Source organism: Sparus aurata, chromosome 17 (genome assembly GCF_900880675.1).
Source record: "Sparus aurata chromosome 17, fSpaAur1.1, whole genome shotgun sequence".
NCBI classification, from domain to species: Eukaryota; Metazoa; Chordata; class Actinopteri; order Spariformes; family Sparidae; genus Sparus; species Sparus aurata.
The window spans coordinates 16,166,927-16,239,015 of NC_044203.1; the positions used below are offsets into that span (position 1 = coordinate 16,166,927).

Genomic DNA, 72,089 nt, shown 5'->3' on the forward strand with positions numbered 1-72,089 from the left:
TGAACACACACACACAAACAAACATGCGCACACACACACACACACACACACAGATGACTATTCATGTTGATTTTCTCGAATGTTCTGTGAATTTGGTCTCTGTTTTGATTGTTATTGTAATTTTCAGTGTCTGTATTTTGTATATTTACTGCAGATATGCGTGTTCACCACTGTCACAAAGTGTTAAATAAAATTTGGTTATGATGATGTTTGAATTATGTTTTTTGTAGTAATGTAAGAGCAGTTAAACCAGACCGGTCAAATTTGACCAGGAACACCAAAGTAAGGGCCCAAGAGTACCAATACAAGGGTTAAGGAGTTTAGTGGGTATAAGCGAAGATATAAACACCAAATGTTCCTCTGCACATTGCATGTAGGATTCATCATTCTGTTCTGCTAGCTGTAATGCTAGCTAAGAAAACGATTTTTGCTAGTCCAACATACCTTTTATGAGGTCCGTTTTGTCCCTTTTTCCTCAGTTATTGTATGAGTTAACTATGGTTGTAAATCTTAAGCTCTTTGGCATGCACTTAAAACTAAATGTGACTAGCCAAATTAATATTGCTTGATATACATAAAACAAAGTTGCACATGCCTAGCTAAGCTAACGCTTTAAGCTACTGCTATGGTAGTAGTTAACATTATCAGGTTAAAATAGACAGTCAAGCTTTAAATCTGACTGCTGTAAAGTGAGCCGTTGTTTGATTTTCATTGCGCCTGAACTACAGTAAATAGGTTAATAAATAAATAGTTCTTTATGAAGATTGAACATTCTCTTCATGTTTAATCAGGTGTAAGTTTTATTTTACTGATCGTTTATCAGATGAATCCAAGTGAAACCATCACCACTCTGAGGTTCTCCTTAATGGTATCAAACCCAATTATTCCCACTGTGCCCGTTTGTTGAAATTTCACAATTAAACACTAGCCCTTTTTACACAGCGTCTCAGCATTATCTCCGGGCAGTGGTTCGCCAGTTCTCCGCCGATGGTGATTCACACAGAGCGAAGCATCTCCGCCTTCACGTGTGTAATTCACACAGAAAGCCGTCGCTGCGGCTCCTAAAGAGGTGTGACGGTACATGTCATGTTGATGATTTAAACTTACATCAAATCAATTCCTTCATAGGTTCACTGGTTCTGGCCTTTTTAGTGTCTGAATTGTCCTCTTCATGAATATTATGCATAACATTGGCACAAATATGTAAATGATAAAAGGTTCATAGGTAATTGGCTTTCTGAAAAAATCTCAATTAAAAAATATTAAAATAAAAAAATTTTAAATGTGGAAATGTGTGTGATATCCAGTCTGTGGCTTGTTTTGTGTTCTACACTGCCCTCTAGTGACATTAAACACCTGCACCACATACCGCTCCACATCCCATATAAGAACCACAGTTGATGCACCTCTCCAGATGTCCAGCCCAGAGAACAACAACAAAACACATCTTTGTCTTTTCTGTGCCAGAGTTTGTAGGGATAGTTCACTCAAGAATTTAAAAAGTCAGTTTCTGACTAGTAGAGTGATTTATCCATCTTCATTGCTTTGCTGTAAATTGCAGAGTTCTGGAGATATCAGCTTCTTCTTATAGGATTTCGGCAGTGTAGACGCTGTTAAGCGTATTACTGCCCTCCACAGGTCAGATTTAGATCTAAATTCTCACACACACTCAAATCCAAGCCTACACACACGTCAAATACACAGGAATGATTCACATCAGCCCTATTTTGACATCGGAACAATACCGATGTGTAAAAAAATGACCATATCGGCCGATATTATATCGGTGGCCGATATATCGTGCTGTAGTGAGAGGAGTTCCACTTCTGGGAGTTTCTGAAGTTTGCTCCAGCTGTAAAGAAAAACAAACAAACGAACAAACACACACACAAACACTTCAGGACAAATTTTTCTGAAGTTATTACATAAACGATTGTTCAGTTCCTGGCATTTTTAATTAATCTGGCTGCAATCTGGTTCAGTCATTTTATCTGGCAGCTATAGTTTGATGATATCATTAACCACTTAATGAACGCCCCATTTTAAGTTTCTTTTTCCAAAACGACCTACCGAATTTAAAAGCATGACAGCTCCCACATAGTTTGAGACTCAGGGATGTGTTTGGTACCATTGGAAAGGTAACACCCTCAAGTGTAGAAGTGTAAGTGTGATTCTATGACATACTGACACAGAGTTACAGAGGTTGGAACACAGGTTTTGGTTTTCGTCCAATTCAAATTTCAATAAACTGACTAAGATATAAGGGTTCAGGTATGTCTATGGACACATCAGACACAATTATGGCCATAGCCACAGGTCTCAGCTTGCTACACTCAAAATTTGAAGTCAAAAGACTGAAAAATTTATTTTTCACATTTTTTTTTCTAAAGGCATGTCTGTGTGTTTAGCTTGGGTCCTTTTTTCCGAGAGCACCTACTGAGATTCAAAGGCTTATAACTTGAGAACCCCTTTACTTAGAAACATAATCTTGGTCTCAAATGAAAGCTAAGACCCTGGGATTTCTTGCGTGTTCGACACTTGTAGCTGTTTTGGGTAAAATGACATGGATATTCCCATTCTATGGACTCTTGGCGAACTATGAAAAAAAAAATTGTGGCATGACGTTGTAGCTGTGGAAAAAGGGAACACTCCGAAGGTATGTAGGCATTCTTGCTTCTTGCGGTAGAGGGCTCTTTCTAATGTTGTGTCAAGGTGAGTTTAGAAGGCTATTACATGGTCTGGAAATAACTTTTTTGGGCTTAAAATAATCACGACAGTCTCAGCTTTCCAACAGTGAGTATATACTATTAAGATCTGATGCTTAAAACTATTAGCAAAAAAAATATTTGTTTTTACGAAGGGTGTTCGTTTAGTGAAGGGTGTTCCTATGTTGGAACGGTGTTCCTTAAGTAGTTAAGGGTGGTTACTAAGTTGGATGACTGCGCACTAAATGACTTAATGAAATAGCTGGGAGAATACCCTTAGAGAAACTGATATTTACCACAGAGACTTCCTGTTTGTCTCTCCAGAATTGTTATACCACTGGCCTCGTGATGGACATCTCTTTGGCTCTCCACACCTGGCACACCACCATGCCATTTTTAGACACCCAACTGGTGGTCGCCAGTGCCTGTAATAAAATCAAGCAGGTCTCCAGGTGCAGGTTATCAAGCAATCAAGTGAGAGAAAGGGAGTGCAGACATCAGTGACAGACAAACCAATTAATTAAACCATGCAATGAAAACAAAGTTGTGCAAATAAAAACACAGCACGCAACAATATAAAATACAAAAAACTGTCACTTCGGCCGTTTGACATATTACTCAGATAATAACAAATAAATTCCTGTTTACCTTTTAAATGAGAGTTCACACCTGCTTTGGCCCTCCCTCCTGTCCTCCTCTACTCCTCCTCCTGTTAAAAGACAAATACCTGACACAAGGAGTTGTAGTTAAAATATCAATATAATACATTATATGTTAATCACTACATGAAATGTGAAATTAAGAAATAGTGATACTTACATTTTCCCTAAAAGGGGTTTAAACTTCATATTGCCCTCCCACCTCCTCTCCTCTCCTCCTCGCAAGACAAAACAACACAAGACAACACACTGCAACGCAAAGCAACGCAACATGACACAACCTAATGTAACACAATTCAAAGGCGAAAACAAGGCAACTCAGATCGATGTAAAGAAAGTGCTTGCCTTGCTCCTCCTTCCCTTGACGCTATCACTTTCAATAAATTAGATTTAAAGGAATCAAATACAAGGCAACTCAAATACATTGCTTACCTTGTATCCTCACACACCGTGACGCTAATGCTAGCACATACACAAAATGAACCCTTGAACTGAGAAACTTGTCAGTGCAGGTTCTTCTTGGCTAAGGGTGGACGACAACACACATGTGAACCCCCTTGATGTGGTCATCCTATTAACGGTCTGCACAGATGAGTTTCACTGGGAGGTCAAAACATGTTGGAGGTTCCAATATCCCCCGAAATCCATTCACTGTGCATATATGTGCAGACAACCTGCCAGAATCATTCTGCAGCGACAAGGTCGCGATTCTTCCCAGAGTGTGGGCCCAACGCACCTCAAATAAAAATCAAATTAATCAAATAAATAACATTACATGCATTCCATTAAAAGAAGGTTAAAAACAAGGCAACTCAAATAAAATGCAAACAAAGTGCTTTCCTTGTTTCTCCTTCCCTTCGCTCCTCAACAAATACATTTAAATTAGTCGGTTCAGCCGATTCGAACAATTTCAATTAAATCAAATAAAATTCCCATTGATTTTAAGTAATTTCAATGAGAAAGAAAACTGAATTGCAATTTAGTTCAACGGACAAAATCGCTTACCTGGAGGCTCCCCAACAGGCTGCTGGTTCTGCACCAACTTCCACTTAGGCCTGCGCCATGGAGGCTGAGGCTGACTCCTTAGGAATAGGAGACATAGATTTGTATGCCTTCTGCCGCCTGCAGGAAGTAATCCTGGCTGGACAACTTAACGCACCACAGAGGCTGGCGGTAAAGAGGTGGAAGTGCATGGCAGGGAAGAAAATAAGCGAGAGAAAGAGAAAGAATAAGAGCCCAAGGTAGGGCTAGAGGAGGAGCTAGTAGAAGAGCCCAAGGTAGGACCTGGAGGAGGAGCTAGCAGAAGAAAAAGAGACCAAGGTAGGGCGAGAGGAGGAGCTAGAAGAAGAGCCCAAGGTAGGGCAAGAGGAGCATACCTGTCAACCCTCCCGTTGTCCCAGGGAAATTCCATTATTTTAATCATCTGTCCCGCCGTCTTCCCCTTTACACACTTTCCCTTAAATCTCCTGTGTTTCCCCTCCGGCCCAGCAGGTGGCAGTACAGTAGTTGTAGCGCCCCAAGTATGCATAAAGATTTGTGAGATCCGGGATTCAAGCAGGATTCGAGTCATTAATTCCTTAAGTTTCGTTTCATTAAAAGCGAAAGTAAACACGGTCGCTACGTGACTGGAGGTCTATTTTTAGAATGGCAGTGGAATGAATCGGAGCTACGTTATCAATTAGTTGTTGAGTTTAGTCAACACGTGAGAACTCGTCTGACACGGAGAGTCTCCTGTTGTGTGCTATCCACCTTATTCCTGACTTCGTGAGTTTACCCATGGTTCATAGCGGTATTCGGTTATGCTCTTCCGGTTGAACTGGCTGACGTCGGTGTTTACGCTAACGTAGCTGTCATGCTCGCTCTAAAAAACGGCTTTTAACACAAAGAAAGCGACAGAATGGATAAAAATCGGTGGTGGATACACAGTACAGATGTTTTAATAAGTCGTGAGGACAGTTCTCACAGTGCAGCACCCGTCAGTTCTCACGGAGTGGGCAGATGACATGAAGCATTAGCATGGCATTAGCCCGACGTTAGCTACATCGACATATGTCGATGTAGCTAACGTCGGGCTTGGAATCAAAACAGCAGACAAGAGCCTGCTAACACACGGCTAATTAGCCCCGACAATGACTCGACAAAACAGGAGTTCAGGGGACTGGATAAAAAGCCCAGGAACAATCATCCCTGCTGGAATACTCTTGGAGCAAAGCCTAAAGATAAATCATTTTTGGGAGAACGAGTAACAGGCAGAGCCCAGCGTCCTGAGATCTGTGATGCAACTGGTTGGCCTGCACTTTCTTCTGAAAAGAGTGCCTCCTCAACGCCCGTACCAAAGCGGAAACAACCGTGGACAACGGTGAAAACAAAAAGTAAGAGCGTACCTACGCAAATAACAAAAATACAACTGGAGAACAGATTTGCTCCACTTTATCAAGACCGTGCGAGCTCTCCGTCAATGAACAAGGAGAGTTATGAGACCAAATTCAAAAGTAAAAGACCACAGAAAGAGCTAATGACTGGACCACAAACACTGATCGTGGGTGATGTTGCTGTGAAGGAGGTAAACAGCTTTTGCAGCAAGAAGAACACCAAAGTACTCTGTTTTACCAACGATATGGTCGCTGACATCTCAGAAAAAATTCTGGACATTGTTGCTGAACATCCAACAGTGAAATCTCTCATCCTACACACAGGGGCCTGTGATGTTGTGAAACAACAATCTGAGGTATTGAAACAAGACTTCACTGATCTGTTGAACAAAGTCAGATCTCTCGATACTGTGGTGTTTGTCAGTGGCCCTCTACCAACTGTCCGTAGAGGTGATGAGAGATTCAGCAGGTTGTTGATGTTGAACAGATGGCTCAAAGCTACATGTGCCGCTCAATCGGTGAACTTTATTGACAATTTTAACATTTTCTGGGAACGCAGACACCTCTTTAAGGCAAATGGATTCTGCCTTAACAAGTCAGGAGTAAGGTTGTTAACCTCCAACATATTCTACTCTGTGCACCACACACCAGTTCCTCCCTTCAAGGACACCAGGCAAAACAAACTAAAACAACTGATAAGACAGCCCTTGGAAGGAGAAATACTTGTGCCTGAGATAAGCTTCGAACAGACAAGTCAACTGTGCCAGGAGGAGGAGTCCTTGCTGCCATCTTCGCCCCGCAAGGAGGAGTCCCCCCCAGTCGCAACAAGAGGGAACATCCACTCTCCACCAACCCCAACCAACTCTCCGCCCTCTCCAGCCAGCCTCAGCCTCTCCCCCTCTTCTCCCCTCCTCGATTTCACGGATGAGATGAAAAAGCTGGTCAATGTTGGACTCAGACTCACACCCCGCCCAAATCTGCCACGCTTGAAACCACCATCGCCAAAACGTCATCGTGCCCCTCCGCCCCCTCTGAATAATCTTTGGCCTCTACAGTCTGAACACAGCGAAGTACATCCTGTCAGTACAATTAACGCTTACTGATATGTGCCGGGTCCGAGCTACGAAGTTGATATCACTACTGTTTTCCCCCGAGAAAAGCCAGGGCCCCTTGGAGTTCAGGCAGCCTCCTCAATTCCTGTGCTTACAGGTAATAGAAAAATTGTGAATTTGTTGAGAAACAGGAAATGCGGGACTAAATGTGCCAATCCATTCAATTTAGCTCCCATTCCTCGTCAGACACTAACTGTCGCAAAAAAACTGCACAGTTGGTTTTGATACTGTAACTGTAGCTCTATTAAACATCAGATCTCTGGCAGGAAAATCTTTTTTAATACATGACTTTATCATCAAACACAATCTTACTTTTATGTTTTTAACTGAAACTTGGTTAGACCAGGATAACAGTGCAGCTGTTCACATTGAATCAAGTCCACCAAATTTCTCTTTCATAAGTGAAACTAGAATGCATAAAAAAGGAGGAGGTGTTAGTATTCTGTTTAATGAGTTACTCAAATGCAAGCAGATGTTTTATGGAAGTTTTACTTCTTTTGAATATGTTGCTCTTCAGGTAAACTCATCTTCTCGAGCTATATTTCTAAACATCTACAGGCCACCTAAATACTGCACGTATTTCTTTGATGACCTTGTTGAGTTACTGTCTCTTATCTGCACTGACTTTGATTGTGTGTTAATTGTTGGTGACTTTAACATCCATGTCGACAAGCCTGAGGACAGATGGACTAAAGAACTGTGCTGTGTCCTTGATAACTTTGGACTCACTCAGCATGTGACACAACCCACACACAACAGGGGCCACATCCTGGACTTAGTTATCTCAAAGGGTCTGAACATTTCTAAGGTTCTGGTATCTGATGTCGCTCTCTCTGACCATTACTGTGTTTTCTTTGAGAGTGATATATCAGTGCACACAAATGTTCAAACTCAGGTTGTCTCAAAACGATACATCACTGAAAACACTGGTGACATATTCATTGATGCTTTCTCTTCCACACCACCCCTCTCTAGGTTCTCTGTCAATGACCTTGTACTTCATTTCAATTCCAAAATTACAAATGCCATGAATGCCATTGCACCCACTAAAGTGAAGGTGGTCTCTGGTAAGAAAAAATCTCCTTGGAGAAACGCCACGCTTGTCAAGATGGAAAAAAGGGAATGTCGAAAAGCTGAGCGCAGGTGGCGAAAAACAAATCTCCAGGTTCATTTTGACATTTATAAAGAGAGACTTTACAATTTTAATTTAGAATTAAAAAAGTCAAGGCAGTCCTTCTTCTCAGACATTATCACCGAGAACAAAAATAATGCTCGTGCCTTGTTTGCTACTGTCGACAGGTTAACAAACCCTCCTGTGCCAGTAGCAGCTGAACATCTGTCTACCAGGGCCTGTAATGAATTTGCATCATTCTTCACTGCCAAAATTCAGAACATTAGACGAGCGGTCAGTGCCACTCTACCAGGTACTGGAGGTGTGTTGTCGTTTTGTCCACCTAAACCCAACTCTAATACCCTGACACAATTTGATCCAATTAATGACAAAAACCTTCAAGACATTATACAGCATTTGAAGTCTTCCTCCTGCAGCCTGGATATTTTACCAGCAGGGTTCTTCAAAAAAGTTTCAGACTGCATGATTCCAGACCTGCTACAGATTGTTAATACGTCTCTTCTCTCAGGTGTCTTCCCCCAAGCCATTAAGACAGCAGTCATTAAACCACTCCTGAAGAAGAGAACTCTAGACACATCAGTAATGAATAACTATAGGCCCATTTCAAACCTCCCAATGTTAAGTAAAATAATTGAAAAAGCTGTCTTTCAACAGCTGAACAATTACTTAATAATAAATGGCTGTTTTGATGTTTTCCAATCAGGATTTCGACCACATCACAGCACTGAGACGGCCCTCGTTAAGGTCTTCAATGACATTCATTCAAACACAGACAGCGGAAAAATCTCAGTCTTAGTATTACTGGATCTCAGTGCTGCGTTTGACACAGTCGACCATAATATACTACTGGACCGACTGGAAAACTGGGTTGGACTCTCTGGTACAACACTAAAGTGGTTTAAATCTTATCTAAATGAGAGAGATTACTTTGTGTCTATTGGTGACTACACATCTGAACGGATGAAAATGACAAGCGGAGTACCCCAGGGCTCCATTCTGGGGCCTCTATTATTCAACATTTACATGCTCCCTCTAGCTCAAATAATGGAAAACAATGAAATTTGCTACCATAGTTATGCAGATGACACACAAATTTACATAACCATATCACCAGGGGACTATAATCCCATACATACCCTGAGTAGATGCATCGGACAAATCAATGATTGGATGTGTCAGAATTTTCTTCAGTTAAACAAAGATAAGACTGAAATAATTGTTTTTGGATCCAAGGAAGAACGACTTAAAGTCTCTGCTCAGCTTCAGTCTGTAATGTTGAAAACTACAGACCAAGTCAGAAACCTTGGTGTGACTATGGACTCAGACATGAATTTCAGCAGCCATATTAAGACAGTTACAAAGTCAGCCTACTATCACCTTAAGAATATATCCAGGATAAGAGGGCTTATGTCTCGGCAAGATTTGGAGAAACTTGTTCACGCATTTATCTTCAGCAGACTCGACTACTGTAATGGTGTCCTTACAGGACTCCCTAAAAACTCCATCAGACAGTTGCAGCTGATTCAGAACGCTGCTGCTCGAGTCCTAACAAGAACCAAAAAAGTAGATCACATCACTCCAGTTCTTAGATCTTTACACTGGCTTCCTGTCTATCAAAGAATAGATTTCAAAGTCCTGTTGTTGGTTTATAAAGCATTGAATGGTTTCGGGCCAAAATACATTTCTGATCTGCTGCCGCGTTATGATCCATCCAGACCTCTGAGATCGCCAGGTACCGGTCTGCTTTCAGTCCCCAGAGTCAGAGGTAAACATGGAAAAGCAGCTTTCAGTTACTATGCGCCACATATTTGGAACAAACTCCCTGAAAATTGCAGGTCTGCTCTAACACTCACCTCTTTTAAATCAAGACTTAAAACATTTCTTTTTGCCACTGCTTTTAACTGAAGCAATTCAAGTCTTTGAACTGCATTATGACTCTGACTCTACAGTCTTGTTTCTTTTAAAGCTTCTCTATTTTAGCCTACTTGTTTTGATGTTTGTCTCTTAATGTTGTTGTGTTCTTAAAATGCTATTTTTATTTATTTTTATTTTCATTATTATCATCTTTATTTTTATTTTTTTTAATGCAATCTTTAATGCCTTTTAAATGAAATGTTTATGTCTTTTAATGTAATTTGTGTGTGCCTGTAAAGCACTTTGAGTTGCCTTGTGTCTGAATTGTGCTATACAAATAAACTTGCCTTGCCTTGCCTTGCCTTGCCTTAATGCTCATCTTATATTTTCTGAAGGTGTTGACGGTGGAGAATTACGCAGTTACAAAAGCACAGAAGCATACAACTACCTGCACAGTAACAACATAGGGAAAGTACTGTTGAAGAAACACAGCGAGTTATTTCTGAAGGCAGCAGTAGCGCCCAGCCAGAGTGTCAATCAAGCTAAACATACAGCGTGGATAATGCTGAAGGAAAGTAAAGTCGTGGAGACAGGCGGCTGCTCGGACGTTGCCGGGTTAGGAAAGTCATTCAGCAGCTATTCTGTGGAAGATATTCATAAACCCAAATATTTATTTTGGTGTCAAAGCCGCGAGCCGCGCTAGTCTCCGTTCCTCCTTCCTCAGCATGGCTTGTAGGGCGCAGGGCTTGGACAAGTTTGTCTAAGTGGTTGATGTACTACACGAGACGTTTCTGAAAAAAAATTCAATTTTCATGAATTGTTGTGGCAACCAACAACGGCACATGTTGTACCTGAGCTCATTTTAAAAACAATTTAGCACTTATGACCTAACGCTAGTTGTTTAGGGCTAGCTTAGCGACAGCGGCCATCATGCAGTTGCAAGGCAACCGGAAACAGAAAACCGCCGGCGGAAGTAGTTATCTGTCATGGCAGCCCCCATAGGCTTCCGAGGAAACAGGTGGATATGTGTGAAATAACAAGTCTGGATTTTGTCTGCAGTGTATCTGTGTAAACGGCTTCAATTAGCGTCTCACCCTCCCCTCTGGCACCGTGAGTTACCATGGTTACTGAAACTTTATAATGTTGATCAACAAGATGTTTTTGGTTAGTTTGACTGTACAAAATCATGAATGTAGCCTGATTGTAGCTCAATGCTGAAATCTTGTATTATAACATAGAACATGTAAAGCCTCAGAGCTTCTTTGATTATTAACAGTATGTTAGTGATGACAGAAAGGTGATAACTCGCCATCAGACTGGCTGCAAAAGTTGCTGTTTGTATGATGTATTTTTCTGTTAAACGATAAGTGGCTCACTTTAACAATATTATTAATAATAATAATAATAATAATGATAATTAATGATAATGATGATGAGAAGAAGTAGAAAAATAGCGTACTGAAAAGTTTGAAAGAGTAAAACTTCAGAGAAGCTTGGCAAAAAAAAGTCAAAATGACTTGTTCAAACTAATTAGAAGTATATCTGAAATAAGTATTTGCATTCAGCTCAGTGTCATTAATGACTTGACTTCTCTCTTATAAAACAATCAGAATTTATTTTTATATTCATACAGTGTTGATTCATAATAAATGAGCCTATGAAGGATCAGTGTGTTGAAGACGGTAATATAATGTTAAACATTCACACCAGTTGCTGTGTGAATACCAGCTTCTGTCTCAAAATAGTGTTGAGAAAAGTTTTGAAAATATAACATGACTTGAATTGTTAAGTGCTGTACTTGAGTAAATGTACTCTGCTCTCCTCCAGAAACCTTTTAGAAAGTGACATTTGAACCAGACTCTATATGAATATGCCAATTTTATATTGACTTGCTGACTGACAAACCTGCAGACCTCCTGCTGCAGCAGGACTTAGTGTTAATGAATAAATGAAAACAGTGATTCTCATCAGCACTACAGGCACATTCACCTTTTCTGGAGGAGAAGTGTCTGTCTGCAGTGGTTTCACAGCTCTGCTGGTGATGTCTGTGAGGACAAAAGGAAATTACATATTTTAAAAAAAGTTTTTTTTTTAAAGAAATGTTTGTGTCAAACTCAGTCACATTAGATTAAATCGACCATCTGACGTTTTTGCCAATATTAGCAATAAAAGTAAGCATACATCAGTGAATTCAGAAGGATTCATGGTGCAACATGTGCACAACAACACAGGATCAAACACAGGCCATTTTGTTTGATCCAAACAAAATGGCGACGTCCCGCCAATGGAGGCCAGAGATCAAGCTCATATTAACCTGCGGAGGAGTTCAGATCAGATGAAAATGTTTCCTGTAAGATGCCCTTAATACGCGACGAGGCATCTCTAGGCCTGTATATGTATCTGTAATATCTGACCATACAAGATATCACAAGTAATATTAATATTAATCCGCAGCTCCTTTCCTGACTACGGAAGCGTATTGCATTCACTGGATAAAGAAAAATAAACACCTTATCTCGTTGTGTGTATTTATTCCTGCACATTTCTAAAGCTGCTACGGCGCCATCAGGTGGGCTCAAGGGAGAACTGCATGTAGAGGAGAAGTTCTGGTTCAGTCCAATTTAGACACAGTGCAACAATTATTGTAGCCTCACATGATTTATTATTCTACTGGATCTACTGTTAGATATTGAAGTTCATTTGGCCCTGGCTGACCTGATTGTTGACACCCACATCCATCCATCCAGCACATACGAGCACAATCAGCTGATTGCTGCTTGTGACACAGATCATGACGGTTAACAAACTGGTGAAGGACGAGGGGAAGAGGTAAGAAGAGGTCCTGGTCATGATCTCTGACAGCACACAGCAGCCGACAACGACTAGAAATTCACAGCCATTAAACTTTAGGCCGTGCCACACTGCTATTAAATATGCTGGATATTCTTTCATGGGTTCATTTAGTGGGGATTATGTTTATTCACACCGGAGCAAATTGGATGAAAAACAACGTATTAATCCAGATGGAGCGACATTATTAATGTGCCTTTTTAATTGCAGCGACAGGAAACGTGCCACTTGACAATAATGTGCAAAAGGACATTGAGTACAGATGTGTCTGTTGTCATGCGACGCACATATAGTACACAAAACAAACATGTTGTTTTGTCCCACTTTCTGGAGGCCACCGGGTTTTCCAATTGGTCTCCTGATGCCCAATTAACTTCCTCACGTGGCTGCTGGAGAGCTTCACAACGTCCACACGCATCGATCTGGTGCCCCTGCTCTCCTCCTGCACGGCTGGTTAAATTTTACCTACACATTGTGTGTTTAAAAGCCTTTGTTTTCTTCTTTCCCCTCAGCAGTTAATGATGAACTACCTGCTGATGAGGGCGGTGTGAGGTCTCTGTTGATCAATGAGAGAACAGCCCGCGTGTTCCCATAGATACATCCCAACAGATGAGCTCCCATGTACCCAGCCGGCATCGTAGGGGAACTACAGAGACTACCTGCTGCGTAGTGGTGCGCACCGAGCGGATGACTCTGCACCCGTTCCCTCTGCAGCGGATTGCGATTCTTCCAAAACTCCTGTGACAACGCCGGGACACATCCACGCTTTCATGCACTTAGTCATATTTTTTACTCGGTAACCTCCTCCTGAACCTGAGAGCTGTTTTTATCCCCCCCTCCTTTTTTGTTTGTTACCACTTTGTGTCCAAACCGCCGACCTCCTCCAAGATCTGCGCGCCGCGTACCTCACCACTCAACCCTTAAAACATGTATCCCTTCATGGAGCAGCACTGATGTCATTATAATGGACTATAAGCTTTTGTCCCGAGTTTGGGATCAACCTGTTGCCAGTTCATCATAACAAAGATCTCTCTCCGCCGCGCGCCAGCCCGACTTTTACGCACGACGATGAGCTCGGAGAAGCCAAACTTTCTGTCGCAGCCCGTGGTGAAGAGCATTTTCATGTTCCGGAACGGCGACCCTTACTACGAGGCTCGCCGGATCGTCATCAACCAGAAGAGGGTGTCCAACTTCGAGACTTTGCTGAGGGAGGTGACCGGCGGGATTCAAGCCCCGTTCGGAGCGGTGAGGAACATCTACACGCCGAGAGAAGGACACAAGGTGGACTGCATGGAGAGCCTGCAGAGCGGGGAGCAGTACGTCGCTGCTGGGAGGGAGAGGTTCAAAAAGATGGAGTAAGGCTTCTCTTACCTTTTGCTTTAATAATAACTACTCACAAATGGGCCCCTCTCTATAACTCAGCCTAAAATATATGTGCGTAAATAGTGAATTATTATATATACAGTTTAACTGTGTGAGCAGGGTTGACACATCCCCTTCCTGTAGGAAGGCACGCTGCTCTGTTGAAGGCTCATTAGCGTTAATACTAAGTCATTCAAATCTCAGGTGGGTCACACTGCTCGCACACTAACGGGGTTCCACAGGCCACAATGTTGTCAGTTAGCTGACTGTAACGCTGGACACTGAGCATCATACCTGCTCACTGACTCATGGTCTTAGAGTGAACAGTTTTGCGGCAGTGCTGCTGAGTCACAGCGTGATGTCAGTGAGATCAGCACGCAGAGAGAGAGAGAAGTGCTCAGTCATGGCTTAAAAATAAGTGGACTTAAACCGCAGATAATGAGATCTGCACAGCAAGTTATTCATAGCATGCAGTGGTGAAGCAGCTGAGTGGTGCCGAGGAGCCACCACCTACCCTGACAAAGCAGAGGCGCACATCCTCCGCTGCAGATATACAACGCACTTCAGTGGTCGATACTACACGACACACTGTACGTTACTCACTATATACCACGTTGTTGCTTCTGCATTCAGAGAAACCTATGTGGAAAATGACCTCCCATTCAAGAGATCATGAAAACACGAAACCACTCACCAACTAAACATTCACACACTGTATGAGAGGTAGATTTCACTGCTGTCACTTTAAAGTAAGGGTACAAATCATATGCTTAAAGGGGCACTATGTCGTTTTGGAGAAGAAATCCAAACTCAGAAGTTTAATATTTACAATGTCAATAAGGAAGTAATACAAACTAATTTATTAGTTATCGTTTCCATAACTGAATAAACAAGCTGTTCTCAGAGGACAGTGAGGTCCCCAGAACATGGTTTGAAGCTAGAAAGGTGGCAGGGTCCGCCAAATATAACCAAAGTAAAACAGTATGAAACTGTGTTGTCCTTTAAGGTCAGTCATGAAGTGATAATCATCTGTTTGGCTTTTTTCCAGGTACATGACAGTTTATGTATATGCAACTGTATGTTTTCATGATACTTCCTCCATTCATTCATATATAAAATCATCACTAGTCATGCATTAGTTAAACATTACTTAAAACCTGATACGATGGATACCTTCTCCTATATATTAATGTGCCATTACATGGACAACCCTAAGTTGATGAAATATAGTCATATTTCTTTGTTGTGAGTTACGGAATATCTGTTAAAAATCGGAGTGCTGTGTGTGATGAACACATAGTCTTACTTTACTCCATCTTCATCTTTTGTCCGTAGTTACCAACATATTGGCTTGAGACGGAGGAAGATGATGCAGACTCTTCCAGCGCAGGTAAGGCAGAAGTGCTGTTAAATTAAGCAAGCCCTTTCTCATTTTGTCAGAAGGTCATTCACGTGTCCAGTATGTCAGGGAAGGTGAGTTTGCTTCAACTGCAGTAAAATGTCCAAAGTAAAGTAGTGTAGTATCTGTGTATTTGCTTCAAGATTTGACCATCTCTCCATGAAGATAATTTCATTTAGAGTTTCACTCATGTATTAAAGTAAAACAGTATGAAACTGTGTTGTCCTTTAAGGTCAGTTTGTTTATTCAGTCATGAAAACAAAGAGGGTTTGTTGATTTTGTTTGTTTAGATATAAAACCTGAGCCAGTTCTTTCTCCTCTGATTAAAATGTAATCCCCAAAATAGATAGTGTTCCTTTAATCTTCATTAAGGAGCAGCCTTTCCTGGTGACATTTTTAAGTGTTATAAGATAAAGGTGAAAAAGCAAGCACCTATTGTAACGTATTATTAAGATGCAAAATGGGACTAGAATTATAATTCACTTAAGTGACTGACTGCCTGTGCAAAGTGTCATTCTGTCTGCCATCTTCAAATCATAAAAGATAATCATTAATGACTGAATTTACACATTTAAAGGGTATTTTTTACCATTAGGGTAAACATCCATATGGTGTTTAAAATAAAAGTTTACTTCTCCAGAATCAGAATCAGAATCAGTATTCCTTTATTGTCCCAAAAACAGGACAGTTTTTCTTCTTCTCAGTAGAAGTATCTGGTGGTCCAAACTGAACAGTGTCAGACCAGCTTTGGCTCACGGGCCCTGCTTTGGGCAGCAATGACCCAGACAGTTTTAGGGTGCGGTGCCCATGTCAGAGAAGATCCTCATGTTCCGCTCCACCTCCAGCTTCTTTAGTTTTGCAGTTGGAAGCATGAGAAGCATCACTTGATTCGGTTCACTTCACTTGCCAGCTGACTTCAACACACAACGCGCTTATTAGTAAGCTGCATGAAAGAAAGAGAGGACAAAAACTTTGTTTATTTTTTTCCTGAATCCTCAGCTGGAGTATCAGCAAAGTTAAGTATGAGAACAAGAAAGCAGATCATGTTCACATTGTTTAAATAGATTATATTTTCTAGTATTATTTTGATGCAGTTTTAGAGATGATTGTGACCTTTCACCGCCTGTGCCTTTTTTCGAGGCAGGGTTTCAGTTACATCATCCTTACTCAATCCAGCTTATCAACATCTGAAACGGCCACTAAATGCAAGATACATGAGGATTTGGGAGCGTCGCCTCTCCCCACCTGCCCACACCCACTGAGTAAAGGTTTTAGAAAGATCATTTAAGCGAGGTGTTATGTTTAGCATTCCTCTCTGTTGTCCTCAGCAAAGAATCACTTTGTTGTCTTCTCAATGGCCATGCATTATTGATTTATGGATCATAATCATCCTTGCCTTTCAATGCATCTTTAATCACCAGCTATGAAGTCACGGCCAAAACAAGGGCAGCTTAAACTCAGGTAGCCCCGCAGGCTCATCTATTTTGAAAGTCAACAGCAGGTCAGCTTTCATAAAAACAGTTATTAGTGCTTAATGATAAAATGTGTTCTAGGTGAGGCATCGATGCGTACACAGATTAAATCCTAATCATATTAACTCCATCCACTTTCAATGTGGCAGAAAACAGGTGCAAAATGTTGACATGCTAGTTTTAGTCAGAGAAAACATCGGGTCATACAAGGTCTAAGTCAGGATCCTCTGTACTCCAAGTGTGCAAGCCCATTTTTTTCCCAGTTTTCAAAGATAAGAGTTTTCCCTGACCAGAACCTGCAAGGCTTTGGCTGTAAGTGCTGCCAATCCCAAAGAGAATCAGGGGCTACTCCCTGTGCTCTTGATTTTGTCTTATCACCCGCTAGCAAGAAGCATGTTAATCACAGATGACCTCGAGGGCTTGTTGTTGCTGCCGTGATTACGAGGCAAGCGTAAAATGAGCCAATTTAGTTTACAAGGACCCCGCTTCCCCCCACCACTGCCTCACTTAACCTGCCTGATTGTGGCGATTAATGATGAGAACTCTTAGCCGGCTGGATGCCTGCCATGTTTGTTTTTTGTCCTCATTGATTCTGGAGCATTATAGGAAAGACTAATTATGGAAAGATTACCAATCAGTATGAGGCGTATTATGATGACGATATTCCCTGCTATAAGAAAACGGTCACTTTTTCACTCATGCTTAATTGATGTTAAATTTCCTTTTACCTGGAAATTTGCTTTATTTTTTTTTTTGCTCTGTGTTTGATTACCTGGGCTTGAGATGACCCACTTCAAACAGCGTGCAAACCTCCTGTATTCAATAAACAGTTAATAAATCAATGGAGTGATTAAGTGAGATGAAATTAATCATCAGCGCTCGGGACCAACTTTTCACACTGGCTGCACCTCATTTTCATGTAGGTGCACCAGCACATGATTTAGATGCACCCAATATTAAATTCCATTACATTTCTTGATGATTGTACACGGGAAAAACTGTACAAATACATGTTTTTCTTTATTTTACGTTAAAAAATATTGTTTGAAAAATAATCTGCTATATTTAAGGCCAATGAAAATGTTTGACAGATTTCTGGGTGCATGTGCGACCAACATAGTTGCACCCTGCAGCCCTGGTCATAGTGCTCTGTCACCAGTTATGCACAAAATCCTTAGAACAATGATTACGGGGACTCAGCCCTGATTCTGCCCATTCATTTAGCTGCATCTCATACCTGCACTCTGCAGATGCAATTGGTTTCTTGGTTTTGGCTGATTGTTAAAAGTACCTGCTTTCCGGGTGACTTCATCATTTTCGCTTATTAAACCTAAACCAAGTTTAGGGACTCAGATAACAAAGTGAAACCGTTAACATGGGCACGGACACTTAAATGAGCTTCCCCTGCCACGTGCCCAATAAAAATCACTGTCAGTTGAAAAAAGAAGAAAATCTAGCACATTTATTAGCTCCCTAGTGATCATGCCTCTCTTGTTCCTGTTTGTTCCTGGCTTGCTTTAATTACTGTCTCTGAGGGAAATAGTAAGTCTCCCACATAGCTTGAGGGGCAATTGCATGTTTTAAACAAGCAGAAGTCTAAAAAACATTTGAATTCTTAATGAACCTTCTGTGATATAAGAACATCACTATTTATACAGTCCCTGTAGGTGTCTCGGCCGTATGCCTTGTTATTGGCGTACTTCTGAATATGTCCCCCTCCTGGTTTAATGAAGCAAGTTTTTGGCCGCCACATCTCTGTTGCCACGGCGCACTCTTAGACCCCAGAGGACTTTTAATATACCTCCTCCCTTATCTCTCTCTCTTTCTCTCCCAGGATCCAGATCTTAGTCTTAGAGTCACAGTGGGTTACCAGGTGTAATGGGACGGGACCTGCAGCGCTCACTCTTTGCAACCTCACAACCTTAAAGGATTACCGAGGGCTCATTCTTTTGCTGTCACAGAGATGAGAGACGGATTCTTTTAGTCTTCACAATAGCTCTTTCTTTTTGCACTCGGGGTAAAATCTTTTGATGCCACAAAGTGTTGTTCTTATATATATCCTTTAAAGGAGTGGCGGCTAATGTGAGCTAGAGACTCGCCCCGCACCAGTGTTGCTGCGTTTTTTTCAGCCCCACCTCCACCCTATAGCATCCACCTGCAGATATCTCCAATATCTATATGTATGGCTTGGATTGGATGGATTTTTTAAATGAATAAACAGTATTATTATCTCCAACAAAAATGTTATACTGCATCAATCTGTTGCCCCTCCGAGTGGCCCTGACTCCCTCTGCTCTGGCTCTAGAGGATGGACAGCATTAGTCGGTTGACTCTCCCGACATGGGCTGCTATATTTAGGAGCCTGGGTTAGCTTATATGTTGTCCTCATCAACTGGACTCCAGTGCTCCCAGCAGGAAAACAGTCCCTGAAGTTCATTCAAGTCTGTTAATCTGAGTCTCCGCAGGGAAGCAAAAGCTGTCCCTAAACCCCAACTGAAGATATATACCTCTGAAGTTAGGTCAAGTTGGGACAACAAAAGACGGGGAGAGGTGGTGCGAACAGCCCGCAGGTAAATTGGTAACGGGTGACAGTATCGTGATTGGTTATGAAAGAGCAATCCTTGAAGGGGCTCAGGTTGAACACTTTGTGAAACACATTTGGATTAAGGATGGCAGCTTCATGGATTTTAGCACGAAGCAGTAATGAAATCATAATGCATCAGTGAAGGTTATTCGAAGCTCGTCAGATGGCCGTCTAACAACTTAGTGACAGAACTTTAGTTGTTGAACATCAGTTTGTTCAAACAATCTTTTTTTTTTTTTTTTACATAACACCATCTTACATAGTCAGAATTTAAGGTATAAAGAGCATGAAAGACTCTCGCCATCGTTGCTAGGGAGCAGTTGTGTTGTTGTTATTAACAGCGTCTCCAGTCGAGCACTTTCATCTACACCAAGGTCGCTCCAGTTTACCCTTTACCGGGCGCATTTGAGAGCTTTTTAATGAGAACTGATCATTGTATTTGGGTGAAAATGAAAGCTAAATCTCCTGCAATAAATTGAGTATTCAACTACTTCAGGGGATCTGTCGCTGACTACTAAAAAGCAGTAGATGCCTTAATCGTGAATCTCTCTCTTCCAGGCCAGACCGCTGCCACCTAATCGATTTGTTGTGTCGGCGCGATTCCTCAAACCCATCAAGGAGCCATGTACAATATTGTAAGTTCAGTTTCCCCTGTTTCACATGAACCACGTCACACTGTTTTGATTGTGCCTTTTCTTTTGAATGTTATCCCTTCATTTGAGTATAATTCATAATATGTATGTGACTCTTAACCCTGATTTTGACTGTGTATCCAAGAAGCAGACAATGTCATAGACTGCTTATTCCTGAACTCACTTGTAAGTGAAACTATGTCTTTACTGAACCCAGGGACAAGGGGAGCTGTGTCAGCGTTCTGTTTGCATGTTCTTTACTTAGTGTGGTAGCAAACGGCGATGTCTTGAACCCCGCCATGAGACTGTTGATCCACCAGAGGATGCTCGGCCGGTTTGACCGGATACTAGAGATGATCACAGAGAAGATGGGCCTGAGAGTCCTCGGGGGCGTTCGAAGGTACAGCTTAGAAACATGCTCACACTTCACTGATAGCAGATGATCTCATTGGTAAGTCTCGCACCTTGCTGCTCACATTTGCGGACAGATGCAAAAATAACAGTTTTCTTCAAGCTGCTTCACACTTTGATGCTTTTGAATATCTTTGCTCTCATGGTATGTGGACGGAAACACACAGCACGTTGCCACATAAAGACAGTATGTGCTTGTTAATGTTTGAACTATCTCGATCAGTGACCACACCTTAAGCCCGGCTGGTACAAACACATGACGGGATCCTGTGGGACTTTTGTCTGTGTGTCTGTTTTCTAGTCTCTACACCTATGAAGGCCACCAGGTGTCTGATGGGAATCAGCTGGAGAGCGGTCAGCTTTACGTGGCTGTGGGAAGAGAGAGGTTTAAGAAGCTGCCCTACAGTGACCTACTCTTCACCAAACCCACAGGGACGAGGAGGGTCAATGGGTACGCACTGACTTGCACTGTAGAGATAAAACATGTTGTCTGATAAGTTTGTAGTAAATGCAGACTTCAAGTTAGTTATTTTTATCAGTCACACATCTGCAATCTGTTCGACAACACGGATAAGTTAAGTTTGAATTTCTGCGCCTGTGTAAATCCTCCATGAAACGTACAGAGGAGCATTTGGTGTTTATATCTTTCCCACTAAATTCCTTAAACAAACACTTGACACTGAGCAGACTATCTTAAGTGATACATTTAACATGAGTAACATCCACCTATAACACACATCATTAGTATCCATCAATCAGTATGTAGATTTCTGTGTCTTTCATGATCAGTGGTGGAAATTTGAAAAAGCAACACTATGACTACCAGGGATGATTCTTGGAGATCGCCCGGTCTGTCTTGTGTTCCAGTGTGCAAACTAATTACTCCTCCAGGGCTGAAATCTGCTTTCAAACCTCCTGAAACCTTCTTCCCTCAAGGGCAAATATTACTTTGGATGGATAATCCGCTGCACGGGATTAAAAGTGGAGCCTTTCCTACTGCAGTGGTTTAAATGCATTATACTCAGCATTTCACATGCACACAGAAGTGTTCAAAAACAGTAAACTTCATTGAAAATAGCAGTTTCTATATTATTTGGTAGATTGGGACTTGACTGATTAATCAAATATCGAACAGTATCAAAACCTTTTTTCATTTTCACATGAACTTTAGTTCTGTTGGAGTTTACAAAATAACATTTGTTCTCAAGAACCTTGCATCATGTCTTCACCTCAATAAAATAGTTCTTTCTGTTTGTTGTTTTTTTCATTTACAGAATGAAAGCCTACTCGTTGCCGCCTATCTACAGATTCTCCAAGCAAAATGGAAATGTAAGTTAATTTTGTGCCTTTCGCGTGAATTATTTGATTAGATTGTTTTCTTTTATTATCCCAAAGTTGGAAATGAATAATTTTCATAGCGTGTGTACTGTGCAGTGCTCATATGAACCAACTCACGTGGAAGGACTCAGCACAGAACTTTTTAAGATACAGGAAAGTATTTGATTTTCTGTATCATTCAGTTAAGTCATCGCGGGATGGGTAGATGGATAAAAGATGTAGAGTGCCAGTTAGTCTTCAGAACTATTTTACATAGTCTTAATGCAGCTGTTTTTGAGTTTCTACTCAACAGACGTCAACTTCTGTTTCCTCCAGGGTAAGTCGGTGGTCCGCAGCAGTGACAGTGGAGACTCGAAGGCATCTCCTCCGAGCCACACCAGCAGCAACAAGGAGCACCTGTCATCCATCGTCAGGGAGATCTCTCAGGCCAGACTCATCTCCCTCAGGAAGAAGAGGAGTGGACAAAGCATGACGCTCGGCGTCTCTGACAATAGTCATGCAGCAGGTACGGGAATGAAATTACATAAAGACAATGAAAATTTAGATAAAAAGTTGATACGCTCGCTTGAGGTGGCTTTTTGCTTTAGAAAAAAAAAGTTAATCCGCATAATGGGTGACGGAAACACCTTATCTCAGTAAGTTCTGACGTAGCAAACATTTGACTCACATGGCTGATCGGCTGTTTCCACTCAAACAGCAAAGAAGAGAAGAAGCTGTCAGGGTTTTCCCAGATGTTTTCCCTAGATTGAATCCCACATGTCCTCCTGATTGTCAATGCAACCTCTTTCGCCTCATACTCTGCCTCTTTGAGGTTTATTGACAGTTCATTTATTATAGCCACGTCTAACGTAGCGTATACTGCCATCATCTGATGAAACTACAATTCGTGTAGCCCAGTCTATTGGTGCCATAACATTTGATATAAATGCGTCTAACTTTTTTTTACCTTTTCTCCAGCATTTCATAAGTTTGCCTCAACTTCGTATTAGATTAACATGGAAAAACATTACATTTGGCTTCTGAGGCAGTACTGTGGATCCTTTAGTGGATTTTTTTGGTATAGTATAAGAGATTTGTTGACAAATGCACAAAGGAAAAAACATAGAAACTCAACTCAAAAAGTGGATTTTCTTTACAATTTAAGCAAAGAAAAAAAATATTGTGTCTACATTTGAATACGCGTGCATACATGTGTGATATTGACATGCCCCATTATTGAATATCAGCATGACTCCTTGGACTCCAGCGTGGAATAACGCTTTAATTGTGTATTTTTTTAGTCGACTGTGCGGGCTGACATCATCCGTCATCTGTAACATATTGTATCGCCTTACACGCTATTCAAAACAGTACAATCTTGATTTTCCGTTAAGACTCGTCTACATGTGATATTAAAAGTTGGAGTTTGTGTGTGTGCTTGCATGAAAATGTTACAAATGAAAGATAATGTGAATATAAAGGTGGATGGCAGGTGGTGCTCGTGCAATTAAGAGGATGGGTGTCTGGCTCAAGAGATAAGATCCTTCTTCAGAACACTTCTCAAGACGGTGTCACACAATCACACTCTTAACTTGCCCTGGCCTTTTTAGTGACTGAATTGTCCTCTTCCATGAGTAATTGCCATAACGTCTGCACAAACAGGATTTATACGCAGCTCAGCTTGTGAGATATGCAGATTTATGATGTAATGCATGGCCTGTGGATTCTTATGTAACCTGCTGCATTCTTAAACGTCCACATAGTGGCACTGTTGCGCTGCAAGACAAATAGAGCAAGAAATATTGAAAGTAGGTCTAGCATGATGACATTAACTACTTCTACAAGAAACACATTACGTCACCCTATGGGCTTATGATCAGTGTGTTATAATGTCCTTAAGATACTCCGGTTCGTCTTTACTTGTGCGCTCACCTGGTACCTGGCGCTCGTCTCATCAACATTAAGATGTTTTGTTCCTCTGGGACGCTAAGAGTCACCTCAAGAATGGTATTTACTGCACAGTGTATATATGTTAGAAAGGGAATTGAGAGCATTTTTTAAATCCTACAGTAAAAGGGATTTTGATTTTCCGCATGTTGCTCCTGACCTTAATGTAACGCCTGCTGCGGTACGAGCCGCATTACGTCATCCGGTGGCTCATGATAGATGTTGCCTGTTTCCTCGTCTGGCAGGAGAGTTGACAGCAGGAGCCCAGGGGAGCGTGGAGAATTGTGTCTGTGGTTCAGGGGAGCTGGCATTTTGCATCAAAAGAGAGGGATGAGGAATGCGTGTGTGCGTCTTTGTCCCCGTCTGTGTGTGCTTTTTGAAACCTGTAATGTCACCCTCAAAATCCCCGCGCACACATCAGCTTGCGTGGCGTGTCGCGTTTACAGACGGAGAAAAAACATGTTGCATTATTGGTCCCCTTGGGTGACATTGACCAGAGATTGAATTAACAGACAGACAGCTCGGAAAACAAGATCAGGCATTAGACGAGATCGTTTGAATGGCTCAGAGAGCGTATCAAGTTCCCCACACTGTTTGACCTATTGTGTCGTCTTCAGATGCTGTCATGTATATTTAAGGACACAATACATGCAATTGTTTTCTTTTTAAACTTAAATTATCAACAGAATGCGAAGAAGAAGCTGTTTCAAAGTCAAGTAAAACACGTCCATGTGTTGTGTAGTGGAGATTAATAGCATGCTGAAGTCAGCGTGCTAACCAGCTAGCCTCCAGCCACTTTGTAGAGTGATGGTCTGATAGTAAACAACTAGAACACCAGCTAATACGAGCGCTACCTACATGGTTCGTCGTGTTGCCTGGCTAATGGCAGCTACAGTTAGCAGCAGTTAGCAGCTACTCTGGTGATATGCTGCCACCTTTGTTTGGAGAATGAATTTCACAGGTGGCCAATTTTTACATACTGCTCCTTTAATGTTTTCCTTATTTGCTTTCCTATTGGCTTAGTAGCCGGGTGTAGTGCAGTCTCTGTCCATGGTGCTGAACAGAGTTGTTAATCAAGATGTCCTGAAGGTATCATGACTCTCTCATTTTTTCTCCCAAAATGCTGCTCATCGGCTGTAGCATGAACAAACGAGCTCTGTAGCCATTAGCAGCTCAGTTTAAATGTCACGGATGTGTTTTAAGTTTCACAATAAGAACACAGTGTTCACGTCTCCTTTGTTGAACAGTACAGAGGTGTTTTTTTGGTGTTATTTTCCCTTTGGGAAACCCTGCCCTGGCTTGGTTGGGAGGTAAACACATCCAGCTCTGCTGCCAGAAGGAATCCGGCCAAAAAAAAGTTGTCTGACTGGCAGAGGCTGTGGAAAGAACGCAGCATGAAACCCACACTTCAGATCTCCGGTGTGCTGGAACGTTGGAGTGAAAACAAAAGATTATTATAAAGGTGTCACGTCATTATAAATGTATTTGTTAGAGAGGGACGGAGGAAAGGAGGAGGAATGAAAGGTAGTGGGAGAGAATGATGAGGAGATAGAGAGAGAGATAGAGAAGAAAAATGAACAATCGAGACGGAGTGACCCCGTAACTGGAGATTCTCCCTCTGTTCTGTGGCTAACTTTATTGTGACAGGGAGGTTTTTTTTTTTTTTGTGTGTGTGTGTGTGTGTGAGTCCGTGTGTGTCGCTGCACCGGTCCCCATTATTCACTGTCTATCAGCTGCTGGGAGCCAGACTGAGGATAACTCCAGCAGTTTCTGTCTGGTAAAGCTTCTGACTTTTCTGCTTCATTAGAATGAACACGACGGTGAGTGACGGCAAAGACAAGGGGGAGGCGGCGCGACAGCTCATGCAGCAAAGGTCACGGAATGAATTTGAACTCGCTATAACAAAGACAATTGGCTTAAAAGACTTAACCAACAAGACACATTCCTTGTTGTACGCTTCGGCCAACATGCTATACGGAAGCTCTTTTAAATTGGCTCAATTATTGGTCCGGCGTTGGCTTTTTGCCTTCAATAACACACCCGTGTTCAGGCTGTTGCTAGCCTCAAAATAGAAATAGGATGTTTATCAGTGTTCTCGTTCATAAAGGGCCTTTGTGACCAGTTCGGTTAATGACTCCCTTGAGAAGAGAGGAAAGAGAGGTAAAAAGAGAGGCCGCGGGAATGGTAAAGGAGAAGAATACTAAGAAAGGATGTGTTTTGACAGGTGAGGGAGAAGAAGGGGAGATAAGAGCGAAGGTTAAAGAAAGGGGAATAAAAGGTTGAGATGATGAAGGGGAGGAGAACATTATGAGGAATGAGGAGAGGAGGAAAGAATGAGTACAGGTGGAATCAAGTAGTGAATATGATGAATGGCCCGAGATGGTGGAGCATGAGCGCTGGGTGGAATAAAAAAAAAGGCCCAGAGATACTGAGGGGTAGAGGGATGGGCGGGGTTTGGATAATTGCCTTTCATTTGGGTAATCTCTCCATTTAGAGTCATCAAAGCAGAATTTTACTTGCCTCTGCCCCTCGCTGGGGCCAAATTGCTGCTCCGGAAAAATCAACAAAAGAGCCTTGTACTTAAGAAGGACGGACAGACAGGAAGGTATGGATAAGAGGAGAGGGAGAGGGAGGGCGAAGAGAGAACAGAAGGGGGAGGAGAAGGAGGTCCGCTGCGTCTGCTGATTATCTGGACTCTAGCATGAGTTGTGTATGCCTCTCTGTGAGGGGGCCACGCTATTGTGGCTGCTTTGATTAGCAGAATACTGCGTGTGTGTGTCCTTGTCAGTGCCATCCGATATTGACCTCTCACTGTTGTTATTAATGTTGCTCCAGGACGGTCATTGCGACTGACCAGCGCAATTCATGTGATGGCGTATCGTGAAGACTCGAGGAAAAACGGACCGCAGAAAAAAATGTGCAAATGGGAGATGTTTCTAACACGTAGTTAAAGGGGGTTTTTTTTGTTAAAAAAAATGGCCAGCTGTTGAAGTCATCCTCCGCACAAATAGGGGCCAGCAGAATAACCATTAACTGTTGCTATCTGTAGCCGCCATTAGCTAGTTAGCTTAGTTAGCTAGGTTAGTTAGCTTTTTCAGGCCCGATGGGACCATAGATGTCTTTTATATCATGTCAGAATTGTTATTTCTTTTCATTCTTTGCATTTACTTAATTTTTGAATGTTTTAAACTAAAATGAACTCAATGAAGCTGTTTTGTTGTGTTACAAATATTATAACTTATAAATAAATACAACCTACAAATATTAAGTCAACTAAAGTCTACTAAACTAAAAAAACATTAGATCAACAACATAACGAGCTCCTGGGTGAAAGTCCTGTGTTCAACCACTACAAATTGCTCCCTATGTGCACTTTGCCATGCTTCCTGCTTTCTCAGCCATATGAAGTGGTAGTCCCGGAGCAACATTGATTTAAATGTTTGTAGGAACAACACCAACACTGCAATATCATATAAACAGTTATGAAGATGCTGATGAAGGTTCCCAGGTTATGAAGATCTATTCTTAACATAATTGGTATCCGTCAAAACAAGAAAATTGCATCATCCCTTTAGATGATGTCTGCAGTGCTGATGTATGGCAACATTGCAGCTTTGACACAGACTGACAGACTGTAATCCATTTGACTGTGTAAACAATGATTCCTGACAAACATGATGCTGTACCTTGCCTATGCTGATTTGATTGTATGTATTTTTTAAGACGTGGTTCCAGAGCCGATGTACTGGCTCCAGAAAGTGGTTTCACTTGAGATTTTTCAGACTTTCCAGCGATAAATTGGACACGCACATCCTGAGCTCCTTCATACACAAACATCTACGAAACAGTTTTTTGTGTGAGGTCGCAATATCTCGGCGAGGTTCATCTTGCCTTTTGTCCACATCTCTGAGTCTAGAGATGGTGAGTTCCAAATAACCCTGTTACTCGCCAGTGTTTGCATTGAAACCCTCAAGGACGTCCACTTTACTTTGTTCCACTTTGTTCAGAGGAGCCAGCTGCTTTCTTTTCATACACTTGGCGCCCTCTTTTTTTTAATTTAGTGGGAGCCAATTCATTTCCCTCCACATAGAAGGCTCCACATTACGTCCGTCCCTATTATTTCCCTAAAAAGGAGTTTGAATCGAAAGTCAAGGGAGTTTTTAAGTTGAGGTATTTTTCAACAAGACTTATTTCAAAGAAATCATCACGGAAACATTCTTGGCATTGTTCACTGGTTGAATGTGGGAGAAATGAAGACCGCTGCCTATGTGAGCGTGTCAGCGTGTTTATGCCTGCCTTTTTTTCACGCGCACATCCAGCCAGATCAACCTTCTGCCTCTGGTGTCATAAAATGTGATGCCGCCTCGGGGGAATTAGCCCTGTTAGCGTATGTATCTGTAATTCCTGTCAGAGCGAACTAGTATTCCAAACAGCGTCGGGAGGCAGGAGACGTGCGCACAAAGAGGCAGCGAGTCTTAAAGTGTGTGCCTATGTCAAAAAAAAAAAAAAGAGGCTCAGAGGCGAAGGATGAGAGAGTGAAACGTTTAGAGGAAGTTTTTCTTTTTTTTCCCCCTTGCCAAGTTCTTAGAAAGTGTGGTTTGTGAGCACCCCGTGTTAAAAATAGTTTATGTGTGTTAAGCGCCTGTTTTTCAGTGTACCCTCGCGCGCACGCTCGCATGTCACATTTTCCGACAACACGACCGTCCTTCCCTTCCCACTCCTTCCTTCATTCTTCCTCTCCTTTCATCCCTCGCTTTTCACGAGAGCAGGAAAAAGGTTCGTCATGACCCTTTGATGCAGGATTACTGGATTTAAGAGCAGGGTAGCTGCACTAATCTGCCACATTAATCTGTTAACAAGTGTTTCAGCTGTGACATACAACAGCGCCGGCTGTGACACGTGAAGTATAGGGTTAGGCTAACGTGTGACACTTTGGATGACACAAATTTTCTTCATTTCTGTCACGTCTAATCTCGGCCGCCTCGCGCTTTTCAATGTTTCTTTTTCTTTCTTTTTTTTTCTAGCTTGAGCTGGTAGACGCACATCTGGAGTAGTTGTGATAGGAGAATCATCATCTGCGGGGTTTGTATCAGCCCCGAGACTCCGAAACAGCTTTGACATTCAACCTAAATGGCAAGAGTAAATATGTGACATTTGTGCAGATCTGAAGTTTACATCATGTGTTAGAGCCGGGCTTAGAGGGGCATCTGGAGTTGCTGGCATGAGGAGAATGCTTTGTGCTCATCACTGTCAGCTATAATGCAGTCCCTCATACATTTTCAAATGTTGGACAATTTCTGTCATTTACCAGTTTGAGTCCGAACTACACCCTAAATTGCTGTTTAGGGTGCAAAGACATGTATGGTGAAACTTTATAATAACATCAGCTAATAAATGGTCAATTTACAGTCAATTAAACATTGTTTTTAGAGTTAACAAACAATAGAATGCTTTAGAAACCATTGAGTAATCAATTGTGTATTGTTAAGTTGCAACTGATGTTTATAATACTTTGTAAATGGTTGATAAATAATATGTAGTTCATGTCATCATTGGCAATAGTTTAATAACTGGTTTATAAAGCACTCAATTGTTTTTTTTAAGAGTCAGCTAACTATTAACTGAAGTTAAGTGTACTATATGTGTACCATTTATTATTGATGGCTATTTTAAAGTGTTTCCAAATGTATATAAATCATCGGTAAGATTTCAGATGATAAATAAGATGACTGTTTCTATAAAGGGCTCTACTCGTATTCAGAACACAAATATAGTTTTCCTTCTCTCTCCATTGTAGTAACCCACAGTATTTGTGCCCTGGGTTTCAAAATCCCATAATCAAACATCCAACCATTGGAAATGTCTCTGAAGTTATTGCTAAGTAAAACTTTCAAATGCTGCCTTTCAAAGTGTACAATTCTGTTTTTATGTCAACCAAGAACAATCTAATTTCAGACATTCTGATTGGATGGAAGATGGTTGGAATAAACCTTTATATCACGATGATCCCAGATCCAATTTAATTATCACCATGCAACCAGAGCTGTACAGTAAAAGGGCGCTTTGTGGCGAGGTTTTCGAGCAACCGGGAGAGAAGTGAGAGAGAACAAAGTCCATAAATTATTAAAATATTTAACTGAAGCCTTGACCTTTATAAATATTACTCCGCCTGTCTGACTGCAACACTGTTAAGCAGAGCTTTCTTCTGACTTAATGTCAAAGCTATCTAAGCACTTGGCTGCACAATGCTCTGGATGAGAGGTATTTTCTACACTGCTGAAAAACTACACTCTACAGATAATGCACTAAATTTTTTCAGAGACATCTTCAAAACAAGACTTTTTTATGGACTTACACTAATATAATCTCTCTCAATCATGGTTTACGGCGACTAGATGTGGGCGCCGTCTCTGCAGAGAGCCTGCCCTTTATTTATTTCTCTGTTTATATATATTTGACAGGGACAGTGTGCATCTTCTTAGCTGTACCAGAACTAGTTTTAAGTTCATTTACATCTGTAGTCCCTGAGCAGGAGACAGGGGTAAGAACATAAACTCCATAGTATAAGGAAACAGTTACAGAATGATACATATTCACTATACAACCATAACAACGGCAAGATTTCTAAACCTTAAACTCTACAATTATCAGATTTCTGTGTTTACATTGATGTGTGATGGATACAGGATTGGGTTGATTTTTAGCCACAATCTCATTTTAAATTCAAAATTAGTAAGACGCAACAATCAACTTTGAATCGTGTGTTTACAAACATCAACAGATACATCATGCATTATATGCCTTTAATGCAATGAATGTTATACACTTGAAATACGTACAATATATATAAAAATATAAAAATACATATGTCATACTAGACATTACTGCTGCATTTGTCCAACAGTTTCCACCGAGTTCTTTGACTGAAAGCTTTTTAAATGCACACTCCAGCGATTGAGCACTGCACTTCCATGAAGTTTCCATGAAGAGGCTCACAAGAGACAGATGTTAAAGATAAAGGTCAGAATCGAAACAGCAAAGGCCGACATACTGTGACTTTTAGTCACCGTATGGGTGACGCTCTAAAAGCACTGGACCTTACAGCTCCATCTTAATAACATCTGTCACCTGAAAAGCTTTTAAAAAATCATTTTACAGCCACTTTTAAAGTTAAGTGCTCCCTCTGACAAGTAAATGGAATTTCACGTGTAAAATCAATGTAGAGTCAAACTAATTATTCTCTTTATACCTTCACTGTTTTGCCTTATAAACTGCAACAAAACATTTTGTAATAAACATATGTATTACATGGAAATGTATTGTGTGAATGCATGATAGAGAGAGAGAAACAGATGAACGAGCACAATGTCAAGTCATCAGATTTTACACAAAGCAGCTGGATTGTTTCTGCGCGTCGCATCACTATAAACTAAAACCAACTGGGCGGCTGTCATGGCGTACGGCCATACACTCATCAAATGTTTTTAACAGGGCCCTGGTCAGTGACTGGAGCACACTTGCTGAGTGGCAACATTTCATAATTACCATTCCGAGTTACTACCCGTGTTGTTTTACACCCCACCATAACTCAGTCATGTGCTGAGTGGGTTAAATCAGCTGGGTGTAAATAAGCAATATACTGCGCTGCGCGGTGATATACAGGGAGCGTTGTGTGCAGTGATTTAGGTACATTAAGTAGTACGTCAAGACTTGAGTGTTTATTTAACACAGCACAGCTAATCCACTGAAAGTGGAATTGGCTTGTGGAGGCCATGTCAATGAATTTTCCACGTGTGGTTTATAAGCATAAATACGCTGCATGTTAAAAACGTTGATTTGTATTTATTTAAAACTACAACCTCTGCCATTAAGGGATTGATTTTTCCGAGGTGGGAGAACAAAGATTCTGCTCTTACGTAGGCAAAAAAAAAAGAAGAAAAACAGTAGCACTGCTGCCTGTGGCATTCAGAGCATATCCCAGAACATCCAGTAGACATGTTGGCCTTTAGAGGGTCTCCTCAAGCCTATCAGCAACATAAAGGGTGCTATAAAAATGTGTATTACATTGAAGCAACATTATGTAACCATTTTTTTACCTTAAAAATAACGGCTTTGAGATCATGTTGATGGTCCAGTGTCTCGTAGTGAGGTGAGTGGTGTGTCTGTCTCAGCCACTCCACCCTTCCATCACTTGTTTCTGCACTATGTAACTTAATTTTGAGGGTAGGATCACAGCTACATACATGTTTACTTCAGCATACACTTTTTCAACACACAACATCATTATGCTGTGATGAGTTTATCAGTTGTCAATTGTTACAGACCTGGGATTTGTATATGCGACAGTGGTGTTCCACTCAGGAGCTGTTGGGGGCGCCAAATAGCACAAAATGACAATTTCTCCATAATGTTGCTTTAAAAGTGAAACAAACAACATTCTCTATCACTAGTATTGCACTAAAGCACCAGGAACTGTCAACTGCTGATCAAATATGGATCAAGATTTGCCTCCAGTGTTTTTAGAAAAACACATTTTAGTGGACTGTTGGTCCGCAATACGAGACTCATTGTAACCATGTGACCGCCATTTTGTATCTGCTTCACAGCGCAGGCTAACATAACTTGGGTCCAGCTTTCAAACTTGGCAGTGCTAATCAACTGGGATCAAGATTCTGGTACTGATTCTGTTCACATTACAACACACAGAGAGGCAGTGTGACGTCATTCTTTGTTCGAGATGCCATTATTCCACTATGTTTTTACAGAGCTAATACATAGTAATACGTTGGCTGCTATAGCCTATCAATGTTAAAAAATCTATCATTCGTAACTTTAACATCCGGTGGAAGGTGCAATATGATTCACTCAAAACAAATAGGGGGCAGCATGTTACCAGAACAACTGCTAAGTGCTGCTAACCATAGCTGTTGTTAGCTCAGTTAGCAGTGCAGATTGAAGCGCAGACTGCTAGCACAGGAGCTTTGTACCTAGATGTGCTAGGGCTAGTTGGTTAGTGTGCTAACTTCAGCAGATGTCTTCTTTTTAATTCTTTTGGTAAGTTTAGTTAATGTTTGAATGTTTTTAACTAAAATTGTGACATATTGCTCCATCAAGTTTTGGTGTTGGAGGCTTGATTTTGTTTAGCATTCCTCCATTTTCTAGGGCTAAACAACCAGCTATGATTGACCTGATGTGGATGTTTGGTGTCCGTCACAAGTTTGCTCATTAAATGCTAGTTGTTTTTCAGATAACTTTCTCATTAAGCAGTGCAGCATAAATACCAAAAGACCAATTATTTTTCCATTATTCACTGAGTTGAAGTAATATGATTGTCATGCAGTGTCTCAGAAGCTTTATTCAGTTCATTGGGTTTTTTTTCAAGAGGTGTCACAGCACTGGGAACATTTCACATCTTATCCTTGAAAGAATTGCATAAAAGCTTCCGGAGAAGCTTGAGTGAATGTTTCGCACAACATTAAAAAACACAGCAGGTCTCTCCGGCATAGAGACTTCGCGGCTGTTAAAAGCAACATACATCCTCTATCAACCTATTCATGGTTCCATTTGCGATGAAAAAAAAAAAAAAAAAGGAAATGTATTCATGCCCTGGTCTGCTTCAGATTTCCTGTGGAGTGGAGAACTTGATTGCACTACACTGTATGGGATTTATTCAAAAATGCTTTCTGGAGGAGTGGAAAAGCTTTTAAACATGATATTAGACCCCGCAAGTCGCTGCTGCTGCTGGATGTGGCTGCCCACTCAAACGCTGCAGCGGAGGACTGAAGAAAACACTGACGTAATGCACATCAACATAGAGTGAGAGCTTTATCATGAAAGCACACACTGATATAACATTTAGCGTGTTTTTTTCTGTCCGACAAAGGAAAAGCTTTATTCACACGCTTGCTTCATCCCTGCTGAGTTTAAACTCGTGGCTTCAACTTCGATTGCATTCACTGTAGAAGGAATGAGAACATGTTTGGGTTTGTTTACACTGCTCAGGTTCTGCTGTGATACGTTGTTGTTTTATTAATTAAGTTGATCAATACAAGCCATACATATTTCATGGAATAGTATTTAGATCATGTTGAACACACACTGGATTTCCCCCCCAGTGTGTACCAGAATTGGACGTGCGCATCAAATGGAAACACAGATCAGAGAGATGCTGCACACTGTTGCTGTATGTGCCCCTTAAACTGAAATCATGCAGCGGGGAAGGCAGAATGCAGTGTTTTTATATCGAGAGAGAGATGGAGTTTGTCGAGGAGTGGGAGATTATTGTGGTTTATCCCCGCGATCACTTCATCTTCAGTTGTGTTTTATTACTTTTCCTCCAGAACAACAGTCATTTATAACTTTACCTTTCATAAGAATGGCAGCGAGAGCCATTTATGTGAGTAATTATACTCACTTACACTTGCATCCTTGTTTTACCTCGTGCTGATGGATGACACGTAGCATTACTCCTGAGATGTGGGTGTGCTCTGTCTGTGCCTGTGTGCCAGTAGGTAGAAGAGAAAGGGAATTATGTGTGTGTGTGTGTGTGTGTGTGTGTGTCTGTGTGTTTGTGTGTGTGTGTGTGTGTTTATGCCCGATTCTGAAAGAGAAAAAAAGGCAGACAGACACTTTACACACACACATACACAAAACTGTCTAGCCACTTGCGATGCCGGGTACACAAATCTACTGGATTTAATGAAGAAGGGGAGATTCTAAATATTGTGTTTAATTTGATTTAGCATTTTCATGAGCCTGTGCCTCATCCTTAAATCACGTTAAGATGTTTGGAGTCGCGGCGGCTCATCCGGCGCTCGCTGCTTACGCTCGATCGTTCGGCCCCTCGCTGTTAATGAATGCAGGGCGATTTCCATAAAATATTCTTAAAGAGGTCCGTTATTATTACCATAGCGTTTCATCTCCCACCATAGCTAAACTTCAATCAGTCTTGCATTTGAAATGCATTAAATGTCTCCATAAACTCTTCTAATCTCCACCCGAGTCATTTTTCTTCTTTAACCAGTATGCGTAGAAAGGGAAACTAATATTAAAGACATTAATTACACCGTTCTGTTTTTCTTCTTTTTTTTCCTTCTACCCACCACTCTTTTTTTTGCCACTTATTTCTGATTGGAAATGTTCAGTCTCATCCAGTGTTTCAAAACAAGTGTGTAATTATGTTGTTTATCAGAGCGTATAGTTGTATTCCTCTTATGATGTTTTGGGTTAATTACTCCGAGGCCTTTGATGCACATGTTCACATGGAAACTTAAAAAAAAAAGAAAAAAAAGAAAAGAAAAAAGAATTATATTAATTTTGCACTCCAACAAACCTGCCTCGCTGAGCTGATTGCTTCGGCAGAAACGAGTGGTGTGATGTCTTCATGTGATGACCGAGAGTATCACAGTTGTTTAGGCTGTAAATGATGACGGGTGTTTCCTCTGGCCAACTGTGCAGGACACATTCTGGCAGCCTTGTATAGTATTCATATTGCTATTATTGTTATTTTGTCTGTATTACACACTCTGTCTTGGGTGGAAAGAGTGCTCAGGACTTTTGCCTGAGTAAAAGTAGCAGTAGCATAGTGTTAAGAGACTTCACTACAAGTAAAAATCCTGTATTGAAGAAATGACTTAATGTAACTACAAGGAACTTTCATCGTGAATTGATTCTGGTGGCTCATGTGGACAAAAGTGTTACGAGCACACGAGAGAAAAGATTGTTAACTTCTATATGTGGCTGCTGCGTGTATTTGTTGTGGAAGCCAGTCGAAGAAAGAAGCAACATATCCTGTTTGCAGGATTCACAGTGATGAGGTTATGTAAGATTAATAACTGCAACATTGTTTTAGTCCACCATGACTTTTCCTATATGATTAGGCAGGAATCAAACCTATATAGTTATTCAAGGTATAGAGGTATCAGTATTAAATTGAGATTTGAAAGTTCCTTGTAGAACAAACGTACTAGAAAATATACACCAAATAATAGTAATAATTATGTAGAATTGCCCAATTCAGAGTCATGTATGGTGTATATTTGTATTGTATGTATTAGTGTATTCTTATTTATCACTTTAATGTTGAAGCAGGCAAAGATTGGGCGAATTTTAATTAAATGTAATCAGTTTATTGCTGTCTTAAAGTGACTACGAGGAACTTTAAGACAGTGTTTTTGAATCAGTCTACAATGACTGTAAATTACCTGTTACAGCAAACATGGCCATCAGCAGCAAGACTGCTATTTTTATATAGTTATTATTAATATCTGTGCTCAGGTCTGATCACATGTATCACACATAAATACATTACCTTAACGCGATCCATCCTGTGGTCTCTCGGCCACTCAGTTCCTTTACGCTAGCAAAGATCTTTACCACAGCAGGTGGTGGTGTCGCACCGCTTTTGTTCCTCATTGTCGCTTAAAATGAACTTATAATAATTTAACATTATCTTTTTGTTTATTTTGTTTGACCTATTTTTTTTAATCAATCAAAAGTAGCATCACATCATTAAAATAGCTTTGGTGGAGTAAAATGTACTGTATTTGCTTCTGAAATATTGTGAAACAGAAGAACTGTATAAAGAGTGGCAGAAATGAAAATATTAAAATAAAGTACAAGTTCCACATAGTTGTACTTAAGTACAGCACTAAAGTAAATGTACTTTGTTACATTCCAACAGTTCTTGGGTAGAATAGTCTTGACTGCAGCTTGCGGTTTAGTCAGAAGTCAGGAAATGTGAAAAATGCTCCAGCGGATAACAAAATCTCTTCAAATCAAGCAGAAAATTCAGGGTCTCTTCTTCCTTCAAGTCAATAAACCAGTGTCAGGGAACGAGAATGAGCACTAAGAGTGGAGACCTGAGGGAATCTCTCTGATGGAACTGGGTTATGTTTTTGTATGTTTGTGTGTGTCACACAAAAACAACGGTTAAGGTGAGAACAACATCCACCTTCATACACCTGCGGGGTTATTACAGTGATTACTGCTGTGGTGATAGTAATGATGAAGATGATGGTGGTCTAATGTGGCATTTGCATTCTGAATCCTCTCCCGACCTTGAATTTTCTTGCTTGTGAAACGCTCCCTGGTCTCTCCGCAGCACACGACCTTTGTCTGGGGAAGTTGTTTACTCGCCTGATACAGTCCTGGGGTTGTTTTTTCCCCTTTCGGTCACCAGGTGTCACTCTTGTGCCGTGTTTGACGACGCCTGAAAACACCAGCTGTGGTATAAAAGAGGTATAATTTCAACAAGTCACTCAATGGAGGATAAATAAAAAAGCTCCCTTATTTATAGGAGAGGCTTTATGGATTTCTGAAATGATGTAATGGGCTCTGACTGAGGGATTCAGGGTACGAAAAGCAGTCAGCACATAAAGGCAAAAAAAAAAAAAAAGAACCTGTAAAATTAAATTAGAGAATGAAGAACTAAATGATGGCATGAGGATTTTACACCGCAAGTGTGGCTTTTAAAATGAACATGAATTTACCAGCAAGTAGCTGAGATTGTCTTGTGTAGTAAAATGTAGCGTTTCTTTGCATAGTTGTCCTCCATGTAATTCCTATCATCTTGTCACCTCTCTGGCTCTGTTCTGTCTAATTTGGTCTCGAGAAGTCTGTGCGAGATGGAATAAATGCAACATCTACGCCAAGATGACACCCGCCACTCACCTTCGTGTTACGCTGCTCCGAACAAGCCCATTCAGCACACAATATCACACGTCAGGATGAAACACATGAGTGTATGTCATAACATCAGACGCGCTTTAAATCGGTTTCTTGACTTTAAAGGGGCCGGCTGCCTTTCACTGTAAAAACTCGGCCCACGCTTCTCTGACATTCACATATTTGCGGCGCTCATTTCAAAGTGCCTCTGTTTTTTTTTCTCTGCTTCCAGATGACCTGGAATCAAAGGCTGACGATGGAACCACCGAGGACAAAGCCCCCAAAGACCAGCCGGCCGAAGAGGTAAGCCTGCAGTGTATAATATTGATAACATTTTTATGTAGACAAAAAAATCTACACATCTTGTAGAAAGGCGCAGAATTCCTTTACAACATAAGAATGATTGTGAATTAATCATTTTAAAAATGTTTGTCGGGTCCAAAGTGATCGTTTTGTGTATCTCTGTGTACGAATTCTGACAGTTGGTTCCAGCTTCTAACAAGGTTTGCGAGCCAGTAGCATAGCACCCTTGGGATCACGTGGCATCTGTGTTTCGCCAGCATCAAGAGCCTTGATCGTTGCCAGTCTGTGGGAAAACAATGTTCAAACGGTTGATTTTGTACATTATGTGACCAACTGACTGTAATTAGCGCTTAGCTCGCTGCCGTTAGCGAATGTTACCAACATTCGACCACTGATTTTGACATTGTACTTGTCTTTATAAAAATCTCATCCTTTTGACCTTTAAGACACAGAATACGAATAATTTGGACCATGTGTGATGAGAAGACTGACTTTGAATTATATTTTCGAACTATATAATTATTTAATACCTATAATTTAATTACCAAGTAATTACATATTAAACAAGACATGTCACTTGACGCTCACACGCATGTTGTTTCTCTGCTACTTGTTGCACATTGATTGACATCCTATACAAAGGGTCGTGAAAGAAAAATGCTTTGGCTCCTTTTGATTTGTAGGTGCCCCCTGAATCAATTGTCACTCTCTTTCAGGAAAAGTGTAAGTAAACAATCCAATTACACTGCACGCCTGCTGACATATTTAGATCTGTCAATTTGTTTCCATTGTCACAGAAACCTGCAGACGACGACGCAAAAGCCGCAGAGGAGAACGGCGGAAAGGCAGGAGAGGAGGAGGCCGCCGCTGCAAACGCTGTGGAAGAAGACGCTTCTGGTGGCAAGGAGGCAGAGGAGGAAAAGATAAATGGGGAGAAAGAGGGAGGGGAAGAGAAAAAGGAAAATGAGCTTACAGACGGTGAGAAACAGGGTGAGGCAACGGCAGGATCTGAGGAGAAGGAGGAGGTGGTGGCGGAAGAAAAAGTGATGGAAGAGGTCACGGATGGGAGCAAGGAGGAGGTTAAGGGTGAGGAGCAGGGGTCCAGCAGTGGCAACAGTGATAAGACCCAGGACGGTAAAGAGAAGGAGGATGGAAGCCGTACGTCTTCCGAGGATGAGAAGGGTGAGCGAGGCAAAGAAGACATAAAAGAAGGAGAGAAGCGCGATAAAGACAGTGGAAAGGAGGAGAAAAGCAGCGCGGAGCAAGTTAATGATGTAGACACGGGGGAGGAACAGAAAGAGAGCGAGAGCAGCGATGACCCGGGGAGGACTCAGTCAGATAATGAGACAAAGGAGAGGGATAGAGGCAGAAGTGGTAGTGGTGGCGACCGTAACCAGGAAGAAGAAGAAGGAAAAGAAGAAGAAGTGAACGAAACAAAAGAGGGGGCTACCAAAGAGTCAGGAGAAGAGGTGAATGGAGAGGTCAGCGGAGGAGATGATGGAGTGGAGAGCGAGGCAGAGCTCGACCCGGCGGAGAAAAACTCCGCCAGTCGCAAAGACGCCACGGAGAACGGGGAGAGAGGGGAGGAAGCTGATGCAGACGGCAGGGATAAAAGCAGGAAAGAGAAGGATTAGGAGAGAAATAGGGGAAATGTCAAAGTTATTCTCAAAAGTGGTAAGCAATTTGAAAATAACGAAGGTGGAAGAGCAAATTCACAAGAAAAGGGAAGCGAGACAATGTTTTTACTAGATGGCCTTGTAGAGTCTGCGGCGGTAAGAGAACAGAATTCCGATGCTGAAGCTTTTGGATGACTGACTGCTGAACGATGTCAGGCACAGCAACACCGTCAAACATTCAGGTATGCGTCTGCAAGCTATTTATCAAACATCTACTCATAACTATCACGTTTTAAAAAAAAAGTATAAAGCTAACGACATAGTCCCATATTATTACCTTCATTTAAACACACTGTTACCTCCAGAGCTGCTTTATTGTTCCAGTATGTGAGCACTGTGGTGAGCGACGCAGGGGCACTGAAGAATAGCCAGAACCTTGAATTAAATGTTTAAGATAAAATATAGATGGTTATTTTTTAACAGGTATGATTGTACTAGCTGCTTGTTTTTAAAAGATGGCTTTTTGTATGTATCGTATTTTTGTTTATTTTCCAAAGCAAGTGAGACCAATGAACTTTTTTAAAAAGTATAAGCTATGTGTGATACTGTGAGCGTACTGTACGCGTCTGAATGTTCAGCTAAGTGAACGGTGACGAGTTTAGTTTGAAAGTTTCTTTTTTTCTTCAGCTGTTCTCGATCATAATCCCTTGTTATGTTGTCACTACTGTATGTTTTTGTCATTATTTGTTTATTCATATCTATCTTCTACCACAATAATAAAAAAAAAGGATGACATCACAGTCAAGCACCTTTAAAAGAGGCTTTAATAAAACACACTTTGCTTATTCTCTCTTTATCCGTGACACTTCATTATATGATGACTCTGATCCAATCTGTCCAAAAATAAAACTGTGGTAAAAACTTTTTATGTCAGTATGGACCTTAATAAAGACAGCAATTGTCCGATTTGACAGTCTAGGTGGAATGACTGGATATATATGTTCACCTCAGTTACTGCTGCTACAAGAATCTTCTAAATGACTCTCTGGTAGTGGCTTTCTTTTTCTTTCACTACAGCTTGATGACTCTGATTGTGTACTTTTGCCTTTATTTCGATCAAGTGTAAGACAGTTGTCGTGAAACAATAAAATAATTTAGCGCTGACGGTAAATTTTGTCTTTGGATCATTTCAGTATAGGTAACGATATCATAAAGTAAAAGATACTCCGTTGCAAGCCATGCATTCATCATTTTACCTAAACACAAGCTGGATCTAAATGACCTGTTACCCCTACCAAGGAGGTTCTGAATAGATTTCCACAAAACCCTGCTGTGGATGGGTCTCAGCCCAGAATGGACCCTGGATCTGGATAAATAGACGGATCCAATCAATTTTTCTATCTTTCTTTAAAATTGCGAAGAAACACTGCATTTTTCTGTATTTCTCAAGAAATAATGTTTGGATCTAAATGAAAACAATGATGTGTACTAAGGTGGCTGATATTTTTGAGTTAGTACGAGGGGACTGCTGGGCCTTGGCAGAGGTATTCTGTCTACTTAGTGCATTTCTAGTTATGTTATGTTATGTTGTGTTATGTTATGTTATGTTATAAGCAACATTTTGAGGTTCTTACTCATCAGGCATCCAAATCAGAAAGACTTTATTTATCCCTGTAAGGGAAATTGTGAGGTTTGACTTATGAGGTAGCATCGGTTAGTACCTCAGATCTGTAGGTTTGTACTTATATAAATGGAAACTCACTTTTGGATTGTATAAATAGATACTGTAGTTTCTAATATTGACTGAAGAGGAGTCAGCACTTTGCAACAGGTTGACGTAGTTAGCTCCATATCAGGCACAAACAAACAGTGATGGTGGCCATGTTGCTAGGCTGAAGGATCCTTAGAGGATAGAAGATTACTTGCATGACCACACTGTAAGCAGCACTGCATTCCCATCTGTCTTATCATCAGCCAGTCTTTTTATGCATCTGCCTTCTTCTACACCAACATTTAATACCTGTGGAAGTTTTCATCAGGTAGTTTCACAATAAAAGGTTAGCAAGCAACTAAGTCCGGACTCGAGTCCGAAACCGCTTGGTTCCTGGTGGGCCGGCAGATGAGATTTAGAATGTGATGGAGCAAACACTTCCTCTCCTCTATTTTTAATCTAATCAGTCATCGCAGCCTCTCTGTCTTCCAGTGAAACGAGGTTGCATAAATCCACTACAAACCGCCTCCGACAGGCAGGAAACTGTAGTGTGAACTGTGATCTAATTCAGCATCTGTGATGGCCCTGCCGCCCCTCTCATCCCTGCAGCTGTTCAGAAATTGGGATTCATGCAGTCAATGTGTTTGAGAGTCACCATCTCGCAGCAGAGGGAGAACACGGGTGAGAGAGAGGGTGAGGCAGGGGGAGAGAGCAGAGAGCAATAGACACAGAGGAGGAAAGGCGGGGGAGGCGAGGGCCGGGGGTGTGGGTGAGTCATGCGGCCTGGCTGGTCGAGGTGATGATCCTCAAGGTGCTATTTCTGGAGTTACCATCAATTCTGTGTGTGTGTGTGTGAGAGAGAGAGAGAGAGTTAATAAGGCTCTGAATAGCACAGACACCCTTCTGCGCTTCCCCAACCTAAATGACTCCCCTGATTGATTACAGTAAGAGCTTCTACACAGTGTAATAAAGGCTCAGTGTGTTGGAACCATCGACGGTCTGGAGTCGTTTATAACAAATCCTTTAATTACCCCCCCTTTTTTAAAATGTTTTTCTCTATGAAGTAAAAGGGATTTCACTTCCTCTTTAAGAACAAGAAAGAGCTTTGCTGAAACATGTGCAGTCTATTGAACTAAAGTTGTCTCTCAGGTACTCAGGTAAATTTTAAGGAAGATAAAAGTAGGGATGCACAATATACAACACCAGCCAGAAAATTTTATCAGCCCCATAATTTGTAAGAAATGAAGATACAAAGGAAAATGGCTTTCACTGACTGAACAGTTGCAGCATCTTCGGACTCAGATACAGCAGGCAGGAACATTTATTGTTGGTTTGCGATCGGCTGATAAAAACAGAGAACAGGAAGAAGAATGAGAAGAAGAAGAAGGAGAAGAAGAAAAGAGTGGAAGGCTGAATCCAGATGTCTACCCTCTGGAGGCAGACTGAGCCCGCTCTGTCTTCAGTCGAACGTACTGTGACATGTTTTTTTTGTTTTATACATTCATATTAAGTTTGTTTTGTTATGTCTGGCATCAGTTGAAAGTGAAGTACGGTGAATGTTTGCACCCCAAGCGGAGTCTCTGGAAGTCAGCAGAGAGTCTGCTTGAGGGCCTCATGTGACAGCCCTCAGCGCTCCGTCTCCCCACGAACCCACCACAAAGTCCACAAGTCTGCAAAAGTCTGGACATTTGGATGCAGCTGAACGATCGCAGCACGCTCCATCCGTGCTCACTACATCTTAGCCTTTCTTACCCTGAGCAGCGCAAAAAACTGCAGGTCAGGAGCTTCTTCTTAAAATGCAAAAATGTTAAATTATCGGGTATCTTATCGGTAAGAACGAGGTAGCTATCAGTTATAAGTATCTGCTAAAAGAATTTCATCCTGTGCATCTTTAATAAAATGTGCCAGATGTTTGGTACCATGAAATGCTTTAAGAATAAAACTAGCCAACATAAATCTGAGAAACATTAACCAAATACTATTCTCTGTGTTGTTAGGTTTAAAGAAGTATCAGTCATGGAGGTATGCTAACAATTTAAGATGAATGTAAGTGGTGATGAGACCATTCTGCAGTTCATTTGTAAAGAACAATGTCGGTGATGTGTCGTCGTGTTTAAAAGGATAAATACAACCATCAGACATTTTCAGCTGCAGATATTTCAGTTTTATTGTGTTCTTTGAAAAATAGACATACTGTTTATAGACATTGATATATATATATATATATATATATTTGTTCTTTATCCAATCCGACCTCCAATAGGTACTTTTACTGGGGGGAATCCACTGTTACATCAGGAGACATTTAGAACTGGGAGGCCATCTTTTGCGATGGTCAGATTGAAAGCAGAAAAAAAGAAAAATATCAATTGTGGATTTGAAATTGTAATGCAGAACTCAGCTTTGGTCAGTATAAGGATAGAAATAAACTCACAAGTCACAGCGTGGAACTACAAGTCAGCACATTTATTGATCACTTGGTAACGCTCTGACTGCACTAGAGGGCTTGGTTTAACAGCTTCTTCTCAATACTGTAGGTTTGCAGCTTAAAAGAGGTGGAGTAAGTGTTCCAAACGTTAGTATATTGTTCTTCGTAGTTAACGCTACCTGTTCGTGTTGTGTCTGCGACCCCGTGTGTCGAAATGACATCACAGAATTGTTCAACGCAAAAGTAGAAAGACAGAAAAGTGGAGGTTAATATTAAAAGGTCAACTTACATGAACACTCAGCAGGCAGACAGCAAATGTGTTATTTCATGGAGAAAGCAGCTGGGATATGTTTTTATTTTGGAAGGACTTGCAGCGTGGATGCACTGTAGGAGGCATGTAGCCTGATGGCACTTAGACTGTGACTACCAGTTTAACATTGTTCTAACCAAGTACAGTAAAAATAAAAGCTGTATTTATATGTTTTATGTTGTATGTGAGTGCAATAAATTCAGAAGATAAACAAACAACAACAAACAACTATTTAAGGTGGCTTGATCGAGATATTTTCAAAATATATTCATAACACATACAGACGAACATTTTCAAAAAGCAGCAAAACATGACCATCGACCATATTCACGTGGCGGCCATCTTCCCTCTGACATCAGGCTCAGGGTGGTGAATGTCACGTGCGGTAAGGCTGTCTTCCAGCTTGCAAGTCAAACAAACGGGGGTAGTCCGGCGAATTGTTATCGTTCACCACTTTGTCATTGATCAGCACTGGAAAAGACACTGGGCATCGGGCCACATTTCAGGGAAAAACAACATATTTGATGACCGGTAAGCTTCCGTTAGACAACAGCTAACGTTAGCATCCAACTACTTCCCAGCTGACGTAACCTTTGAGATATTTCAATGCAATACGAGCGGAAAGCCAGGAAATCCATTCTCAAATACCAGTGCACATCTTGAACGCGCTTCTTTAAACCTGGAAGAAACAAGATTTGAACGGTAAGGTTAGCTAGGGAGTGGTCGAATGCTAACATTACCTACTGGGTCATGAAATATTTAAACTAGAACAGAGCAACATAACATTAAGCCAGAATTCATGCTTCTCAACCTGGGAGTGAAATCATAGAGGAAAATGGCCCCCGTGTGAATATTGTCTCTTAACAGCTTGTTGTGCTTGTACGTCAGTTACGGTGTGTGAGTGCAAAGCTTCTACAGAATAAGTAAAACAAAATAAAAACCTTCTCGATGTAACTTCACGTACGGTACTATGCGATTGAATATGCAGCCAGTTAAAGTTGCATACAGCTTACTTCAAACTAGTCTAGTTTCAAGTTTCACGTGGAAGGCAGTTATTGTATCTAACACATCTGCGGATCCAGACTGACTGAAAGCGACGGTGCACACGCAAAAAGCAGAGTGTGCCCGCTCATCCCCCTGTTATGTAACACTCCTGTCACGTTGTTTGTCTCTCCCGAGGCGCCACCTCGTTTTAACACGCAGCACCTGCACCTATTTTTACCAGCTAATGACTCTGAACCGACAACATTTTGATTCAGAAAGTTGCAAAAATGTTCACGCTTGGATGGTGAGGCACTCGTCACCGACAGAGAGCGAGGGGCAGTCGAAGGGGTAATGGAGTGTGAAAAGAACAGAAAAGAAAACAAACAAAGTGATGAGACAGAAATCTGTTTGGTTATGTTTTTTTTTTTAAACTGACAGACTATAGACATGTAGACATTCGTCAGTTTGTCTGGTCTGTCTGAAGATTCACTGAAGGAGACAAGGTCGGAGGCCTAACGAGGCAGGAGAAAATGTCAGTGTGAAAGCTCCCCTTAAGGTCTGTTGTCTAATCTGCTTTTCCCTCTAATCTGTTCTGATGATTTTTCAACTCCAAGCCGAGTCTCAGTCGAGACTGCTCTTGGCCTGTTGCTGCGTGTAAACAGTACATAAAAGAAGTGTTGATAAAGTAAAACTTGTGTAGGGCACATTGTGCGGTTTTTGATTGACAGCTCTCACATGCATGTACACACTGTACACACAAAGTACTGCGCACGTAGACACACTAATCCCGCGATGCCGTTTGACACACACAGCAGAGATAATGGTTGTTGTGTTCTGTACTTCTTTTGATCATTTCTGCGTGTGGGGGTCAATCATCGCAGACTTCAAACACTGCGTCTGCTGCTCCAAACCCTCCAGCATGAGCACCGTTCTCCCTTTTACAAATTGCGAACCCTCTCAACAGAGAAACTCTGATGTTGTTGTTCGGCGGGTGTTTCTTATTGATTTGTTTTCTGGTTCAGTTTCTGGGTAGGGCTTCCAGACCTGGTGCTCAAACGGCAGACTTAAACTTTGCGCTTATACTCTACTCTGCGCTTATATAACCCTAAGATCCGGCTCTAATGTCAAACAGCAAACAAAGATTAAGAAACCAATACTATCAGTCATGTAAGCTGACCTTTCAGGAGAGAAAATGCACACATGGAATCGACACTCACGCACAGTCTGCACACCAATCGATCATCACACATGCGTCTTCACTGTATGCCTTCATGTGGACTTCTGTCAGGTCTCTGACTTTGTGGACGTCGGCTGGATGTTCTGGACTTTGGAAAGTGTGACTGGAACTTTTCCCTCTCCAGGGGTCGGCGCTCTCATTATGGGGGTACCTGTGCCAAAAAAACACAAATTACGAAATCTTTTAAGATAGTTTTAACCTCACATTTTGAGCCTCCAGAGTCAGTACGTGGAACATTTGAGACAGTCTCTGTAATGCTACGTTCATTTTCGTGGGTCCACCATATACTGTATATGATGTCTCTCTCCTTCCCTTTTCCTATTGTACTCCGGGAGAGGAGCTGAAGTTTGTGATCATAACTGACTAAATTATGTTGTTATTCACCTGTTGTGTCACAGTAAACAGAGAACCCCATTAAAGGTACCTCCTTACTGTCAGGCCTTATTCATGTTCATTCCATAATGTGTTATGAAAGGTAGAAATGATTAATACCAATTATCCTTCCTGCTACCGATTCGGATACCAGAAATTTGTGTTGGTACTGTAGTACTGAGCTGATGCCAGTGTTTCAATAAAATATTGTGCATTAAGTTATTATGATTACTTAACAGCCCTATATTACAAGCACTGTAAGCACTAACAGAGGTACTGAAAATCTCTTACAGAGAATATTGATGGCCAGGGACATAACAACATTGACTGAACTACAAATAACCACGTTATGTCACGTCAAAACTGTCTTGCATTACGGAGCTGAAACCTGGTGCACAACAAAGACTATGTTAAGGAAGTATTAAGAATCCTGAGAATCTGGTTGCCAGAAAGCTTCGAAAATTCAGACCTTTGGGAGGGAATAAACCAGGAGCCAGTACAGGTGCTTGTCAGTTGAAGGAAATGCTCATGGATCGGCCACACTCTAAGAAAGCTGAAGGGCAATATCACCAGACAGGTACCAACATGGAATCCATTAGGAAAATGCCGTGGTGGAATACCGAGGCATATGTGGAGGAGGTAGGTGGAAGCAGACACGAGGGCAGAAGGATACACCTGGAGTGGACTCGAGAAGGTAACCCGAAATCGTGTACTGTAGGACGGATATGAGCGTGATATGAGTGCTTGTGCTCCATTTTGGAGTGAAACGGAAATGAATGATGCTACTAACCCTGTGTGGATGCCATGGATGTCAATTGCTCGTTATGGATATCAGCTACTTTGGCAGTAAAGCATAAGTTAAGTTGCACGCAGGTGTACAGTAGGGTTGGGCGGTATGAGCAAAATCTTATATCACGGTATGAGTCATTTCATATCACGGTAACGGTTTATATCGCGGTATGTTTTTTCTCCCCTGTAAATTCAATTAATGGCTTAAAATAATCATACTGTTGCATTTGATCATTTTCCTCTTTTATTTTTATTTGCTCACAGCAGCATAACATTATTTTAAAGAAAATGTGCGAACGCTCGTTCACGTCAGTCGGGGGGTTGGACGGACGGACGGTCATCAACTCCGTCACCCGGGGGACGGACGGATGCTCGTTGCCGTTAGCCGGGAGCTAACCGGGGGACGGACGGACGGTCATCAACTCCGTCACCCGGGGGACGGACGGACGCTCGTAGCCGTTAGCCGGGAGCTAACCGGGGGACGGACGGACGGACGCTCGTCACCGTCACGCGCGGGGAGAATCCTGCTTAGGCGGGAGGCAAAAATGCTTGGGCGCCGCACCTAAGCCGTATAATTGCAGGGAAAACCCTGGATTGTCATCACCCCGGCTGTTTCTTCTTCGTCGTGCTCATACAACCGCGCCGAGCAGTCTGCTGCAGTGCCTGCAGTGCCCCGTGTGTTGAGGCAGTGTAACTACAGTGACTTAGAGAGATGCCGCAGACATCTGCTCTTTCTCCGGTATAAACGGTATTGCTAAATCTCTACCGGTGGACACTTTTATACCGTCACACGGTATAATACCGTCATACCGCCCAACCCTAGTGTACAGGATGCTAGTGGGTAGCAACAGGGCCCCATTCCTCATAAATAAATAGTGTGTAATCGAATCAGTGCACTCGCCTATACCAATTACAGCCTTTTAGGCCGTATTGGAGGCCTATTTTTTTATGCTGGCATTGGCATCGACACAACCCTAATAATAACAAAGTTAAACCTCACCAACTGTTGCGTGCAGATCTGCCAACCTCTCCTTAAACTTCTGCTGCAGATACAATTCTTCTTTGGAGTAGCTTTTGGCAAAGGCAGACAGCAGGAGACCCACAGCCATGGAGGTGCCTCCCACACAGAACAGCACGGCTCCGGTCAGCTTACACACATCCAGCGCGCGGTTGAAACTGACGGCGTGGCTGTTTGAGAAGGAAGAACATTTGTTAGCGGCATCCATCAGAATTGTATCACCAATTCTCCGAACTTTGTTTTGACTTTTATTCAGATGCTCCAAGGTGTAAACTTTTAAAACTTTGAAGCTGTAGGATACAATGTCTGATGCAATAGTTTTGTTCTAACTTAGGCTTAAAGACCAGCTGTCCAGTTTCTGTGCATGTGTGATCGAAGGCTGCATCACCTGCACAGGCATTCCATTGAAACAACATGCCTTTTATTTTGTTAAGCTAAATAGACAGAATTGCTGTACAACAATATAAAAAAACTCCATCCGAGTATGGTTCCTCTACCTGTCAACGAAAAGGAGATCATCCTCGCCAAACGCTTCGATCCTGGCTGGAGTGGCGTAACCCACCAAAACAACAATGAGGCCTGCGAACATGATCAGGGTGCCGAACGAGAGACAGACCTGGCAGGAACAAAATGAGTTGTGGGGGAAAAAAAGAGCCCGTTACACCAAAACTCAAGTCTGTTTTTATGTAATTGAAGATTGTCGCTTACAAGAACAACATGACTATCCAAATGACAGCAGGGGAGGCGTGGTTCTTGTTCGACCTCACCTTCCAGAGTAAAGAGCTCCACCTGCTAGGCGATCTCTGAATCTGAAAATCTTCATCACGTTCCCAGATAGAAGCCGTGCACTCCTCGTAAAACTGGATGGGAGATCAGAGAGACATTCCAAACATTGAAAACCCACAAGAGATCGAGATCTAAAGCCCAAAGTTTTAAACATGCAGGTGATAAGAGACTGTCGAGATGAGGGGTTTGTAAATGCATATTTGTTGAAGGGAGGCTCCATACTCATCTCCCTCTCTTGTGCGTGTATACGTGTGTGTGTGTGTGTGTGTGTATCTGTACTGAACCTGGTGTAGGTAGGAGCGGACTCCATACTGCTGGCAGTTCCCGCTGGCTTGAGTTTGCTCAGCATACTCCGACCCACAGATCTCTGAGCAAGACGTCATCCTTCACATCTGTCTACCTGTTTCAGAGCACACACACACACAAACACAGAGACACAGACAGACACACATGCACAACACACACAAACACACACACACACACGCATGCATGCATGATTGCTCGGCTGCACACTCGCTTGAAGAAACCACCCACAGCCCATGCGTTAACATGTGCACACACTTGTGCAGTACGTTTATATATTCGTACACACGAGCACGTGCCCTCACGCACAGCACCAGAAAGTTACGTAACGCCGCACTGGAGGCATGGCTGCCTCGGAACATTGAGATTAATGATGCGTCTCTCCTTGTCTGCCTTGATGAAATAAGCCATGAAATATTACATCGGCCCCTCCACGTTAGATTTAATATTGTGTCGGCCGAATGGAGACTGCGCCGACATGCACAGAGTTAACCTTCTCTTCTTTTCATACAGTGCATCGTTCAAAAATCATAACATCGAAACCCGTTTTTTTATTCTGTGCGTCAGAGCTGTTGCAGTTTACAAGGTGTCATACAAGATGTAAGGTAAGGACAGATTGTACACAGTCTACCCTGCCTTTTGTCTTACAGTACAAGTAATGGATCATGTTGGCCATTCTACAGTGGCCCTGAAGGTCAAACCACAGCAAAATTTCATGAAACACAGCAACATTTCACAAAACAGCATTACAGAAAACATCACCTTACAATGTTATTTTGTGAAATGCTGCTGTGTTTTGTGAAATCTTGTTGTGCTTCTGCACCTTCAGGGCCTCAAAGTGCACCAACAAATATAACAACTATCATACAAATATACACCCAGTGCATACATAAAACTCCTTCAAGAAATGCACAGTAACTCACTATTTTGTTTCATCTGTTTACACATTATACTGGATACCTCTTTTCTTTGTTTCGTTGCTACAAGAGTACCTCTTCCATCCTGATAAAAAAAAAAAAACATAAAAATCCAATAAAACATCAACTTTCGCAAATGTTATTATACTCACACTCGCAATTCCCTCAGTATCCATTTGAGCTCCAGAGGCATTTCACAGCTCAGTGCCTCTACACAAACACATATAACTATGTTTCAAGTTTTTTTGCCAGCTAGCACTAAATCTCAGCTGCTGTTTTCTGTTGCAGCACGACGGTAATAGACTAGGGAACAGCATCGGGAATAAAAAACATTGATCCCAGCATTGGCAGTGTTTGATGTATATGCCAAAAGAAGTAAAAAAGTGGAGAAATGCATTCAAGTGACATAGTCTTCTTCTTGATATGTTATGATCCCAGAGCAGCACCCTGTGCTCTTGTGACAAATGGACGTAGAGACTGCTCTCAGCTGTAACCAAGCACCAAATCAAATCTTGGAACAAAACCAGGCTTTTTCGGTTCAACAAGATTGGTGTGTAAATCAACTAGATGAGTGGGTGATGTAATGTAAAATAAAGAAGCAGTGATTACATACGTCTGAGGAAGAAGAAAATGAAATGATAACCCAAAAATGTTGTTGTCTTATTGATACTGTAGGGAATACATTTGTGCTCAGGGGAACTATCTCTGCAAATGTATTTATTTGCGTATTAGTTAGAATAAACATAAAAGTGCAATTACTGATGTATGATGTGCATTAAAGTGTTTGGTGTCGTCTTGGAAAAAAAATCAGAGGAGCTAAAACACGGAAGAGCATCATTGACCTTGGGCCATTAATGTCATTGCACGTGACTTGTGTGTTAAAACTGTGGACATAGTGTCAGTTTTGAAGTCTTAATATGAATGAATCCAGTATTTAAGGCACAAGTGTCTTTCTTATTTCCTGCTTGTCACTGACAGCTGACACACACATTTACATGTATTATATGATTCCATTGTCAAGCAGAGTCCTCAAAAGTCTTTACAGTGTGCTCAACACTTGATTTAGGCTCAACTTATTCTCAACCAGCACAAAGGTAAGAGTTGATGCCCAACATTTTATGGGGGTAATTTTGACGGGACGCATTCTGTTCTAACAGTCTTTGTTAGCTGCAGATGATAGATGCTCAGAAAGGTACAGAGGAGATTCGAGACTGTCTCACATCACCAAACATGAATTCTCGCAGTGCACGAGACACGCCGGGCTTTCAGGCGGATATGATAATATGAGTGCGATGAGTGAATTGCCGCATTAACATGAGGCACACTGTTCCTTGGTACCTCGTGTTCATCATATTACTGCTTAATTTGTACCTGCTGATGACTCTCATGAACATCTGGCTCTGCCCAGATACTGTGAAGTCTTTCTGTACTCATATCTGCATGTGATTTAAGACATGTGTGTGCAATATGAAAGACTGATAAATATTATGATTACTTTACAAGATATGGACTCAATTGAGGCCTCATTTATTTCCATTCGAACCCTGAACTTCAGTGTGAAACATTCAAGATTCAAACAATGTGGCTGTTCTGTTTTTCTTAGACTTTACTGCTGCATTTGATACAATTGATCATATTTTAGTTTCACAGTTTCACTCGTACTTGACAGAAAGGGAATTTTCTATTAGTATTTGTGAAACTGTGTCCAAACTTGTGTGAAGTGGAATACGGTGTCCCTCAGGGAAGCCTCCTCGGACCTGTTCTCTTTTATTTGAACATGCTCCCCCTAAGCAACATTATCACATCACAATGTCAAACATAACTGTTATGCCCTTGACCCTCTGTGGTTCAAGAACAATATATAAGCATACAGAATCAGATGTACGAGCAACGCACAGTAAATGGGCAAACCTGACTTAAAGGTGAGGTCATTTAATTGACTGATGAAGATGGCTGCAATGTCGCACACCAACTGTGGCTAATTTGAAGCAACACTTCCAAAACAAACCAATATACCAACAAATATAAGGACTGGTGTTCAAAATGCATATGATGTCATATCAGGTTCTTGGATTATAAAAGGAAACATTCAGATGAGCTGACAGCTAAGGTCATTTTCCTTCTCATCTAGGTGTATCCTCCAGTAATATGTCATTTTTTTTTTCCAAACACACAAGGAAATCCAACTAAAAACGATCATCACCCACATCAATTCAAATAAAATCACAATCCTGTCGATACAGCCATCCAAATGCAACCCTGCCTGAGCCACAACACGCTCTGTGAACCGCTGAACCGGGAGCTGGCCGTGGTGCTGAGCGCCATTATTACCATCCAGCTCTCAGCCCAGCAGGAAAACACACAGACGTAATGTGTGACGCCTGTCTGAAAACAGACCTCATCCATTCGTCCTCCTCCCAACCCCCCATGAGACGCAAATAGACACACAGCACGCTTTTTTTTCTCCAGTTCTAACTCAAGAAAAAAGGTTTGACTTTGCATCCGAACTACATCGTCTCCTTTGACGTCTTTACCACCTGCAAAATGTCATCCTCAAAAAAGGATGACATCTTCGGGTACAAGAAGTTTAATCCCGTTTAATCATGACACCGACGCCAGAAACGCTTAAAATGAAAAATAAAAAATGAACAAGCGACCCGGGAGAAGGTGTCAACACAAAGTTTTACAAACAACATTTGTTTCCCACATTTTCCTCCGAATGAACGCTTTCCTTCCAGATGTGCAAAGAGGGTTGCCGTGCGCAAGGATGTGACACCGCTGGAGCCGTCCGCGCATGGAAATATTATTTCCCGATATGATTATCTATGGACTCAACAATCCGGCCGAGCCTCTGCAACTCCAGACATATGATTTAAGATAATTTAAATCGCCATTTACCTGTCATTAGCAGCTCGGAGAGTGATCACTCGCTGCTGTTCCCTTAGCCGGGTCCCATCACTCTACAGTCACCTCTCTCTCTCTCTCTCTCTCCCCCTCCCTCTCTCTCCGTTGATGATTCAGATTTTCACGTTGTCTACTGCGCATGCGTCACATCCATGACAAAATATGATTCAATGGCGAATATAAATAAACAGGCAGGAGGATACTGTATAGCTGAACAGAGAGACATCCATTCAAGATGCAGTCGTGTCTAGATGAATGAATTAATGCACACAGCCAGACAGATAGATAGATGATAGATAGATAGATAGATAGATAGATAGATAGATAGATAGATAGATAGATAGATAGAAGGTGAGGTAAATAAAAGGCTTTCAAGTCGTGCACCCAAATCCACAGGTACACAGTAGTGCAACACACACACACACACACACTCACACTCACACACACACACACAAACACACACTGTACACAGGATAGGATTCCAGTCACATTCCTGGGCAGTCTATTTTTAGCCCCGTCAATGACGTACACTGTTGAAGGAAGTGTTAGTCATCATCTCAGCGGCCCTCTTGACAAAAAGGTCCGAGGACCTCAAGTGACGCGTCACGACACACACTACGATAAACCAGCTTCCATGATTTAATCACTCGAAGTCAGAAAACAAGTGAGTGAGCGAGTGGAACTTTTTTACAGGTCAGGCCGATTTACGGGTATCATCATCCGTGTGGGCTGACTGTAATAGAATTAGACAATAAGCGTTTCCTCCAAAGCCCGGCACCACGTATTCTCATGTCCATTTCTTTTGAACGCTGAAGCCAACCGTTAGTAGATTAATAGAGATTAATAGAGCTGTGGTGGCAGAATTGATTACCTCTGTGAGTTTGTACATTCTGTACAGTGAGTTAGGTAGTTTGAGACAAATGGTGAATGGTGAGCCTCGGTATCATCCCAGATTATAATCAGGCAATAGACAACGTTTTACCTCTATTGATGGTTCTGAAGCAAAAAACAATTGCACAGAGTGATGGCTTTAGAAAGATGAGACCATCTGCTGTATGTATAGATTGGTTCCCTATAAACCTTGATTTCACTACACTATCTGCCTGCCAATCGAGTTCGATTCTTCCTGCAAAACTGAAGGTCGCATAACGTCACGAAGGAAGCAAATCTGCCAAGGAAGGAAGGGCCGCCAAGTCACTGAATCTTACTTTGGTGCCAGACTGTGGTGTCAGTCATTTGAATTATATGGGAGATGCGTGGAGAATCAAACTAAACCCCAACATGTCCATTTCCTTTGATTTCTAATGAAGAAATACCCCCCCACACACATGATTGACAGGGCTAATAACATTGTGATCAAACAGTCTGACAAACTGACAAGACTGCAATTACACTTCAAGCCTTTCCAAAACCAAATCAAGCAATGGCCGTGTCAATAAAAATATTCAGTCGTTAACTCTCATAAATTTCTCCGTCCATCTTCCATAGACTTCAATAAAGCTGTCTGGCACCGAAGCAACATTTGGCAACGTAATGACTCTTTTCAGATTCCTTGAACAGAAACAGGAAGAGGCATTGTTTTTCCAGGTCTCCGTCCCCAGGTAACGGTGGGCTAACTGGAATATCTGTTTAAACTGTAATAGATAAATAAAGAACAGCGAAGGCAGAGATGGAGAGTGATACAGTAAAGAGGTAAAACAATAGTGAAGGACGCACTCACTTGATGAGGAGTGCTCCGGTGTTGTGTTTGTGTTTCCTCTGGCCAGCGGTACTTGAGATGGATCAAAACCAGCATCCTCTCCACTAGATCACTAAACAAACCTGGTTACTTATTAATGCAACCACATGTTTTACTCTGCCTTTTCATAGCACCAAGATCAGGATGGCTGTGGGAAATGGATGTTTTCTGTTTTGGACAGTAACCAGGCCATTAGCCGTTAGCCATAATGCTAGTCAGGTTGGCCCAAATGCGGAATGCCGCACTGGAATCCACTAGAAGGAGATGAGTGTTGGAAAGTGTTTGATATCCTTTGATATCCTTGATTATCCTCAGGAAAATGTTGGCTTCCTTTGTGTCTGGCTTTGGAACTTCATTTGAGTCACATAAATATAGCCGGGGATTAATTACTGCTCTGATTCTTCCCTCTCTGAGGTTCTGACTGTGTGACAGCTAGAATGACTCCTACTTGTACTTATGCAACATCAATCAACATTAATTAATTTTCAATTGGCTGCTCAGAGAGCTGAAATATTTATAACTCTGCAGTTCTGATTCACAAAACATAGACTCAGGAGGTAGAGTGTGTTTGATGAAGTCAGCGGTGAAAGGGCAGTCACCTCGGGCAAACAGTACCGAGAGAGCTAACACGGTACAGAACAAAAGCAGGATCACTGAGGCAACAAATTGACAAAAACTGAGAAGGACTGGCAGCTACACTGAGACTGATTACGAATGGCCGGAAAGGTGACTGGGCCGGATGATGAGCTGAGGCAAATAGGTGAGGATTGACAGCTGACTGGCAGAAGGTGAATGACATGTCTCTGTTAGCAGGCGGATCAGGAGAGCTTAGTATGCACAAAACATCAGCTGAACAGGAGGCAGTGAAGGGAAATGAGAAGGTCGGGAGCAGCTGTCGCCATGACAATGATCTTGGGGATATTCGTGAGTTGAAGAGAAGCTGTAATGTCTCGAAGGAGAGGCCATTTTGTTCCGTGCGTCAGAGGAGCATTTCAGTGGGCTTGTAGGAGGAGAGGCTTTTTTTTTAGCAATCCTTGTTTACTTCACATTTCTGATTAAATGGAAAATGATGTATCTAGTAATAAGTATTAAACGTTTTGCTAACGCTTTATATTATAGGCCCCTATAATAAACAGAATTTATAAATAAAAAGGCCCTCATATCCTTATGAGAAGCTTATTAACATGAATCAAATCATTATAAATAATACCATAATAGACATGGTTATTGTTGGATGATAAGACATCTATTATTATCATGCCATCAATCTATGATAATCTTATTAAAGCAACAAAAAAAGCTGAGCTATAAAGCTAGCATAGAAACTCAGGTTGTGTCAAAACACCCTATTTACTGTTAACAAGTTTCTTATAAGTGCTTATAAATGCCTTAGTATTTGAAAATAAATGTGTGTAATACTATTAATAACTCTATTACAGTCTTATTAATGTTAATAAGTATCTTGTAAGGATTTACAAAGGCCTTATTGTCTATTAACTAATGCTTATTATGAGGACCGTAACATGAAGTGTTTCAGATGTTTTATGTATGCTAAATTTTAAGTCATGGTTGCTCAATAGAACATCAAATGAAATGTAAGTGTATATTCTACTGTATAATGTATAAGATATCATTTGCCTTTTCATGATTAACAATAAGTGGCTGATAGCACATAAGATCACGGGCAAAAAAAAAAGCGTATCTACAAGGTTTTGCAGCTTACCTATTACAACCGTTTTTTGTTTTATGAAAAAAAACCCTCCAAAGTATTTTGAGGAATATATGGTCGTATGTGTGTGTTGTGTCTTCCCTCAGTCCAGAGGACCAACACACCTTTACAGTCCAATTTTAAAGCAAAATAAGACGCAATAAGGAAATGCTTTTTAATAATAGGTATGTTAGTAACTATCTATCATTGATTAACAACACAATCTGCGCTGCCACATCATCTTGTGCGTGTGCTAACTCGTACAAATGCACCTTTGTTTGGAATAAAATGTTCCGTCATCCCTCTCTCTCTCTCTCTCTCTCTCTCTCTGTCGCTCTCTCTCTCTCTCCCTCTCCCTCTCTCTCGCTCTGTGTACAAGCTGAGCATCTCAGAGCGGAGAGAGGGTCGGTTTCTATGGCGACGTGAAAAGGTCACCTTCAGGAAGTTCTCTGTGAGCGTGTGCAGAATGCCAGTTGGATAATCAGGCTTCCCGTAATGACTGATAACAGACCACAGCTCATTAGGGGGAGAGAGCGAGATGGGGTGGCGGGCTGGGGGCGGATCGGGAGAGATTATTAGTCATGGAGCAAAAGAAACAATGAAGCATTTATACTAATGGTATATGCTTCACTTACACAGTGCGTATGTCTCTGCTATGGGAGCGTTTGTGGGGCTCACAGAGATGCTACCCTCGCATGCAACACAATTAATGCCTTGCAGTACACTGACCTTAATCATGCAGAAAGGGTTACGAATCTATACCAGAAACAATAAAGCAGCAAAGCTACTACATGTCCACTGTCCCCTCTAATCAGATCGATGACGATTATGTAAGAAAGCAACAAACTTTAAGCTTGTGGCATTGACAAAGAAAGGCAAATTTACCTCTTAAAGTGTCTTAAAGTAATGTGGGTCATATTTGTCCGTTTGTTAGATCATCTAGACTGAAACAAGAGGGCCTGCAGTAATTGGCATGTAGGGCAGTGCTACCTGGTTGCCTGGCAGGACGTCGTGACCTACATTACAGCTACATCGCGACATCAGTCATGCCTTTTGTATATGTACTTATTTCAGTGACTCAAAGTGTCATTTTCGTCCACCTTGATTAAAAAGTACAGCTTTATGTCATTGAAATAATCGCTCACGGGAACTCTTGCTCAGCAACCTTGGTTTCCGCATGAATCGGTTACAGAACACATCGTCTCGTCACTGAAAGATATCACCAAGCTTTTAGTCATAAATCTGCTTTTATTGTCTTCTGTTGGCAGCAGGGGGTAGAGGGCATGTTTCCTTTAGGTGTGAGATTATTTTTTTTCCCTCTCAAGCTCATCTTGACCCACGACTTCACCCCATTACATCGGATTACCTTTAAACCAAAACAGACAGACAGTCATATCTCTGATTCGCTCTCAACAGCGAGAGAGGAAGAAGGAAGAAATCCTCGTGATGGGTTTGTCGGATGTAGTCGCAAACCTTAAATCTGGATGGGTGTTGATTTCTTGATGCTTTCGTACAAATCTAAATCCAAATCTTCCATACGATCTCAAACAAATCTTATATTATAAATCAGAATATTGTGCAAGTTAATGTGGAGATTGTGCAAGCTCTTTACTTTTCAGTTCAGTTCAGTTCAGTTCAGACCTATATGGTACCCTGGGAGGAAATAAGATTGGCAGAGGTGAGTAAAAAACACAAACACAACATACAAGAGGACATAACATGGAAGATAATTCCTCCAAGAGTGGATGGTCAGATATTGAAATACAATTAAGTCAGTCAAGTGTTATTTAAGTTCATCAAATCTGTGTCCAAAATACATGGACAGCCATTCGTCAGTCGGATTCACTGGGTAGTTTTGTAGTTTCACGAACACTACAGAGCACTCCAGAGATCTATACAAACTGTCTTTCATATTTGGCCTCTATTCTCTGTACAGCATCTTATCATGATTAAATGTTTTCTGGTAATGGATCCAACAGACATGGTATTATGATAGTAGTGTTGTTAATTAGACTCCCTGATTGATCATTAAAGCAGCTCAGCACAGAACTTTTTTATTCACACTGTAAACACCAGTGCTAGATTCAATAATGACTTCCTGCTAACAAGGCTGACATCTACTGGGCGTCACGAGTCCTGCATCAACCCCGGATGAACGCTCAGCAGATACAGTATGTGGGTGTATGTTGACTTCATGCTTCAGCTCCAACATTTTGTGCGAGGAGCGTTTGACACGAAATCAGCTCAGACAATAACTAAGAATAACTTTTGATATAGTTACATCATTTCTCACCTTTTGCATTAGAATGAAATTGAAAGACATGTGGGCAGTGGTAGTTTATTGTTAAAAAATCCTCAGACTGATTATCTGAAACTAAATCTCAGTTCACACATCAGTCAACACATCTTCCACTCAAAGCATTTGTTTTGTAACTAAATGAATAAATAAACAAAAGAATAAACATATATTTTTCATACTCCTATTCAAGAACACATGCTTTTACTTGTCTTGTATTTGCCCCCACCCACCTCACTATATTTCATGATAGATGATAGGGAGGGACACCTGATCTATCCATCTCAGGAACCTTAGCCTTGGTGTTATTGTCCATTCTTCATCTTATTGATTTCTCTGTCACTCTGCCATACCAGAGCTGGAAGCTCGGACTTTCCACTTGGGCCATGCTGTATTTCATAGACCAATGACTGGAAGGGGCAAAAAAGTGCTGCTCTGATGGAAGCGATCTTTCTCGATGGGACAAAGCTGTCAGAGTTAGAGCTATACAGACATTAAACTGGAGCAGCATTTATGCATTGTCAAAGAATGGGGACACACACAAGGGAAAATCTGATTATAACCTCTGTGTGATGGGGAAAACTGACATAACAGGCAGCCTTAGGTGGGGTGAATTGTTTTAAATTCTATACACTGTTAACAAACAAAGTAAGCAACTGTAATCATGCTTTTGCAATGCATGATGGAAAATAATTTGGAACACTGCAGTCAGCTAGTGTGAATTTGAATTTAAGTTTTTAAATTTAAAAAATGGTGCATTTCAGAAACACTGTAGTTAAAGTAAAGCTCCACACAGCAATTGAGCAATAAAATAAAGTAGTTTTATCACAAGGTACACATGCTTACAGGCTAAAATGCTAACATCAGGCTAACATGCCTACAAGTTGTCCAACAACGTACACTCACTGACGGGATAACACGCTAATAACAAGCTAACAGTCTTACCAGTGGTCCAACAAGGTATGCAGGCTACAGGCTGGTTGGGTTGTCATAAAACACAGTGCATTGCAATAATATTCCTGTAAATGTGCATATTTACAATGGCTACAAACGCTTGTTACAGTATCGCAATGTCATTTTACATCAAAATACTGTATATCCATGGTTAAATTGTGTCTAGGTTACAGTAGAAATAATAACAGCATAACACTATGAATTTACTGTAGCCTGTAATTTATTATGCAGCTACAGTAATGGTCTTATTTTCATGGTCATGTGCCTTGTATTAGAACATTGGAAGCGTCACACCAGAGAGCGTGGCCCAATTATTAAACTCTTAACAGTGATACTTAGAAAATCTGCGACCAGCGCTCTAATCTGCCAGTGATTCAGAGTCCTTTAAAGCAAACGAGGGCTCAGTTTTCTTCTAAGTTACAAAAGACAAACACAACTGTTATGCTAATTTTATTGTAATCCCAGCACACGCTCCCCACCATTACCACTGATATCCATAAACATTAAAACCTTGGCCAAAGGCTATCTGGTTTACTCGGCCTTCGACAAATCTAGTTATGAGCACACATCGCTTATGTTTCCTGTAATCATTTATGAGGAATCTGAGAAGCTTCGGGGGGGATACGGAGAATCAGGTTAGGATGGTAAGGCCACAGTAGGGGATTTCTAAGTGGATCAATCATGGAATATTCTACAGTAGGGGTAGAGCTATATGGGCAAACTGCAATCTTTAGATATATTTTTCTTTGTAATGAAAGAATAACCACATTAGCCACTTTGCCTTCCGATGCAAATTAAACTTGCATCGGTTTTGTTACGCAATAGCCCAGGAACCAATTTTATATTAATGTGATTTATTTTATTTTTTTAAAGAAAATAAGAGTCAAAATGGAAGACATGATTAAGTAATTAGGTTAGGCAAACCTATAAGGGAAGAAATCATACATTAATGCTGTTATAGAGTAGAGGGAGAAAGTGTTTATATAAATTAAAGAATTCTACCTCATTGTTGGTCTCCTCAGTTCTAGAAAAAAAAGTCCAGGAGACAGATAACGTTGCTGTTCGAAATATGTGTCAGTGCGCTGATATTAATTCTAATCATACGCCATTCATAAATAATGGTGAGTGATTTGTCTGAGCTTTGTATCAACTCTTTACCTGCAGGCCCCACCGCACGGATACAGACACGGCTTCTGGGGCAATAGCCTGGTGTTTCCTCCAGCGATCCTCAGCTCCCCCCCCATATTTTAATTGTACCATTTCAAACATTTACACTGAGTGGTCATCAGTCACTGGTCTGTGGGGGCTGATGTATGAGTCTGAGCTGTAATCGTCTCTGCTTTGCTCTCCAGGCACAACATCACTTATGAGAGACACACTTAACAGCAATTAATCATGCTGGATCACACCCCACAGACACACTCTCTCTCCCCTATTCTCTCTCTCTCTCTCTCTCTCTCTCTGTCTCTCTCTCTCTCTCTCTGTCTCTCTCTCACACACACACACACATACACACACACCCACACGCACACACACACACACACAAGCACTTTTTGTGTGTTTTTTCTTTTTAAAGCTGTTTTTGGTGAGTACTGCCAGAAAAGTGAGGCAAGGAGAGTTTATTTGTAAGGCACCATTTAGACCGGTGGCGATTACAGTGCTTCGCTGAGACAAATAAATTCATTAAAAAGGCATTACGGAAATGTTAGAATTGCATTTAACAGACAATAACAACAGAAAGCAAAAATAACCAAATGACTAGTTAACAGTTTAAGCAGACCTCAGGTGTTTGGGAAGCTCGCTCCACAGGTGGCGAGCATTAAAACCAAAAGCTTGGTTTTGATCCTGTGAATACTGAGTCCCAGGTGACTTGAGGCGGTGCGGATGCTTCGTAACTTAGACCAGTTGGTGCTTTATAGAAAAGCAGTACAAGGCAGACTACAACAGAATAAGGCTGTTTTCTGCAGCTGAGGCTGGTATGAAGCTCTTCTGAAGAATAGTTGTCTTTGGATTAAGATTAGAGATGGTTTGGTTTCAGAGGGGGTTTAATTTATTAGCTGCACGAGAAATATGGGGTTCCATCCATCTCTTCATACATAAAAAGCAGAATTATAAGACAGCCACATTTTCAGAGGACATACAGTTTCTAGTTCATGACTTACATGATTGGGGAATAATTTTACTTTACTGCAGTCAGTTCTTCAATATTTTGTGAATGTCGTTAAAAGAAAAAGTGATTAAACAGAGGTAAATGTGTCCTTGAGTATTCTCTAGACGTCAAATGATTCAAGGTGTATTTGTTATCACCAAGGGGTAATTTGTTGAACAGCCAACAGTAATTACATGACAATCAGGGAATTGCAACCAGAAAAAAAGAAAAACATGAAGACTATAAAGAAAATACGATAATAAATACAAATAGATATTCAGGTTAAGTAATTTTTCAGGCCAATGGCAGCAGGGTCAAATGAGTTCTTGTGTGCATTGTCCTGTCCTGTATCTTGGCAAAATGTACCTGCTGCAAGATGGAAGCAAAAAAAACCCTCAGAATGAGTGTATGATTTACAAAAAACTATTGAGTGTATCAGCTTAAACATGAAAAAAAAAACCTGTCTGTGTACTGTTTTCAGTCTAAAACGGGTCAAAAAGTATTTGCCCATCATCGCATTTTGTTTTCATTTCCAGTTTACACAGCGTCCCAGAATTGTGGAGTCAGGGCTGTGTAGTAAGCGTGGCGCACCCGCGCTTGTTTTCACTCTCATCATGTAAACTGAATGCCAGGAGAAAAAAAAAAAAAAAAAGAAATAAAGCCACTTCTTCAGTGGTATTTCCTAACAGAGACACTGTATATAGTTTCTGTAGACGAGCTCGAGTGATCCTGCTACTGTACACGCCACCTTGCACCTGCCTCACAGCCTGCGGGGGCGAGGCTGGGTCCAGCTGGATTTGAGCATGACACACACTTCAGCACCTCTCCCATCCACTGCTCTTTTTGTATTCTGCTCTCCCATCTGCCGTTCGGTTTGCTCTCCTCCTCAACCCCCTTCTGCTTTGGTTCCCCTTTTCCCTCTCTTTCTCCCTGTGTGTCTGTAATTGGTCATTTAAATGAAAAAGCCTCAAATTGGGGGATTAGAGGTGCATGTCTCTCGCTCTCTCTCTCCCTGTGTGTGTGAGTATGAGAGAGAGAGAGAGAGAGAGAGAGAGAGAGAGACGGTCCCATGGTGATATGGCAGACAGTCTCCAAGGGATGTCCTTAAGAACAAAAGCATCTGGAAGAGGCCTCCTTTGCTCTCTCAGTTACCGTGGTTACAGGCTAGCAGCTTGTGTGTGTTTGGATAGTATGCGCTTCGGCAATTAAATGTAAGTATTTACCATCTCATCCTGACTGAAAAAATCCCTCGTTTTCTTCAGATTTACAAGGAAAAGACTGTTTTCAATTTTTAGAGGCGAGGGTGAGAATCACATTTTTGGTTAATGTAGAAGTGGCAATTGGTAAGGGGGAGAATTAGGAAGGCCTTCCATTGACTAACATTTGTTAGTCAAAAGTTCAGATGTCTGCCTGAGTGTGTGTTTTTTTGTGTGTGCCTGCGCGCACCAATGTGTGTGTGTGCGCGTGCAGACAGGCCGGCTGGCAAGCAACTGTCACCACGTGGCAACAGCCAACCACGCTTCACTTCTGGCCGCGCCAAGCTCTCCAATTACAGAATCCAGCTCTGCCAAAAGCCCCCTCTTTTCCTCTCAATAGATGGGATGACTGGGCTGCATCCTCTGACACACACACACACACGCACGCACACACACACACACACACACACACACACACACACACACGTCTCCCTCCCCTTCCTCTCTTCTCGTAGTGCACCTGCCTCCCTGCTCTCCAGGCCAGCTCAACTCCTATCAAAGGAGCTGAGCTCTTTTCTTCCAGAAAGCTAATCCAACACCTGTCTCCAGGCTTTATACTGGGAATAGAGGACTGTGCGCTGTGTGAGTGTGAGTGCAATGAGTACAGTGTGTGTACGGCAGGGAGCGGTAGGGAGTGAGTGTGTTTTTTTTTTTGTGAGAGAGGGAGACAGTGTTTCTGTGAGATCAAGAGCAGAAAAGAAATATTGTGTGCGTGGCTCTTTTGTGCGAGGATTTGAGAACGGACATATGGAGACTACAAGGCAGACTGTATTCTTTTCAGCGGTAATGGACTATCAAAGGGCATTTTGGGAATGGATGGGGTCTTATTTTGCAGGGGGTCAGATTAGCAGCAACGTGGTTGACCGAGAGAGCTTTCACTCTACTGTGAACGATACCCACTGCAACTGTTGAATGTCTCATCTGAAGATATACGGCGTGCGTCCCAGACACATTGTGCAACAAATAATGTGACACAAAAGGCATTTAACAAGCATATAAAGTTGCATATACAGAAGGCAGACTCTAAATCTTACAGTCCAGCCCAACATCTCTATTTGAGGCATTTACTTGTCACATGAGAGCCGTTCTGTTTCAGGGTTTTTTCATGGCTTTTTAGCTCTGGGCAAATTTGTGTCTCACCCTGGGTTTAGCCTATTCGAATCATGTTACCTCTCGTGTCATAACGGTAATGGGGCCCTGAGTTGAGACCCTGGCGTCCATGATGATAAGTGATGCACACTGCTCCGTGTAACAGAACACGGCTGGTCTTCTGGTCTTGTTGCTCTATAAACACGGGGAATATTTTGCCATTTTTTACAGACTTTAATTTAACCGGACGACCCACATCAGGCCCACTGAAGATTCGCCTCCAGCAGCGGGGGTCTCTCAAATTGGAAAATGGAGGTAGAATAAATCTAAGATTGCTTCCCTCCCCGTAGAGTCCCAAAAAATGGCTGCAGGGGAGATATTAGAGAGAGAGAGAGAGAGAGAGAGAGAGAGAGAGAGAGAGAGGGCTGAGAAGCAGAGTTAGATGGATAGAGGGCGGTGGCAGGGAAGAAAAGAGGGAGAGAGAAAGAAGTAAAGAGTGAAGAGAGGAAATAAACAGAGAAGGGGAGAGAAAAAAAATGGAGAGAGAGATAGAGTTAATGGAGCCTTATTCACTTTAGCCATTGGGGCCTGAAATAGTCATTTTACCAGCAAAGGGGTTCTGAAACCTCTGGTGTGTGATAGCGTGCACACGTCAGTGAACATGCATGGCTCTCGGTGCATATCCGCGCTGGCAGCTGCATCCATGGATTTCACAGCATGTATGCGGGAGTACACTGTTTTATATTCTTGCAGTCGTTAGGAGCAGTGCGACGATTGGACACACCCGAAGCGTGGCAAGCCCGCAATACGTCACTGAAAACAAAAACGACGGTTCGTTCGAATTAGACGTGCAAATTTGCCGGCGGAAGATCGGTCACGCTGCGCACATGCTAACAGGCGGCGATCGCATGGCCTTACATGAACAAAATACTTGTTAGATGATAATCTAAATGTGTTACTAGGTCAAGTCTCAGAGATAGCATACTGCGTGTCCGATTGATTGGACACAAGAATGGGAAGATGATATGAAGTCACAGTTTCTGTCCCTGTCAGGCAATTTTAGCAAAGATTGTGCTTAATATTTGACATTAAACATCCAATCTTATAAAACATATTTTCTAACAATCAAAACACTTTTGGGAGGGCTGCGTAAAACATCACATTCTGCAATACAGTTACACAACAACATTTGTGACCATTCTGAAAGGTTTGAAATGGTAACAAGACTTCTCTCAGTCGGGGACAGAAATGTGTTAAATATGCTAAATATATAAGCTGAATGGTTCAGTGACATGTTAGACATCCTGACAATGGCCCTAAAATGGGCAAACACGGGCAGACATTACAATAGGGATGTTGCTTAAATACATTTATCTGACTTCCCAGTTGTCTTAAAAGATGTCCGAAAGAGAAGAGGAAAAGAAAGAGACAGAGACGAGGCTAAACTGGGCTAGTTAATGAAAGCCAACATGCCAGATAATTATGGATTAATGGTTATGATTACGTAATTATTGTATGTAGTTTAATGTTGTGTAGCTCTGTGGCTCTGTGGGTTGCTGCCAAATCCCAGGGGAAGCAGGATGATGACACCATCACCAGTGGTAGACACCGGGACGCCCCTCCTCTCCCCCGAGGACCATATTCAATCCCAGCGGAGATTAGGATGCAGATTCCTGCGCCAACCCTTGAGAGAGATGTTGGGACATCTGCTTCCCTCAGATGAGACATGGCGTCAGAGACCTGTGGAAGATGAGCTGTGAGGATTTCTGCCCTTGTTTTTTTTTTTTTTTTTTTAGAAATACTCCTCTAAAAGGCGGTTTGTCTTGTAATTTACTAAGCATAATCATGTTCCCCAGAAGATGAATCATATATATGTCAAACAGTCAAAACAGACTACACACAACCTTTACGTCATTTGTTCTCCAAATAGGATAAACCCTTCCACAAGCTTTGGTCTAATGTCTAAGAAACTCTCAAGAATTTAAACTGGCAATAGACAGCTTTTCTGCTCCGATGTATCGATATGAAGTAAATATTGATTGCACAATGATATTCAGTGTTAACTGGTGATCCAGTATTATTACAGGCTACGCAAGTGATTATATTAACTCGTGCTTTTGCTGGGTTGTTGTTGTTTGTGACTCTGAGAAAAAACTGAAACGATCCAGATGTCTTTGCAACAGCGGCACCAACAACAACACCACTTGGAAACTGGATTGGTCTGTTGCCATGTTGTGGTGGAGATGGGCAACATTATGCTTTGCTTTTCATAAATGTGTAATTTCAACAAACAATCTTTATTCATCATTTTGGAACATGGATTGCAAAGGGCCAAAAACAATGTATTCACATTTTTATCTAGCTTGGTAAAGAATGTGTTATGAGAAAATAACGTTTAAGATACTGAGCGTGTTGCATAAAAATAAAAGATTCTTATTAAGATTCTTAAAAATACTTTAAAATGTCTCTTGTCTTGTGTCATGCACGAAGGTAAATGTGTCTCGATGGAACAAGCTAATCCAAATGTGTTAGTGTTGTTTAAGCAACACCTTTGCCTTGATGACATAGAAATATTCTTAAACGTAAATGACCTCGCCCGCTAGCTCTAAATACATATTTTTGCCAATCGTCACTTTACATCTGATTACCCGTTAGCACTGATACGCTCATCCCTCCCCATATTTGCATGTGTGCATGCACACGTTCATCCTTGCACTTCTACTCTTCTTTAACTTTCACACACACACACCATACTATCCATCCCAGCGTATGCACTACACTAATGTTTAGTCATTGCCTTAACACACACACACACACACACACACACACTTACAGTCACATGAGTGCCTTAGAGGTAATTTATACTCACTTCCATTGCAATGAGATTATAACTGTGTCATCCGGTACCGGCTAAGCAGTGCTGGTGTAACTGGAAGCATGATGAAAAAGGACAACTGGGTCTTTTCTCACTCTCGAGCTCACACACACACACACACACACACACACACACATGCAAACCAGCCAGGCTGTTAAACTCATATCAGCAGAGGCTCACTGGATTAGCATATCTGGGTGAGATAAAGAAGCAGACGATGGTTACTTAACTTTGACTTAATGTCCCCCATCTGCCTCTTTCTATCTCCCACTCCTGCTGTCTGACTGTCTTTGTCGTCCCGTCTTTCTGTACCACTGAATGGCTTTTTATTCTCGTCCGTGCTCATTCCGTCTCATTTTATGACTAATTGTCTTAGTGTCTGTCGTTCTCTCTGTTTCTCAGTGCCGTTCTACTTCCCTCCCAATTTCGCCCCCCACGCGCTCCTCCTCCTCCACCTCCTCCTCCTCCTCCCTGCGTTTGGCAGACGATGATATCAATGAAAGCACATTCGCATGACAATACATTTCTTATCATATTGCATCCACCATGAGGCCGGGGATTATCTATTTGTGCAGTAAACTGGCCTGTCTCTCAGTGCACACCACTGACACTGCAAATCAAGGACACCTACCGTAAAGTGAATTTACAAAGTCCACCTGCATACAGCGCACTCGCTAAAAATATAGGCCCGTATGTGCAGTCGACAAACACGATTACACACGCCGAAAGACACACATGCATATGCCTAAACGCATGCACAACACACACAGATACGGGGATAAACAAAGTTTATACCCCGTGCTCAAGAAATGTCACGGGTATGTACATGAGATAGGGGACCGTGACATTTTATTCCCATATTTGGAATTTTGGATTATCCAGATAAGGATGAGATGGAAAAAACGTTGCATGGTGTCTACACAGCGTATCAGCACAGTTTAAATGGGATATTCCTTAGTCCCCCTAGCTTCATGTGTAAAATACCGATTGCTTTTCTCAGGTGGATGGAGCGAGCGGTGCAATATGGTTTATTTTGTGTACACGTTGTATTTCGATGAATCGAGAAATGAATACTGCTTTTAGGAATGTGAGGGTTTGCAATGAAATAAGCACATTAATACACATTTTACAATGGTAATAATACTGTAATCCAAATAATGCATTTAACCCAATGCATCCTCATACACAAATGACTGAATAGGGCGATTATCAGCTCCTCCAAAAAATAACCTGACCATTGCAGTGTGTCAGCAGAGCACGTATTGGACCTTCATTGTTCAGTGTGTTTAGGTGTAGGCCAGAATACTATTTGGTAAGGTTTAGGAAAACATTGTTGCTACATGACTGACATTGTTAATGTGATGCAGGTTCAGTCTGTTAAGTTAAAAAGCTCACTATTGAAGAAGACCCCCAACCCTGACTCCTGAGTTAGGGTTAGGGTTGACCCTTTATCCCTCTAATATCTATTAACCCCTCTAATATAATGTGGCACTGTACCACATCGCATGCCTTTTTAAAATAATACATTTTGATAAAACTCTCTATCATTTGTTTGCTGTATTTAATCAGTAATCACTGACAATCCATCAGAAATCGGCGTTTCTGTTCTACAGCACGGGGCAGCCCCTCACATTTATTCGGATACATAGGGCACCGACATCCACTTCGTCTGAGGAACAGAGCACCCACTTTTGCAATATTCGGCCTGCGAGTCAGTCAGACTTAAGCTCAATTAGATCACGTCCATCATAGCTTAATAAAAATATTGGTATTTGACAGCCCAAGTCAGCGCAGAGTTAACCTTCCCTGATTGCCTGATTTTAGCAGCCTTTTTTTCCGTATTAGAGCTGGACATTACCAATCACCGATGATAATGAAATCCACCCACATTGCATTCCACAATTTCACCTCTTGTACAAACTGAATAACTGTGATCCATGGACATGAATGTTCCATTTGAATCAATGGCAGTTCAAAATGTCACAGCCATACATAATCATAAGATTGACCCAGGAGTGATGGTTAAGAAACCAACTGCACTGAGACCTATGAATCTCCATTTTGGAGTAAGTTAGTATTTTCATTTGTCAGAGCCTAATGGTGCTATTAGGCAGCTCATTGGCATTTGCTGGCCCCACAGAATGAATTTATGCATATGGTTGTTCATCCCAAAAGGGGACACACGTGTACATGCACCCACACAAACATATACATAGACACACATACCAGTCAGTAATAGATTTGGCTGTACTCTGAGGGCATAATGATAATTTATTCGGTTTGCTGTCACCTGTCAGTGTAATTGAGATTTGCTTGCTACTGACCACCCATATTGTCTGTCTGACTGAGTCCCGAGGGTAAAACAGTGATTGTGGATGCTGCAGATACAGTAATTCAAACAGATAGCTACTTATTAAAAAAGGGGTATACAGGCATGTTCTGCGCGTGCATACATGAATGTGTTTCCGGGCACTCATTAATGACTGCAGATCTCGCAAAGACACCGTAATGTCACTGGATGGCTGCAGAGAAAAAAAAACATGCAGGCATACAAACATGATTACGTCAACAAAAACATACATATTTACACACACACACACACACATGCACACACGCAGACGCAACAATAATGACTGGTAATTTAATAATTCAGTTGGATGGCTGCGCTGTGACACAAATATACACTGACAGACTTTATGCAAATGCATAAGGAACACTTCCACCTGCTGTCGCATGCGCACGTATAAACATGGCAACTTCCATGGCAACGACGGTAAGTCATCGTTGCTAATTTGAAATGATCTACAGTTATTTCATCAATGACGTAATACCAAGTGGAGTATAGTTGATGAAAAATAGAACGCATTGCATTAAGGACACATTGTGGCGAAACTCATGCTTTAACTTGATTTGCAATTATCTTTAGTAAGAGACAAATGTGCTAAAGTGTAGCCTTACCTGTCTTACCTGCTGTTACTATGCGATTGACCAGTCTTGTCCTCACTTGTCTTTACAGCACATACTTCCTTTTTTGGCGCCTCTCCCCTTCCTTCTCTCCAATTTCCTGATGCCTATCTTTCCTCTCCCCTTCTCCTCCATTTCTTCCTCTCCCTATCACCCCTTCTCTAATTTACCTCAATGACGGATCCCCCACCTGCCTCAGATAATAAGATACTCCCACTGGCGTGCGAGACTCATTCCCCCAGCATCCATCTCTCCCAGAGTCACATTACTGCCCTTTACAAGCACCAGGATGTTTTTCTCCTTAATTGTAGCCGTATACATACCTCACCCCCCAGTAATAATAAATGGTCTTGTCCTCCATTACGGCCATTAGGGAACTCACACTGAGAGTAGCATACCGCCAACAGTGAGGAGTGCTTGTTTGGTGTCGGGTGTTGTAGCCAAGGAATGGAATAATGTCCCTGCTTCTGGAAACACATGTAAGGGCATTGAGCGTCGTTAATATCTCACTCTCAGCTCCTCTATTTGTCTCTTTTTTTTTTTTGCTGTTCAAGCAAACAAACAAACAAAACACATGTTAATAGAAATACAACACAGGTCGGACTACAGAAGAGCAGAAGAAAGGCTCCAAGGAGTGAGCAACGTTATAAGTCTGCAACCACGTCTCAGACAGCAAGACAATTTCCATCCAAGTCCTGTCATAGTGACAGTTCCCACGCCGGCCAGGAGATGGCAGTATGTTCCCATCATATTGAAAAACACCATGCCTTTCACTGTAATTGCAGAAAAGCATAATGTTTCACAAAAAAAGAAAAAAGGAAAAAAAACATTCAAGATTAGATGCGCAGAGGGGCTTGAATGAAAAGGTAGAGGTTGAATGACTGACTGTCTAAAAGCTTTTTACCATTCTGGCATTTATGTGGTGTTGGCACTCTGATCATGCAAACATTTTGAAATGCCCAAACAATTTATAAACGGCTGCCGCAGTTGAGACGGTGACGTTGCATTTGACAAAGAAAGCAAAATGTTTACCTTTATTTTTCTTTTTTGTGCAGTTTTTCACTTAACTTCGTGAGCACTGAGTCAACGACTGGAAATGTTGCTCGGAAAGCTAAAAGCACACACGGCGGGGTGCATCTGTAATTTCATGTTTTGCTCACTTAAGTGCACAAGCATGAGCGGGATGTGGACCTGACACAATTGACATAATTTTTCAGATTTGGTTTGTTGCTGTTTTTCTTCTGTTTGCACGTGCGGCTGGCGGAAATTTTTATGAATGAGGCCACGTCGAGCAGAGCAGTAGCAGGAGATGTCTGCAGTGCCTTCGTTCTCCCGCTGAAACGAACTCTGTTGTTGTGATGTGTGAAACTGGTGATGTCATCCTTTTTCCCCGCGAGGAGCAAACAGGTGTGGATGTGGAGTCTCGGCACGTTCTGCTGCACTTACAGTTCAGTGATGATACTGAAATCTGTCACATTCGAAAGGTGTCTTTATCTGCGGAGGTGGTAATTAATTGTAATCTTCCTTAAAAACACATGTCAGTAATTTAGGTTCTTAATACTTTTTAGTTTTTGCTAAGATGATGACTGGTTTGGATTGGATTCATCATATCAGTGCTAGTGACTCTCCCTGTGGTCCCTTTCTCCATTTTATTCACTTTTTCTCCATTTTCCATTTTTCTAAAAATGTCTTTCCGCATCATCTCAGAACATGTGGATGGATAATCTGTTGGTGCTGTTTGAGACTGATATGATCCTGCGCTATGAAAACATTTAGACATTTACAGACAATCTAAGTCCAATATAGGTATAAAAAAAAACAAAGAAGGAAAAAAAAAGGAAAAAATAAAAAAAAAAGGTACACATCCTATTTTTTCGCAGAACACATTTACTTTTATTTTAGCCAATAT

General features: G+C 41.5%; 2 protein-coding genes and 1 long non-coding RNA gene across 4 annotated transcripts; 1 reads left to right on the plus strand and 2 right to left on the minus strand.

Moving 5' to 3' along the window:
* The first annotated feature begins 13,111 nt into the window (after positions 1 to 13,111).
* Positions 13,112 to 40,563, plus strand: LOC115566764 (doublecortin domain-containing protein 2-like). Its single transcript, XM_030392743.1, has 9 exons — positions 13,112 to 14,039; positions 15,382 to 15,436; positions 20,060 to 20,136; positions 20,399 to 20,533; positions 20,846 to 20,995; positions 21,819 to 21,873; positions 22,198 to 22,387; positions 37,706 to 37,776; positions 38,574 to 40,563. The coding sequence occupies exons 1-9, from the start codon at positions 13,753 to 13,755 to the stop codon at positions 39,408 to 39,410; spliced, it is 1,857 nt and encodes a 618-aa protein (XP_030248603.1). The 5' UTR covers positions 13,112 to 13,752; the 3' UTR covers positions 39,411 to 40,563.
* Positions 40,564 to 43,244: 2,681 nt separating this feature from the next.
* On the minus strand, positions 43,245 to 53,275 carry nrsn1 (neurensin 1). Of its 2 annotated transcripts, XR_003981235.1 has the most exons (7): positions 53,146 to 53,275; positions 49,312 to 49,427; positions 49,009 to 49,101; positions 48,739 to 48,857; positions 48,224 to 48,411; positions 46,043 to 46,213; positions 43,245 to 44,520 (listed from the first exon to the last, which is right to left on the minus strand). XR_003981235.1 is itself a non-coding variant. In XM_030394380.1 (6 exons), the coding sequence occupies exons 2-6, from the start codon at positions 49,408 to 49,410 to the stop codon at positions 46,110 to 46,112; spliced, it is 603 nt and encodes a 200-aa protein (XP_030250240.1). In that variant the 5' UTR covers positions 49,411 to 49,427; positions 53,146 to 53,275; the 3' UTR covers positions 43,245 to 46,109. The 2 variants fall into 2 exon arrangements, 1 of the variants encoding a protein (XP_030250240.1); XM_030394380.1 differs by having other exon boundaries at positions 43,245 to 46,213.
* Positions 53,276 to 61,451: 8,176 nt separating this feature from the next.
* On the minus strand, positions 61,452 to 67,594 carry LOC115566858 (uncharacterized). Its single transcript, XR_003981087.1, has 2 exons — positions 67,211 to 67,594; positions 61,452 to 66,081 (listed from the first exon to the last, which is right to left on the minus strand). It is a non-coding gene; the product is annotated as an uncharacterized LOC115566858 (long non-coding RNA).
* Between the last annotated feature and the right edge of the window lie 4,495 nt (positions 67,595 to 72,089).

Excerpts from the sequence above, each read along its gene's own strand:
- LOC115566764 (XM_030392743.1), top strand. The coding sequence starts at position 13,753 with ATGAGCTCGGAGAAGCCAAACTTTCTGTCGCAGCCCGTGGTGAAGAGC. Across the intron at positions 22,388-37,705 it reads TGACAATAGTCATGCAGCAG|ATGACCTGGAATCAAAGGCT; the intron begins GTACGGGAATGA and ends CTCTGCTTCCAG. Across the intron at positions 37,777-38,573 it reads AAGACCAGCCGGCCGAAGAG|AAACCTGCAGACGACGACGC; the intron begins GTAAGCCTGCAG and ends CCATTGTCACAG.
- nrsn1 (XM_030394380.1), bottom strand. The coding sequence starts at position 49,410 with ATGACGTCTTGCTCAGAGATCTGTGGGTCGGAGTATGCTGAGCAAACT. Across the intron at positions 49,102-49,311 it reads TCCGCTCCTACCTACACCAG|TTTTACGAGGAGTGCACGGC; the intron begins GTTCAGTACAGA and ends TCTCCCATCCAG. Across the intron at positions 46,214-48,223 it reads AGATCTGCACGCAACAGTTG|GTACCCCCATAATGAGAGCG; the intron begins GTGAGGTTTAAC and ends TTTTTGGCACAG.